This window comes from Helianthus annuus, chromosome 16 (assembly GCF_002127325.2).
Source record: "Helianthus annuus cultivar XRQ/B chromosome 16, HanXRQr2.0-SUNRISE, whole genome shotgun sequence".
Classification (NCBI taxonomy): Eukaryota; Viridiplantae; Streptophyta; class Magnoliopsida; order Asterales; family Asteraceae; genus Helianthus; species Helianthus annuus.
In genome coordinates this window covers 187,935,747-188,007,835 of record NC_035448.2, presented here as the reverse complement: position 1 = coordinate 188,007,835, position 72,089 = coordinate 187,935,747, and the positions used below count along the sequence as shown (strand labels likewise).

At 34.4% G+C, this 72,089-nt stretch overlaps 5 protein-coding genes and 1 long non-coding RNA gene across 9 annotated transcripts in view; 3 read left to right on the top strand and 3 right to left on the bottom strand.

Annotated features, from left to right (window-relative positions):
- Positions 1-38,412: 38,412 nt before the first annotated feature.
- Positions 38,413-39,441, bottom strand: LOC110876814 (F-box protein At3g08750). Its single transcript, XM_022124974.2, has one exon. It carries the CDS (start codon positions 39,439-39,441, stop codon positions 38,413-38,415), a length of 1,029 nt encoding a protein of 342 aa, XP_021980666.2.
- A 929-nt stretch (positions 39,442-40,370) lies between these two features.
- Positions 40,371-41,340, bottom strand: LOC118479408. 3 transcript variants are annotated; one of them, XM_035984976.1, is made up of 4 exons: positions 41,146-41,340; positions 40,977-41,042; positions 40,805-40,891; positions 40,371-40,697 (listed from the first exon to the last, which is right to left on the bottom strand). In XM_035984976.1, the coding sequence occupies exons 1-4, from the start codon at positions 41,212-41,214 to the stop codon at positions 40,449-40,451; spliced, it is 471 nt and encodes a 156-aa protein (XP_035840869.1). In that variant the 5' UTR covers positions 41,215-41,340; the 3' UTR covers positions 40,371-40,448. The 3 variants fall into 3 exon arrangements, with proteins under 3 accessions (XP_035840869.1, XP_035840870.1, XP_035840871.1); XM_035984977.1 differs by having other exon boundaries at positions 40,371-40,691; XM_035984978.1 differs by having other exon boundaries at positions 41,158-41,340.
- A 1,744-nt stretch (positions 41,341-43,084) lies between these two features.
- LOC118488318 (shikimate O-hydroxycinnamoyltransferase-like) lies at positions 43,085-45,622 on the top strand. Its single transcript, XM_035985689.1, has 3 exons — positions 43,085-43,501; positions 44,072-44,629; positions 45,353-45,622. The coding sequence occupies exons 1-3, from the start codon at positions 43,085-43,087 to the stop codon at positions 45,620-45,622; spliced, it is 1,245 nt and encodes a 414-aa protein (XP_035841582.1).
- A 7,553-nt stretch (positions 45,623-53,175) lies between these two features.
- On the top strand, positions 53,176-55,606 carry LOC110917078 (omega-hydroxypalmitate O-feruloyl transferase). Its single transcript, XM_022161692.2, has 3 exons — positions 53,176-53,621; positions 54,246-54,803; positions 54,894-55,606. The coding sequence occupies exons 1-3, from the start codon at positions 53,205-53,207 to the stop codon at positions 55,161-55,163; spliced, it is 1,245 nt and encodes a 414-aa protein (XP_022017384.1). The 5' UTR covers positions 53,176-53,204; the 3' UTR covers positions 55,164-55,606.
- Positions 55,607-56,591: 985 nt separating this feature from the next.
- LOC110918743 (sec14 cytosolic factor) lies at positions 56,592-59,515 on the bottom strand. The gene is made up of 6 exons (XM_022163027.2): positions 59,265-59,515; positions 58,919-59,174; positions 57,557-57,593; positions 57,343-57,460; positions 57,018-57,128; positions 56,592-56,899 (listed from the first exon to the last, which is right to left on the bottom strand). Exons 1-6 carry the CDS (start codon positions 59,334-59,336, stop codon positions 56,762-56,764), a joined length of 732 nt encoding a protein of 243 aa, XP_022018719.1. The 5' UTR covers positions 59,337-59,515; the 3' UTR covers positions 56,592-56,761.
- Positions 59,516-70,913: 11,398 nt separating this feature from the next.
- The window catches only part of LOC118488010, a 4,272-nt gene continuing 3,096 nt past the window's right edge, over positions 70,914-72,089 (top strand). For both annotated transcript variants that reach the window (XR_004883260.1, XR_004883259.1), the window contains exons 1-3: positions 70,914-70,991; positions 71,074-71,481; positions 71,572-71,712. This is a non-coding gene — a long non-coding RNA (uncharacterized LOC118488010). The remainder of the gene's footprint in view (positions 70,992-71,073; positions 71,482-71,571; positions 71,713-72,089) is intronic.

The following is a 72,089-nucleotide window of genomic DNA, read 5'->3' as shown; positions in this document are numbered from 1 at the left end:
CAAAAGTTGAAGAAAAACCGACAGAGAAAGTCGAGGTTGAAGAGAATGAAGTGAAGATAGAAGTTGAGAAAGAACCGTCTGTGATTGAAAAGGTGGTGGAAAAAATAGTTGAAAAAATAGCTGAAGTTGAAAAAATTGTTGAACTGGAAAAGATTGTAGAGGTTGAAAAACCTTGTGTTAAGCGTTTAGAATCTTGCAAAGATTGTGCTGAAAAAGATACAAAATATGCTGAATTGGAGAAGCTCAAAGAAAATTTGCTGCACAATGTGAGAAGCATAAAGGAGTCATATGATCTCCTAAGCTAGAAAGTGAACTTGTACAAAAGAGCTTGTGATGAGGATATTCAGATGAAGAATCTTCTGAAAACAACAGTTCTTCAAAAGCAAACTGTAATCACCAAATACATTGAGATTGTTGCAGGGCTGAAACAAGAATTGGCAGCGATGACGATCGAAACCGAAATAGTGAATTCTTTACTTCGAAGTTATCAAAGTTCAGATTATGTTACTGATCGCATTTATCCTACCGTTGCAGCTCATAAGTTTGCAGATGATAAAGAAAATTCTGGTAAGAAAACTGGTTTGAATTATAACATAGTACCAAATCCAATGTGGGATGGCTATACCCCCCGACACTTTGAAAAGGTGGCTGAAGCACTCAATCTAAATCTGAAATCCGAGTCTATCGATGGATTACTAGATGATATTGATGTCACCTTCACAGCGTCTGACACTGATCGTGAGTCCGAGTTAATTAAGAAAGTGGTCGATTAGGTGTTGGATAAAGATGAAGAGACAAAGTCAGAGTCTAAATCTGAAAATTCGACTTCATCAGATAAAAGCTCGAATTCACCAGTCAAAAGGGTTTACAATAAAGATTTTCTGATGTCACAAAATAATTTGAATGACGAAACATTCAAAGTAGCATATACTTCGAATGATTCTGACAAATTATATTTTGATGAAGAATTTTCAATAAGAAGTGTTAAAACTGAAATAATTAACAAGGTTTACAAATTAACAGAAATTAATATTTCTGAAATAAAAGATGTAAATCTTACTGAAAAACCTAAAAAATACACTTCAAGAGTTCAACAAAGATTGAACAAGAAAAAGGGTTACAGTTCTGGTTTGGATTATCGAAAGAAACCAAACCATAACAGTAATTTCAAAAAAAGGGTTAGGCTTTATTCCTACCGAAAATCATAAAAATGAGAAAATTTTTAAACCAAAAACTAAATTTGTTTCAGGAGCAAGTTCTGAAGAAGAGAAGGAGAAACCTTTCTGGAAACAGTCAAATAAGGAATTTCTCGCTGAAACAAAAGAATGTGTTAAAGGAATCTGAATCGAGAATTGAAAGAAGAACTTGTTTTAAATGTCAAGAGGTTGGACATATTGCTTGGAATTGCTCAAAGACCACCAACACAAAACAGGGAGTTTCTTCTAACTCTAAATTGAAAAAGAAATGTGTTGATAAAAAAGAACAACCAACAGAGAAATTTAAAGAGTTCAAAAATTCGACTTTCGAAGTTGGTGAAAGTTCGAAACATTTTTACAAAAGAAGAGCCAATTTAAACAAACAAAAATGGGTTGTCAAGAACTCAGAGGTTGTTTCTGACAATGAATCTGATTCGTCAAAATCAGAGGAGTCATCTGTTGTGCTAAAAGATGAGAATTCCGTTCCAACAATGGATGATGAAAATTTTCCACCATTGTCAAATGGAAACTTGAAATCAAAAATTGGTAAGATTGAGATTTCAGATCAATTCTTCTCTGATAAGAAAGAATTTGATACTGAAAAGGCATTTAATGGTAAAGTGCTACATAATTTTGGAAAAATGGCAGATGAGAAGGTGAAAGCAGTAAAAGAATTTTATGAATCGAAAATTGTTAAACCAAATGAGGATGGTTCGCCTATGCTTGATCAGTATGGGTGAGATTCTTTAAAAAGTAAAATCCTGACTTGCCGGAGCTCCCAAGTTGGTAATCGTGGAGCATGAATCGGCATCATTCTTGAAAAATGTTTTTGTGAAAAAATCTACAAGTGATAATTTTTACAAGTGATTAAAAGAACAAAGTGATGATGAAACCCCATGATGTGTGAAATCAACAAAACTAATTTTCCGGAAAAACCATTTTGATTAAAACAAACTTAAGTGTTTTGAAATCATAATGGGAAAATAGTTTGTTGTCAGGGGGAGTTCTGATTGTTTAAGCCAAGAGAATGGAGAATTGATGCAATTCACATCAGTTTGTCATTTTATTTGTACAGTTTATTGTTTTCACTTTCAAATTTTCACGGAAAATCAAAAATTGAAACATATTTTTGATTTTAGGGGGAGTAAAAAATTTTAAAAATTTTGAAAATTTGAAAAATCCAAAAACATGATAAAATCTAAAATCCAAAAACATCGAAAAATCAAAAATGAGTTTTGTTGTGAAAAAGATGAAATGATAGTACACCAGTGGACAATCACAGCATGCTAAAGAATTGGAAAGTTAAAAATGTGATAAACGGTCTCACTGATGATATGCCAGTAGGTTTTTATACATTCAGTAGATTGTTTTCGAGATATAAACCTAAATATCAATACTTACTTATCTCGTGGAGAACATCTCTCGGATATATGGGTAACCCCCGAAATCTTGTTTGAGAGATTGCCTGATTCTGAGATACTAGGTCTTTATACTGTTTGATATCTGGGGTATTATACCTAGTCTTCTGATATTGTGGAAGCAATGGCCTAGACTTCGTATAATACTTTATGCGCTTTTAAAGCTCACCATCTGCATAAAAATTGATGAAATATCGAAAGATACAAATCAATTGCAGTTGAAGAAAAGATTCCCTAAAGGGAACACACCTCAAAGTCGAGCCTTCATCTCTTTGACTGAACAGAAGTTCATACCTGAGCTCTCAAGGTCTCGCACTAACCCAGATTACAGATATCAAATTGGTATACTCACCTGTAAGACTGTATCTAGGGAATCTTGATACAGGGATATATTCTGAGGTGGGACACGCGAATAAGTCAAGTGCTTAAAACACTAATTCTCGTATCTCGAAACAATTGATCTTTGTGTGAAAATTTAAATGGATCAGTATACTGACAATCTAAGTGAATCATTTAGAACTTAAAATGTTTAAAGCTCAACGGTGTTAGTGATTTGTCTAAAAAACTGATATGATCCTCTTACACAAACTCACAAAATTATTGTCTGTAAATATTTCTTTATTGCATTTTAACACACTGAAAATCTAAAAAAAAAGAATGTGTTTTAGCATAAAATTTTGAAAAATCAAAAAGATTTTATTTCATCTTATTTTCGACAACTGATGTTGAAAAGCTGATTTTCAAAATTCCAAGTGCTAAACATGATGAACAACAGTGGATTGGGAGAGTGTGTTTGAGATAAAAAATGAAGTTAAAGTTTGAAATAATTTGAGAAATGTTATAAGATAATCTTACAAGTGATGTTTTGAAGCTAATTTTAATGTCAGTTAATCAAGGTCATTAATTTGAACTTGATATAACTATTGTTGATGTTGAAAGATATCTACAAAGTGGTTTCTAAATTTGTTAAAATTGTGAAATTTACTTTTGGGTAGAGTATGTGCAGGTAAAAAGCTTTGAAATAGCTAGGTTTCGACTCATGAGGATTTTCCACATAAGCATATGCAGATTAGAGCCAGGTTTCTAATCCTGTTGCTACGGAGAGCCAGGAGACGTTCCTGAACCTGTGAAAGTACTATGTCAGATTACGATCCCGCAACAAATTAAGGGGGAGTCTGTTAGCAAAGGGGAGTTTGAAGATTGAAAGAGCCAGACTCAGATTCTGGAACATTGCCCGAGATAGAAGCTGCTAATGCTGATAAACTTAAGGAATCAAGAGACCTGATAAAGAGAATTAGAGAGAGAATAGAGCCAGGTTGAGATTCTGATAGAAGAAGAGAGAGATTGATGGATGCTTACAGAGAAAGATACTTTGGAAAGAGCGAGAAGACTGATCAAGACTGAAGACTCGACAAATTGAAGACTCGTCATCATCCAAGGGGGAGTTTGTTGGTGCATATGTCTGTTGACTTCGTCTTGTATCGAGTCATGTAACTAGATAGATAGACCAAGACACGTAGTACGAGAAAAACGGGAAACAGACCAGAACCAGCCACTTCGCACGAAGTGACCAGTTCGTGCGGATTGGACCAGGTCGTGTGAAACAGGTTCGTGCGGTCTGGCATCTCCTATAAATAGTGAGTCTTGGGTCTTCATTTATAACATTCTGATTCCGGAGACAAAGTGCTGCCGAAGTGTCGAACGATCTGTAATCAATTTCAAATCAATCTAAACGACAGTTAAAGTGATTCTTTGTGTTAATCAAGCTGCAATCATGTCCAAATCATTGAATTCTGCCTTTGGTTTGGTCTAGAACTCTTCTGATCGACTCATTAGGTCGAACCTTCGATCCTATATTTTGTTTTTTTTTGTCTTATTAATTTTAATGTTTTTTAATACATTTTTGTCCTATTTGCATTAATTATTTTTTGTAAATCAGATTTTTTTTATTAAACAACTTTTTGAAATCAGATTTTTTGATAAAAAAGTTTTATGCGCGTTTTTTTACGACCCGTTTTTTACGCGCGTTTTTTTACGACCCGTTTTACGCTCCGTTTTTCACGCCGTTTTTGCGACCAGGTTTTTAAGTGCCGTTTTTTATGACCGGATTTACGCACCGTTTTTTGCCACGCCGTTTCTTTACGTCACGTTTTTTACACGCCGTTTTTACGCCCCATTTTTTACGTCTCTTTTTTACGCGCCGTTTTAGCATCCCGTTTTATGTCCCGTTTTTACGCGCCGTTTATACGGCCCGTTTTACGCGCCGTTTTTTACGCCCCATTTATACGGCCCGTTTTTTTACGCGCCGTTTTTGCGACCGGGTGTTTACGTGCGGTTTTTTATTCCCGGTTTTACGCACCGTTTTTAGCGTCTCGTTTTTATGTCCCGTTTTTATAATTGACATAAAAAAGTTTTACGTTTTACATAGATTTACGTTTTACAGGTTACATAAATTTTTTTTTACGTTTTACGTTAAAAAGTTTTAGGTTTTGTGTTAAAAAGTTTTTGCATAAAAGTTTTCGTTTTACGTTAAAAAGTTTACATTTTACGTTTTACGTTAAAAAGTTTACGCTTTACGTTTTACGTTTTATGTTAAAAAGTTTACGTTTACGTTAAAAAGTTTACGTTTTACGTTTTATGTTTTACGTTAAAAAGTTTACGTTTTACGTTTTAAGTTTACGTTTTACGTTAAAAACTTTTTACATAAAAGTTTACGTTTTACGTAAAACTTTTATAGTTTTACGTTTTGCGTTTTACGTTTTATGTTTTAAGTTTACGCTTTACGTTAAAAAAGTTTACGTTTCAAAATACAACAGTAAACCAATCACAATTATCAATTATCAAACAACCCCAAACCCACATAATCGTCGTCATCGAACCGAGTTGACCGGGTCTGGTTTTGCCCCGACATCGAACCGAGTTTGACCGGGTTTGACTAGTTGACCCAAATTGTCACGAACCACAATCTGACCCGTCGAACCACACCCCGAACCGCGGCTGACTAGCTTTGACCGAGACCCGAAACCGAGCCGAAAACCCGACAAAATCTGAAGGGAACCCGAACCTAACCCGAACCAAAACTCAAACCATCACTCATGCAGAGCCGAACCCGAACCAAGCACCACCACTGGTGAACTGATACTTGAATCTGAGTCTGACAGAATCGAAACAAAGACGACTGAATCGAAACTGACCTGAAGTAAAATCGAACTTAGACGAGACTGAACCGGCTGACCAGAGACCCGAACCTGAGCCATCGGCACCGTCGGCATCACCATCGACACCATCTTCATCGTCGGGCCAGAACACCGCCGCCGGCGCTGCGGCTCGGCCTCCGCCAACGGATTCGTCGCTGCAACCTTTTTGAAGCTTCGTCTGTTGTTTCTGGTGTGAAATCTTCACACTCCAGCCATCATTCTCTGCAATCTGAGCCGGCGAAGGGGGAGGGTGCCTTGTCGGAGATCGTTTGAGAGGGATTAGAGGGCGTCGTTGCTGGAATCAACCACCACCGTGAGTCGGGTCCGCCGGTGGTCTCACCGGTGACGAAACAGACAGGGGGGGTGTCGGCTATGATGAGAGGTGTGTGAGTATATGAGAGTAGTTTAGAGGGTTTAGGTTACACTTTTGAAGATGAAGGAGAACAGGAGGGAAATGATGCGGCTGAATTGGGGTTTCTTCATGTGCAGAGAGATTTTTTAAACAAGAAAGATGAAAATGAGAGATGAGAGATGAGAGAGGAGAAAGGAGAGAGGAGAGAGGTATATAAAGAGGAGAGAGGTATATTAAATGAAGAGAGAGTGAAGATATGACATTTGAGGTAAAAGACCAAAATACCCTTTAGGTTGGCATATTCTGATTGAATGAGAGTGGTCTCGCGGTTCTTACAACTGGGGGTGGTTCCTGTTTTAGCGGCTCCATATATATATATATATATATATATATATATATAGGGAGCCGCTAAAATAGAAACCACCTCCAGTTGTAAGAACCGTGAGAACCACTCTCAACCAATAAGAAAAAGGGGTATTGTGGTCATTTACCCTAAATGTCTAATTTTTCCTCTCACTTCATTTAAAGTCTCTGACTTTATAAAAACCTCTCTCCTCTATCATCTCCCATTTACATGTTTCCATTTCTCATATCTCAATCTACTCTTCAGATCTATTCTTTTCACTCACACAAATCTCTCATATCTCTATCTCTCTCTCTCTCTTGAAATCCTTTATGAAATCTCTTGACGAGGGTTTTTCATTTGACTGTAATAGGGTTTGGGTTGGAGAGGGTTTTTACAAATCTCTCATATCTCTATCAGATCCATTCTTTACATGTAATTTTTAAAAGGGGTTTTTACAAATCTCTCACTCACACAAATCGTTCTGCTGTTGAAGATGATTATGATGATAATCTGCTGTTATTAGTGACGATGATGATGAGAATCGACGGCGACGGCTCAGGGGATGTATTCTCCGGCCGTTTTTCTGAGGATGATGATGTTTATGTGCTTATGGCAGTAGACGACGGGGAAGGGGGGTGTAGTTGCTCCGTCGAACCTCCGGCGAGCTCCGGCTACCCGTTTCACTCCCGACAAACTCTGGTAAGTGTATTAATTTCTTTTCTGTTACGGGTAGCCTCGTTGATTACACATAGTGCTAACTTTTTTTTTGGATCTTGGTACTGTGTATGGTGTCATGAAAGGTTATCAACAGTGGCCGGCGACGGTGGTAGCCACCGGAGTTAATGGCAGTGCGATGACGGTGGTGGTTATGTCGGCAGTAACGGTTGAGGTGGTGGACATAAGTACATAACTAGGCTCGGGTGGTGGTTATGTCGGCAGTAACGGTTGATCGTTTGATTTTTTGGTTGGGTTTCTTTGATTTTTTGGTTGGGTTTCTTTGATTTTTTGCCTGTGTTCTTGTTTATCTGGTGATCTTGATCAGTGGACTTTTGTGGGTTTGATATGTTGGATTTGGGCGGCGATGATGAAAAAAAACGCCGATTTTGATGACGATGGCGCGGTAAGGACGGCGGAGGGTAGGTTTTTTAAACCTGCAACCCCTCTTTTGCAGCCTTTTGATTATCCGTTAATCTGAGCCAAACCCCGTTTTTTTCGAGATAGACTTTGTTTTGATGTTGTTGGTTTTTAATTTTCCCCCCTTGTCGATGATGATAACGATATATCTAAGACATCTCCCGAGTTTGCGATTTCTGGGTGCGTTCGTTTTTGCGTAAATAAGTTTTTGTAAAAAAAAAAAGTTAACCCGTAAACTTTTTAATGTAAAACGTAAAAAACGTAAAACGTAAAAAACGTAAAACGTAAAAAACGTAAAACGTAAAAAAGTTTTAAAGTAAAACGTAAAACGTAAAAAGTTTTTCGTAAAACGTAAAACGTAAAAAGTTTTTCGTAAAACGTAAAACGTAAAACGTTAAAAGTAAAAAGTTTAACGTAATACGTAAAAAGTTTAACGTAAAACGTAAAAAGTTTAACGTAAAAAAATTTAACGTAAAAAGTTTAAAAAGTTTAATGTAAAACGTAAACTTTTTAACGTAAAATGTAAAACATAAAACGTAAACCTTTTTCTACGTAAGTTGGAAAACGTAAAAAACCGTGTGATAAAACGGCACCTAAACAAGGGGCGTGAATGTGGCGCATAAAAACGCCGCGAAAAAAAAAACGGGACGTAAAAAACGCCGCGTTAAAACGGGACATAAAAAACGGCGCGCTAAAAAACGACGCTTGAAAAAGTCGAGCGTAAAAAACGACGTGAAAAACGACCCATTTAAAAAACGATGCGTAAAAACGGCGTGCAAAAACCGGCGCGCAAAAAAAATTAACTTTGTTAAAAAAATCTGAATTTAAAAATGTTTTTAATAAAAAAATCTTTTTTAAAAATAAAAAAGTAATATAATAAAACTAAAAAGTAATATAATAAAACAAAAAAGTAATTAAAAATAATAAAGAGAAAAAGACAAAAAAGAGTTATTTTACTAAACTACCTTTTTGGATTAAAATATTAAAGACATAATAAGACAAAATGTATTTAATATTAATTTTTGTTACTTTTAATCTCATCCATCCATCTTGTTGATCTAAAGGCTAGAAAGTGGTTCCCATGGTCCTTACAACTAGATGTGGTTTTCATTTTAGCGATCCCCTATATAGATGGAGCCGCTAAAATAAGAATCACCCCCAGTTGTAAGAACCGCGAAAAATACTCTCCACCAATAATATTCAGCCAACAAAAGGGGTATTTTAGTCTTTTACCCCAAATATCAAATCTTTCTTCTCTCTTCATTTAAATTCACTGACATTTTGTAAACCTCTCTCTCCTCTCCTCTATAACTCTCAGATCTATATATCATCTTCTCTAATCTCTCAATCTCTCCAAGTTCATATCTCATCTTGTCCAAAATAAACACACACACAGAAACATCAAACTCTTCATTTCTCAATTCATGGTCTCATCTCTCTCGTCCTCTGTCTGACAGCCACACCGGCTGACTGCCGGAGCCGGTATTCCGGTTACCCCCTCTTTCAATGGATGAACGGACCACCACCACCATCGTCTGGGTGGTGGTGGTGAGCGACGGGAGTGGGAACAGCGGTAAGCGTCGGGAGTGGGAACGGCGGACCGGCGGACCGGAGCGGGAACAAAGAGAGAGAGACAGAAGGAGAGAGAGGAACACAAAGGAGTGGGTCGGCAGACACAAGAACCTGCTTTAGCATGTTTAAGCATATCGGGTTTGATCTGTTGATTTTCTTCATGGGTATCTCAAATAAATTGGGTTTGATCTGTTGAATTTTGATATGTGGGTTTGATCTGTGGGTCACGAACAAGAATGTGATGAACTTTGTGGTGATTTTGCTTTTCTAGTGATTTTTATTGAACTTTTGATTTGAAGTTTGATTTTTTTATGAACTTTGATTTTTGATATGTGGGTTTGATCTGATATGTGGGTTTGTTCTGTTTTATGGAAAGTTTGGATATGTGGGTTTGATCTGTTTCGATATGGGTTTGATCTGTTTTGGATATGTGGGTTTGATATTGATATTGATATGGAATCAACTGTTGATAGGTTGATTCTATTTTGTTGGTGCTTTTGATTCTCTGGTGGGTGTTTGATCTGTGTTCTTGATTTTGGGCGGTGATGACGCAAAAAAAAAAAAATAAATAAAAAAAATAACCCCTCATATTTTGGTAAGTGTTTTTGCTGGGTTTGATTAAGTTGAATCTGGGGCTGTTTGAATCTGTTTGAATGATGTTCATGGTGCTTTTGAATGTTTGAATCTGTTGAATTTGGTTCCTTTTGAATGTTTTGAATCTCGTGCTTTTTGGTAGATTTCGACCAGTGAACTATGTGGGTTTTGATTCGTTTGGATTTGGGCGGTGATGATGCAAAAAAAAAAAAAAACCGTATATTTTGATGACGATGGCGCGGCACGGTTGGTGGATGGTAGATTTTTGAACCTGCAACCCCACTTTGTAGCCTCTGATTATCGGAAAAAATCTGAGCCAAACCCCGTTTTTTTCAAGAATCAAAACATTGTTTTTTATTTTTGTTGTTTTTTTTATTTTTTTCCAGTCGATGATGATAACAATTTATCTGAGACATCTACCGAGTTGCGATTTTTGGGTGTGTTCGTTTTTGTGTAAAAAAGTTTTTGAAAAAAGTGCTAAAACCGTAAACTTTTTAACGTAAAACGTAAATTTTTTAAACCGTAAACTTTTTAATGTAAACCGTAAACTTTTTAACGTAAAACGTAAAAAGTTTTACGTGAAACGTAAAACGTAAAACTTAAAAAGTTTAACGTAAAACGTAAAAAGTTTAAAAAGTTTAAAAAGTTTTACGTAAAACGTAAAATGTAAAACGTAAATTGTAAACTTTTTAACGAAAAACGTAAATTTTTTTACGTAAAACGTAAATTTTTTAACGGAAAATGTAAAACGTAAACTTTTCAAAGTTTTAACCTAAAAATGTAAAAATTAAATCGTAAAGCGTAAACTTTTTAACGCAGAAATGTAAAACGTACTCTTTTATGTAAATTTTTTTAACGTAAAATTAAAAAAACGGCGCGTAAAAAACCGATCGAAAAAACGACGTGAAAAAACGGAGCGTAAAAACAGGACGTAAAACGTTCCGTAAAAAAACGCTCGTAAAAAAACGGGGCGTAAAAAACAGCTCTTAAAATTGTTTTTAATCTCATCCATCCATTTTGAAAATTTCGGAGATTTTTTATTTAACGTAAAACGTAAAAAACGGCGCGTAAAAACCGGTCGAAAAAACGACGCGAAAAAACGGAGTATAAAAACAGGTCGTAAAACGTTCCATAAAAAAACGCTCGTAAAGAACGGCTCTTAAAAATGTTTTAATCTCATCCATCCATTTTGAAATTTTAAAAAAAAAATTATCATAGAAATCTGATTTTAAAAATATTGTTTAACAAAAAATTCCATTTTTAATAAAAAGTAATTAATGAATAGGACAAAAATGCAATTAAATATAATATATATAAAAAGACAAAAAAAGTAATTTTACTTAAATACCCTTTTAAATTAAAATATTAAAGACATAATAAGACAAAAAATACTTAATATTATTTTTAAATAGTTTTAATCTCATCCATCCATCATCTTGATCTAATGGCTAGAATGTGGTTCGCGCGGTTCTTATAATTGAAGGTTGTTTTCATTTTAGCGGTCCTATATATATATATAGGGAGCCGCTAGAATGAAAACCACCCCGAGTTGTAAGAACCGCGAGAACTACACCCCACGGGTGGGCGTTCACCATGATTTTTTTTTTTTACAACTAGATGTGTATATTATAAACATAGCCGTAAAAAAAAATTTTAAACGCCGCGGCCGAGGGGGTAGTTTTTTACACCACAAGTTTGGTGAAAAAAAAAAGAAAAAAGAAAAAAAATTAAAAACACCAAACTTGTGGTGTAAAAAACTACCCCCTCGGCCGCGGCGTTTAAATTTTTTTTTTACGGCTGTGTTTATAATATACACATCTAGTTGTAAAAAAAAATCATGGTGAACGCCCATCCGTGGGGTGTAGTTCTCGCGGTTCTTACAACTCGAGGTGGTTTTCATTCTAGCAGCCCCCTATATATATATATATATATATTGTTGATTAAGTACGACGAATAGTAACTTAAATTTTATAATAATATATAGCTTTTTATTGTTGTTTTATTTAATATATTATAATAGTTTACTAAAACGAAATTGTACTCAAAATAAAGTATTTATTTAATATTACAAAATGATACGATAAAAAATTAAACCGTTCTAATATTTTGACTTATTAAAAATTATGTTTCATCGCAATGCACAACGCCAAAAAAAAAAACCTAGTCTATAATTCATCGTGCAAAGCCACATGATTTACTTGTCAAACTAAAGAAGATTATACTTAATATGATAACTTGATCAGAAAAATATTAATAATTGATAACAATCGATCAAAGCATTATATATATATATATTATATATATATATATATATATTGTTAACGAAGGGCCATGAATAATAACTTTATTTTTATAATAATATATAGCTTTTTATTATTATTATTTTTAATATTATAACAGTTTATTATCATATTTACTTTAATAACAAATTTTTAATTTTTTTCTTTTTTTAAACCATATATTTCATTTACCAATTAATTTGTTACTTCTTTAATAAATTAAGTTCATAATTTTTTTCTAAAAACTTAAGTACGTAGTTGTGCTTAATTTTTCCCCTCGACATTCCGTTATAAGTTTTGTTAAAAAGGAAGTTGTACTCAAAATAAAGTATTTATTTTGTATCATAAAACGGTAGGATGAAAAACTAAACCGTTTTAATGGTTTGGTTTTCTAAACAACATGTTTTATATTCAAATCACGTATGTTTTACATTATCATTTGGTCAGTTTCACCGCATCGCGCGACGTAAAAAAAAACTAGCATTAAATTAAAATTTAAAGATACCTAATTGTAACGATCACAATATTATATTTTTTTAACGATAAAAGTTACATAATCATTAGTCCTAAATTAAACCAAATTATCCCATAACAGGAATTTAACCCAGACCTCTCTCAAAAAACATAAAGCCTCTACAACACATTAAAGTGGTGATGACTCGCACAATATTCTGTAGAACAAGACATGATAAATTTAACTCATTACCTATAACCATAAACACAATATTACGGAATAGTGCTAGACAGCTGTCTGGCTCTCCTCTATTGATCCAACAAATTTATGATTTTACCACAGCTGCCTGGCTCTCCTCTATTGATCCAACAAATTTATGATTTTACCAATGCTTTAAAATTATGATTTTGTCATCAATTCAAAATTACGTTTTTTGCCCCAGTTCAAAATAGAATTATGCTTTTATCCCCAGCTAAAAATTATAATTTTACCCTCGGTTCAAAATTATGATTTTGTCCCGTTTAAATTTACAATTTTACCTGTAATTACAAACAAAAGACGGGGGAATAGTGCCAGGCAGCTGTCTGCCACTCCCCCATTGGTCCAACCAATTTACGATTTCATCCCCACTTTAAAATTACGATTTCGCCATCCGTTCAAAATTACGTTTGTGCCCTCAGTTCAACATAAAATTATGTTTTTGCCCGCAGCTAAAAAATACAATTTTGCTCTCGGTTCAAAATTACGATTTTGCCCTTTTGTATTTACAGTTTTACTATTAGTTTTTTTTTTCTCTCAGCCAAATTACGATTCTACTCTCAATTTAAATTTATATTTTTCATCGTTTTTGTTTGTTTTCCCCTTCAAATTACGATTTTTCTCACCGTGTAAAATTACAGTCATGTCATTGTTTTAGTTTATTTATTTATTTATTTTTTTCTGACTTACTGTGGTAGTGTTTTGTTTTAATTAATTAGTTGACTCGGAGTAATTTTTGTTCATGGCAGGAGGCTGCCTGGTACACGCTCATTTTCCTGAAAAATTACAATTTTGCCCTCAGTTTACAATTATAATTTTTGCTTCGTTTTTGTTTTTTTAAGCAAAGGTATGATAATGTTTTATTTTAATTGGTTTACTCAATGTAATTTTTTTTGAGATCGTGTTATGAGTAATATATAAAAGTAAACGAAACACAAATATACGTGTTCTGATAGATAAATATTCGGCTTATTGCCCACGCAACGTAGACGGGGCAAAATCTAGTTACTATACATACATATTGTTGGTGGGGAAGTATCTTTTGAGAAAAAAATTAATGTTAAAAAAACGATATAAAGGTAAAATATTAAATAGTTTATAATTATAGTCATTAACTATTATCTCTTTAATAATTACATTAAAACATTTTATCTTACACCTATCTAAATTTATACTACACATATAAAAAATTACTCTACATATATCGAAATTCATCATACACTTTATCCTATAAATATCGAAATTTGTAGTACCATAAATTACGTTTGTTTTGAAAAAAAAATATATTTTTAAAAATTAGTTATTAGTTTAATGTAGTTAACTAATTTTGGAGAATACAATAAATTAGTTAATAATGTAAATTTACTTACATAGTTACATGTCCTAACGATAACATTAAATACAAAAATTAAAGAGGGTGTTTTATTGGTTTAACTATATTCTGTTTTTTCTTGCAAGTCATTTTTTATCTTATTTAAACCCTTGACTATAGTTGATAAAACAAATAAGTTACCCATTTTTCTTGGACGGCTAAATGTTACACTCTTTGTGTATTGAACCCACAACTTCCCCGTCCCATTAAACACTTAAAGAATTACCAAAACGACGTAGTTTTGATTGGTTTTGCGTGTAAGATTAGATGTCTAACAACAACGTATTCACTTTCCTATTTTATGTAATAGATTAAAATATTTTTTGGGCATTCACATACTAATTAAATAATGGCTTTTACGTTGATTCAAAAATTTATAACTTTAAGATTAAAACACAAATCATCCTTCTATCATGTGCTATCTAACAACTCAATACAACACATGACCTATGTATTTGTGCATACAAATTGTTAGGTATATATTACTTCGCACTCACATGCATGACGCTGATTTGAAAAGAGCCAGTATAGGGTTAGTTAGAGTAATTAAAACAATACTACTGCTCAAGCCTTAAGAACTTGAAGGCATTTATATTTAACTACTAAAACAAATTTAATACGAGAAGTGACACGAGTAACAAACCGGGTAATCAACTAAACCAAATACGGGCTATAATATCAACCAAAGTAATAAACAATATTATTTGTGGCCAACCCAAAACCAAATAATAACTTCAAACAAACAAATAAATAAATACGAAAACAAAACTATTTTCTTATTCTTGTTGCTGTTGTGCGAATCAATCAACGCCAACAATAATAACTAGTTGAGAGCCCGTCCATAGGCCGGGCACCCGCAACGGCATAATAACATAAATACTTATAGCACATAATAAACAAAACGATAAAACATATTTATAATGTCACTAAACAAACAACGAAACATTAAAACGAACAAAGCAAAAACGCATACTTAATCGAAATAAAAATCCGGTGAAGAAAGAGTCTCGGTATATATTGCTCCTTGTAACCCGTGAAACCAAACTAAAGGTAAGAAACAATCAACCCCTTTCTTTGTCGTGTCAATTTCATTAGCAACACCATCATTTGATACGACAAGAAACCTGCCAGTACTTGTAATATGTGTAATAGAGCATGATAAAATAATAGGAGGCTGTATGCAAGGAAAAACCCATAATTTCACCCAACTTTCACCTTCCATCCTCCACAAATCAACCGTCCAATTAGGAAGCCCATGAGTAACAAACACATGAAGCTCTTTATGAACAACAACTAAATTTCCATCATAGTAAGCATGTGAAAATCTTGGAAAGGTTTTCAACCTAAATCTCTCTGATTCCACATCAAAGCCAAACAACATAACACCCTTATTCTCAATAAAACAGTTAACCAAAAAATATAAAACACCTTTGCAAAAAGTTCCATTAGACCAAATAGGCTTTCCACGCCAGCAACGAAGTTTATTTGCAAAAGTGATTTTGTGCCACGAGTCAAACATACTTGAATATACATGAACCCACATTCTACCACGCCTACGCTTTATGTGTAAAAGCTTGTAGTCATCCGTCTTATCCACATACAACCCAATTGCATCTGACTTAGGTTTATATAAACCACGACTATTTGAGCTGGACACCACTTTAAATGCACGAGTTAATGGATTCCAAATAACCAATTTGCCAGTATTACGAAAACAAACACATAACAATCCTTCAAAACTTGTTAGAATATTTACTTTATTCCAAGGCGCTTCAAATGGAAGTAAGATTCTGGAGTTTAATAATGGACCTGAATCTTCACACGAAAGGGGGAATACAGAACATAAACGCGAACCAATTGCTATAAATTTCTGGTTATAGGATGTAAATACGTGACGACAATGCATCATAGCAAAATGACGTGTCGATAGAACAGATAACCATTCCTTGCATACACACTTTGACCGACCCACACCCTTTGCAGGAAGCCTTATTAATATCTCATACACAAGAATGTCAAGACCAAGATCATCAATAGAAGAACTTTGTCGTCCATGGCCATGTAAAAACTTTTTTCTTTTGCATGATTGTAGGTTGTTCGTACTCATTTCTCACTGGAAGTAATATTAGTATAATTATTGTTAGCACATGATTATGAATAAAAGTACCTATAAAATGTCATTCATTCATAAAATTAAAGCTATATGACAACAGTAATACATAAGGTTATTATTATCTTAAACTGGAAAACATTTTAAAATTTTCAAAAAAAAAAAAAGGTAAACAAATAAAAAAACAAAACATATTAAGTACAAAATACTAAATAATCCAAAACATTAAACAACATGAACAATAATTTTAACGTTGCATAGATCTAAGCAAGTGTGCCTCATGCACATCTGGTTCAATAACCATTTTAGTAAACTCCGTATCCTTCAACATATTAGCTGAAAAAGCAGACATGTGTTACAAATAATATTCATAGGTCATTTAAAAAATTAAAATATATAAGAAATACGTATTAAGCCTATAACATACTTGACGACGTATAGACCAACTTGAGTTGAGAGACGTATATGATAGATTTACTGGATATTGCACGATATGTTCGTACAATATTTATATGCCTCGATGTGTCTAGACGCAACTTTATAACGTGACCACTGTAAAATAATCAAACACATTATATTAAAAAAATATTTCTACATATATGTGTTACTTAAAACATTAAGGTCATTAATAATAAAAACGTGGCTTACGTAGCATCTTGCAAATTAATCTTAAAAGTAAACATATGCTTTATTCTTTTCCCCTTGATGATTTTTCCTATAACATCTACAATAAAGGCAACAACATGTTAGACTTTTCACACACACGCATAAAATATATATATATATAACAAATCCAAAAAAAATAGAAAGAATTTATGTATACCAACAATATGTTTGTGAAAACCCTTGTACTCTTTCAAAACATTAAAGCACGGCACCAATGGATACAACGGAAAACCCTTTGAAACCTCATGTATACACGGAGTAAATTTTGTGCTTTCATTTATAACTATTTTGATACGACCATAAATTAATACGTAGCTTTTGTATGATGGATAATCATTAAACTTGAAATTCACAATTTGAAAATGAGAAACCGAAAAAACATGACCCACGAGTTCCATGCCATCAAATAAGTGAACCAAATTAGCGGGGACAATTGCTGCAACTCTTCTTCTCTATAATATAAAGTATGTTACTTAAATATAATATATGTAAACTTAAAAAACGAAATAAATAAATAAATGAACTTACATCTTTATCAAGTAAAATAAGTAGTAATTTGTTTTTGCTGACATCATACCAAGTAAATTCAACACGTACAACACTAAGATTATACCATACTCCATAGTGAGTTAGTGAAGAGAAATCAGCTACAGTGTAATCTTCATCCATCTTCTATAAATAACAAATACAAATACCATAAAAGATTTAAAAAAATCTCTAATAACAAATTAAAAGAATAAAAAATCAAAGAACAAAAAAGTAATAATTATCAATAAAAATTAAAAGTATAAAAAATGCAATTTCTAAACTATATATACAAATGGGCCAGGTTATTATATAATGAATTGAGGTTTTGGGCCATATTCACTTAAGAGGTCAGGTTTGATCTAAACACAAATTGGAAATGGGCCGGGTTCGATATAGAATTACCAATATTAGACGGATAATCCGATTTAAGAAACGGATACTACATAATGCTAGTTAACTCAACCCTAGCCACAAATGTGACGAATCCAGCCTCTTTCTTGTCCAAAATCGTCTCTCTCTGCATCTCGATTTCATCCTCATCATCAGATTCCATGGCGATTCAAGATGGTTACACTTGTGTACGCTCTCTTCAGCTCCGTCATACGTATCATCACTTCAATCATTTCAAACTTTCAAGGTTTTTACCCCTCTAAATCCTAGCGTCTTTTACATCTTACTATTTTGTTCGATTAGGGTTCTTCATATTCGATTAACACCTTCAATGATAAACGCTTGTGCAGGATAACGACTGCAGATCTGTGTTTCGCCATTTTTTCGCTTAATGGTTACCAATATATGGTTTTAGGATTATTCGGATTCGATTAATACCTTTTGGATTTTAGGGTTTCAGCTATTGACACATGCTCGACCTCTATTTCCGCAATTCTTAGGGTTAACGGCTGTGGAACGATGATATTAGGGTTCTTCATAATCGGGTAAAACTTTTCAGATTTTAGGTTTTCAATTGTTCAAATATGACAGATCTGAGTTTTGGTAGTTTGATAGGTCTAGGGTTGTTCCTTGAAGTGAGTATGTTACCACTGAGATAAAGACGTGGTCTAGATAAGCTCTAGAACATAGACAAATGGAGCTGTGCTGGATCCAAAACTTGACAGACTCTTTGTAAGTTTTGTTTTTTTATGTTTATGACTACATTATTGAATCAATTATTAAAGATTTTGTCTGTCTTAATGAGCTAACAGGAGCGTTCAAATGAGGGACAGAAGCTAGACTTATCCTTAAGAGACTGAATCATTTTACAGACCTATTCTGCATCTTGCAACCCATGGTATTAATCATATATTATGGCACTGTAAGTGACTCTAACCACTGATTCAAACTCCTTACAATGCCTATTTGTTTGTTTTAATACAAACTTGTTTGAATTTAAGGATATATTTACACAATTCTTGTTGTTCACAACTGTTATAGTATGTGTTTTCTATATAACATTTTACAAAAGTTAGTTATCATCTGAGACTGTTAGATTCTACACATTTGATGAAAACATGGTCTACATTCATTAACACACATATCACAAACCTAAATGCTTTTGATTGCATTGTTTAAACTATAAAAACAAAAACACAAACAAACCTATTTGTAATAAAAGCTAATCTAAAGAGATTAAGAAAACATACTTTATTTCTCCAACTGGTTCTGCAAAGGTACTGAATATGATGCTTTTTAAGATAAACAAAAAAATCATAGAACTACATTATATAAAGCTAATATCCGAATTTTTCTCAGGGAAGTTAATCTACATTTAGACAGTTAATAAATCATGGGATAGTGGGAAAGTGGGCTGACTTAGTAACCTCTTTATAATAACTGCATAATCTTTTTTAAACTTTCTAACAAAAGCTTAAACTATTGATAAAAGTTATATTTTACACTAATAAAGACATCTTTTTAAAAACTCTTAAAAAATCTTATCAACCTTAAATTTCTTGTTGCATTAACCGTGACGTTTGTTTGAATCTATGTAATGCATTATTCGTGTTTGTTGATTGGTTTGTTCTTATTGTCTAGTTATTTGCATTGTCAGATGTAGGTGGCTTCCTTGGCATGGTTTGCGGTGGCACCTTGAGTGATGAACCACTGATCTGACCCTCTGTCTCGTGATAGCTTGTTGAGTGTTTGTTTTGATTCTTTTGGTGGATTCATTTTACAGACCTATTCTGCATCTTGCAACCTATGGTATTAATCATATATTATGGCACTGTAAGTGACTCTAACCACTGATTCAAACTCCTTACAATGCCTATTTGTTTGTTTTAATACAAAATTGTTTGAATTTAAGGATATATTTACACAATTCTTGTTGTTCACAACTGTTATAGTATGTGTTTTCTATATAACATTTTACAGAAGTTAGTTATCATCTGAGACTGTTAGATTCTACACATTTGATGAAAACATGGTCTACATTCATTAACACACATATCACAAACCTAAATGCTTTTGATTGCATTGTTTAAACTATAAAAACAAAAACACAAACAAACCTATTTGTAATAAAGCTAATCTAAAGAGATTAAGAAAACATACTTTATTTCTCCAACTGGTTCTGCAAAGGTACTGAATATGATGCTTTTTAAGATAAACAAAAAAAATCATAGAACTACATTATATAAAGCTAATATCCGAATTTTTCTCAGGGAAGTTAATCTATATTTAGACAGTTAATAAATCATGGGATAGTGGGAAAGTGGGCTGACTTAGTAACCTCTTTATAATAACTGCATAATCGGTTACTAAACCTATAAGATTTATATCCCAGCTATTTTTTTTTATCTGAATTCTTTTATAACCGAAACTTATCTTTTTTAAACTTTCTAACAAAAGCTTAAACTATTAATAAAAGTTATATTTTACACTAATAAAGACATCTTTTTAAAAACTCTTAAAAAATCTTATCAACCTTAAATTTCTTGTTGCATTAACTGTGACATTTGTTTGAATCTATGTAATGCATTATTCGTGTTTGTTGATTGGTTTGTTCTTATTGTCTAGTTATTTGCATTGTCAGATGTAGGTGGCTTCCTTGGCATGGTTTGCGGTGGCACCTTGAGTGATGAACCACTGATCTGACCCTCTGTCTCGTGATAGCTTGTTGAGTGTTTGTTTTGATTCTTTTGGTGGTATTATTTGTCAGAATAATTTTAACTTATAGCATATAACCAATTGTTAAAAAACAACATTAACTTCAAAGATAACAACGAAACAAAAATAATTCAAAAGCATAAATAACTTAAAATAAATGATAAACATACTTGAAACACAAATTACTTAAAGTAAACCTAAACTCTAAATGAAGTCAAGAAGTTATTGTAACATGACTTGCAACATGAAACAACCTTAGGCCGACAATAAGCTGCACATACTAAACATGTTTTACCATTGACAACACCTCCTTCACTATCATCATTTTCTTCTTCCCCTAAAACTCCATCAGTTTTTTCGACTGCCTCCTCTTTCTCCAACTCCACCCCCTCATCTTTTTTTGCCATGTCCTCCGCAGCACGCACAATTCTCAAATGTTTCTTACCTTTAACATGAGTATTCAGATTTTCAGCACTCGTGCAAGTTACATCACAAACCTCACATTTGAATCCATGAGTAGTAACAACTCCAGCATTCTGACAAATGTAAAATGATATTAAAAAACGTACCAAAATATACTTATTTAGCAAAAACAACAAAACCCGAAAGATTTTACCTTTTTAATATGCCCTTTGGAAGCAATATGCGCATAGTACTGTTGCACACTATGACACACCTTCTTGCAAAGGGGACAACTTAAAACACTGTTGGGTTTTGCCCCGTTTTGAAGCACAATTTTAATTTTTTTATCCATTCTGAATAACAAAAAGAATACTAACTAAATTATTTATACTATTCTAAATGGAAGTTAGTATCTAAAAAATAGGAATGTGGGATTATGGGAAGTTATTTGTGAGAAATTTGTGAAAGAGTGGGTGAGTGGAGATTGAAGTTTTATAACTAACAATTTTAAAATAACTGTAAGTTATAAAACTTAAGGATAGATGTTAATATTATAAGTTTTGGGTTTTTAACTAAATTAGACTACCAACTTTTTATATAAATCTAAATATTAAATGTACCAACCAGTATACATGTTAGTAATTATATTGGCACAACTAAAATAATATTCACATGTATTCAATTTATCAAATGTTAGTTTGATTTATATATATTTCTTTTCTTTTAAATTCATACCTTTTACATGATTATTTGAAAAAACGTTTGAACTTGACTTTTAGTAGTCATACATTTGTTACTTGTAAATAATTGAAAGGTTATTATGTTGCAATTCCTTTTAAAGTGTAAAAATATATTTCTTCTGTAATAATATAAATGTATTTAAAAAAGAGAACATGTTTTGTTAATAAAACATATAATACCCAAACAACTTTTTAAGAGTTATAGTTCACATCAAATTACAAAAAAAAAAATAGATAAGACCCTTAGGATAAAAAACTTTAAAACATAAACAACTCAGGGATCACACTAACATAATTAGCACAAACATTCTTAAGACAAGCTAGGATATACACGAAGTACTCGGTTTCGGCTTTGAATTGATACCCTACGAATCTTATTTTTTCTCTTAAAAGAGGCAATGGAATCGGCTGTGTCACTAAGCTCATGCTCTTCACCATTATCTTCTTCAGAACTATCCACATCTATTACTTGTGTCTTGTTCTCTTCTCCAAGGGATAACAACCTTTTGTTTGTTCTTCCTTTTACCCAACGGTGCATCTATAATAAAGACGTTTAATATATCATATGACCACATGAATGAACACACCAACAAAATACCTCATCACTAAATTCCTGCTCTAGCTCTACGTCTAGATTTGGATCCTTTAGATCTTTGATGATTAACTGCTCCATCACATTGTCTGATACATAAACCTTTTTATCATCTTCTTCAGCCCTGTAAGTTGCTTTGACCTTACATGCATTAAAGACAAGTAATTTATCAATATACATGTTTGGATGCATACTCAAATACAATGCAGCATGTTAAACTAAGAAGAGATAATATACATACAAAAAAGCTAGATTCATACCTGGATTTTTTTCTCAGTCATAAACTGCATCGCCGAAATTAGATTGGGTTCATATAACTCAGCCTTGTACATCGGTTCCATCTTCCAGTTAACACAAGCCAACAGTTAAAAACCAATTGTTACCATCACACAACACACTAAAACATGAGTTCACTACATAAAATACCTTGGAATTATGTATTTTTTTCAGAATGATTTTGACCATTCTGTTCCTTGTTGATTTAGACATATAAGATTTTAGGAGGAAGAATCTTCTTATACTGTCAAAACACATGTACACACCACAAAAACTTGACACGTGGCCACTACATCAATGGCCACTAATTCATTTAACTAAACATACGACGGTTTAGGAAGTTTTTTGGCTTTCAAATTACTTGGAGGGAAACAAAAAATGGGTTCAATATACAAACTTTAACACCTTGCCGCATATACAGTTTTTATTCTTTTTCACAGTTTTGATCATTAGATTTAGGACATAATATTTTAATTTTTTTTTCTTGCTAACTGTTGTATCATGAATTCATCACACTAATATTTGAATGGAGATGGGAACTAACTGGAATTATAAGCTGAATCAAATCAAGAATGCATTCATATCTGTAAGGTAATCACAAAAACTCTTTTACATATTTCATCACCCAATACTTGTAACTTAGACAAGTTAGTTTAACTTCAATCTTATTGTCATTACAGATAAGAAGGAAGCAAAGGATGCTCCCAATATTTCAATGACCGATCAAGATGATGCAACAGTTTTAACTCCCATGAGATAAGATTTATTCAGTATAAAGGACAATTTTTTCTTAACAATACGTTAAAGGATTCATTTAAAAACCAAGGAATATTTGATTCCGAAGCGGACAGTTAATTTGGCTTTTATTTAATCCAATCATTGGTAAGTTTTTGTTACTTATTGTACCTTTACGGATTAATTATAATAATCACACCTATTATATGTTAATATTTAGAAAGATTAGTTTTTTTTCTATTAGTTAGTATACCTTTATTATTTAAAATAGAATAGAATCAAAATTATAAACATATTTAGAAAGTTTAGTTATTTAGTTACTCATTCTACCTTTATTATTTAAAATATAATACAATAAATATTGTTAACATATGTTACCTATAAAAATATTAAAAACTATTTGTTTAACAAAATTTTATCTATAACTTTATTAATAGGTTTACCTATAAATCTATTAAAAATTATTTGTTTAACAAAACTATATCTATTACTTTATTAATAATTTTAATCAAACCATATAAATTTACTATTAAATAACAACATCTATTATATTAATATTATATTAAACATCAAATCAGTTCACATACCCCAATAAAGAAATCAAAAACCCTAATAAATATCAAGAATAATACATATCTACTCATTTCTACTCATAGCTCTCTCTCATTTACGGTGATACTATTCACCTTCTTCTACACTCATCTTGCCGATCAGAACTTTCAAGCCTAATCAGGTATTTTTTTTTTGTTTTCTTCTATAATTTACAGTTAGGTTTTACTATGTTTACTTTGATATCTTGATTTCATTTAATTTCAAGTATTACCTCAAAACTGTTTTGGTTTCTATTGTTTTTGTTTTAAATCAGAAATACATACTTCCCATAACCGCTTGACAGTTACCAAAACCGGCTGGCAGTTATCACATATATGTTCAACTGCATTTCGATTGTTTTTATAAGTTTTAAAGTTTACGGTTTTTCCAAAAATATATTTAGGGCTGGGGCTGCCAGTTATCACCTATATATGTTCAAATGAATTTCGATTGTTTTTATAAGTTTTAAAGATTTCGGTTTTTCCAAAAATATATTTAGGACTGGTCCTGGCAATCTTGGCCCAAACACATAAGTCTAGATGGATAAAATAAAAATAAGAAAATGAAATAACAGATCACTTTGACCCAAAACCCACCTGACTCATTCTAACCGTGCAACCAGAAATGTTATTGTTTTACTATTTTTAGATCAGATATAAATTTGAACTCATGATTAAAACAACTGAAAAAACAGAAACTTTTCAAACAGTTTTGAGGGCTTGAATGTATATGATTCGAACATTAGTTGTCATTAGTTCATGATTTGAATTTTGTTCAAGAACTTTGTACAATCGGGCTGATGTGTGTTGCTCATTTTTAAAAAAATTTCTAATATCATTTTTACCCAAACTCATCCTTACCAACCTGACCCAAATCTGATTTCGACTATTATAAGTATGAGATTTTTATTTTTTGAAAACATTCAGATGGAGTTTACAATACTAATCAAAGTAGCTGATTGCAACGACCTGCAATACCGACTGGTAAGATACATCCTGACCCAAATCTGATTTCATCTCTTTTAAATATTTGACTTTTATCCTAACATCTGGGTTTTAAATAAAAAATATTGCATATGTAGGAACTCCCAAAAATATTGAGCAACCAGCTTCCCAAAAACTGTGAAATAATCAAACTTGTTGATTATACGGGAATGAAATACAAGGTTGAAGTCGAAAGCTTGGGTCGAAGAAGAAAAACACTACATGGGCCCGAATGGATGAGGTTTTTTCAGTCTATAAAACATAAGAATATAGACAAACTATGTTTCAAAAGATTGAAAGAACTTAAATTTGAGATACTTCTTTTAAACACTGACGGTTTGGAAATCAGAAAGCATTCCTCAGGAAGAGATTACATTCATGGCTGTTTGGTACAAGCTAAAGCAGAAACCTACCATCATCAGGTAGAACTTTGCCACCTTGTTTTATATACTATTGCCTCTATTTTCTGAAAGAGAAACTAATAATTTATATTTTCTGTTTTGAATAAAATCTAATCTTACATTTCTGAAATGTGAGAACTATAGGATTTACCGCATGGTTTGCTGTGGCTGCTATCCGAGAGGCGCCTAAAAATCGACAACTTGTTTGCTAAAGTACACGGCCCTAAGCAAAGTTGCAAGGTCGATGTGTGTTATGCTTTCCCTCCCGGAAATGAAAAAGGATTAGCTGTCGGTTTCATGGGGTCAGGTTGGACCACCTTTTGTGTTGAAAATGACATTGAAGAGGACTACCAACTTCTCTTCCAATGGATGGGAAGCACTCCACAAGAGCACTTTAACTTCAATGTCCTGATATTTAACAAAGATGGCATCGGACTTCACGCAGCCACTACACATCTATGCAACCGCACCAAGCACCGCCACCACAACAGCCGCCCCAACTACCAGAAACAATTTGAACACCATGCCATAGAAACACACATGCTGGTAATTAAAACTAACTATTAATATACTTTATTTTCATTATAATGTTTGAGATTGAATAACAAAACCAACAATTTATTTTTACAGACGATACCGAAGAACTTTGTTCGGGATCACCAAATCAATAACTACTGTAATGCTATGCTGTCATTTGGCCATGTTAAGTTTCTGGTACCGCTACGTGTAAGGACAGATCCAAGAAGAGTGGATGATGAAAACCATGTCATAATGTATGCGGACTGGCAGCATATCCTGGACGAAGCGGGGATGACTAAGGACAAAGTGATGAGGTTTGAGCTGGTGGGAGAAAAAAGTGTCGCAGGTGATACGGTCTACTTCGAAGTTTGTTAGATATCAATTCGAAGAACTGTTTCAGATTCACTGGTTTATGTTTTTGTTATGTTTGATGGACAACTTTTCTTTTCTAACTGCATGTAGAACTTTAACAGTCACATCCCATTACGATGTTATCGTAATTTTGGTTCGGGATGTCTAAATTATATAACTTAAATATCTATGTCAATTGTCTTGGGCTATGATACAAACAGGGCCAGCCCAAGCCCAATCATTTTGAGGCTTCGGCTTTGGCCAGCAGCTTTTAATAAAAGGTTGCATAAATTGATATATGATTTGGGCCTGACCTGCCAAATAATGTTAAAATTAATCAATATTGGCAGCAAAATGTATTTATTGTTTATCAAAAAGGCAGGCTTATGACCCATCTATGCAACATCGGACATGTATATTTAGCTGGAGTTTAGGTTACCTTATTTTCTATAGTTAAATCATTATGAGTGATAAATTTACAAACAAAAAATGACATACGCAAATAACTTATCAATTTCAAACATCTTCTCTATCCAATAACTCAATTTCTTAACCAAACGTACAACTTAAAATTAACAATATCAACAACAAATCAAAAATACATATATGCTTATAAAATCAATATTTTATGTTGAGTTCAAACACTATGAAAATAAGTGCAAAACAACACTACATCAAGTTTATTAGTTTGCAACTGGTTCACATAAGTAACATAGAAAGCAACAAAAGTCTTATAACAAAAAGTAACAAAAAAAACATGCATAATGATTCAAAAAAGCACATATTATCTAATCAGTATATTTCTTTGGCTTTCGTCTTGCTCGTTTAGGCCTCACTTGTTGATCACACTCATTAGAACACTCAACAACAGATGTGGAAGCAGTTGTAACATCCCTAGTATTCGACTTTCTTGTATTAATGAAAGAACCATTATCCGCTTCACAATCAAACGACTGTACCTGCTAAGAAAAAATATTCAATACAATAAAGCAAAGTACAATCAATGCAATAGGTGAAAATTAAAAAAACAATAACATACCATTGGTGTCTCATTAGACGAGACTGATGAAATGATTGGACCCCATAACAATTCATCAGCCATATCCATTTCTTCAGTTGAGACTCTTGAAAAAAACTCTGTGCATTCATCTTCATTGCCTTCAAAAACATGATCTATATCATCCGTGCAAGTACTAACCGTAGATAAACTAATGTTATTCGCGGGCGATTCGATATAATCCTTAATGAACTTTGACACAGTAAAGCGATAAGAATAGTGAGGTGCCAAGTTATATTCATCAATCTTAATCCGAAATGTAACACTCCTAGCACATAAAGAATCAACCAAATATGTGTGAGCCCATAAAGGATCATTAACACCCTGCAGAAACAGAATAACATTATTATTGACATATATAAACATTAGCAAATAAAGCAAATCATTTATTCATATAAAAAAAGATGTTAACGAAATATTTGGTTTATACCTCAGACAAACTTTTAGAAAGCAACTCCTCCGCAGTAATCCCAATAAGTGCAATCACAACATCATCAAAAAGAACGCACGTCATCTCAACATCATTATCAACCACGCGGACAACCAACTTGAAACTGTCAAAATCTTATAATTAAGAAAACAATATAAAAACACAACAATATATAAAGACTTACGCTATCTGAGGATTGAGAACATTTTGTTGACATGATACACAATAATAGGTAGCATCCATGAACCGCACCTTCTTTCGACATTTAGAACATTTAACATACTTCCAATCATTAAACAAATCAATATCAACTATAGTACCAAAGAGGTTATAAAATGTCCCCTGCAAAGCAAAAAATATATGGTATCAATTAAAAACATTGTAAAAGCAAGTTAAACGTTATTAAAATAATCGATCTACACCAAAAACAAAAGATATAAGATAGGTTAAAAGCCAATACCTTATAAACTCCTGCCTGAATAAATCGATAAACATCAGCAATACTAACAACTTGCGAGTCTTCATTTTGGGGTGTGTTAGCTTTAAATAAAACAGGCACCGGTAACCTTCAAAGGACATAAAATAAGTTGCATTAAAACATACAATGCTTTGAAACATAAATAACCTTTAATACAAGGAATAATATACATTGTCTTGAAGACATCACAAGCTGATGATGACAAGTTAATATATAATTGAGATGCAACTGTTGACATCACACAAGGAGCACCTAACAAAAAAAAAAACACCAATGGATCAAGTATATATATTAAAAATATGCATACAAATATTTCATCTATTACATTACACATACCTTCAAACAATCGAACCTTGCAAGATGTTAATACAACAACAACTGCATTAGTGGCATGGCGCCTCATGTCCTCATCAGTATACTTAAGTGCAAGTTTGCCCCATAAAGAAGCATTGAGATTATTACCACTATATTTAATAAAAACACAACCATTCCAAAATAAGCAAAAACAAAAAAAATAAAAAATATAGAATGCGCCACAAAAACAGTCTAAAAAACTTACACTTCATCGGATAAAACAATTCGTCGTACTTCCCGATTATTTGATTGTGAAGACCGCAAATCAGTATCAAGATAACCCCACACACGAAGAACACCCACAACATCTACATAAAAAATATAATTATATATAGACATGAAGACGCAAAGAGAAAAACAACAACTAAACCTGTTAGATATATGTCATTCTTCAAGCGTGATCCAAGCATGTTAAAAGGCATCGGCTCAAAAACATGACGTCTAAATAAGCTTGGTTGAACTCTTGATGGACTAATTGACGTAGATCGCATAAACTTAACATAGCAATCACGTTTCAACGGACGATACCATGAGTCGTATACAAGAACCTCAAAACCATATAGCCTATACACGCAACCATCCTCCAAACGATTAGTAAAAAGATGCATCAAATGAAAAGGAATTTTTGCATGAATTGAACAATCCTGAAAGGAAAACATGCAACATTACAAAACATATATATTATAGTTTTTTTTAATTAATTAAAAAAATGCCTTACGCGTTCATCTGAAAGGATGACATCAAATGACAATATACGATTTGAGCTAGGAATGTATGTTGTCCAAGAACGTGTGACCATTACAGTGACTTGCCATTGGTCAGTAATACCAGGCATCAAGTCTGAAATGTACCGATGTCCCATTCTATATTATGAGAACCTAAAACATGGAAACAAAAAAATGTTATGGAAAGCTTATATTAATAACAAAATATACATAAAGCAAATATATATCTATATATAACAACCAAACATATAGAAACCACATGCAAAACAACGTAATTACAAATGGCATATTTAGTCAACCAAACCAATATATAAAGTAAATAAACATTAAATACAAGTGTTCAAATAAGAGAGACATAATATGCTACCTTTATAGAAGCGTACACGGTAGCAATTCCACTTCTCAATAACAACATACAAAACACTCAGACCAATGCATCACTTGACATCAAAGGTAAGTTATAAAAAACTTCCTTATAAACAACATTTCTTGTTAATTGGTTAGAACACTTGCCATCATTATCAACATAAAATCGTAGACTAGCTCGAGATGTAACACGGGAGGCAATCACATAAAGTTGACCATGTGAAAAAACAGGCTTTACCAAGTAACCACAAACATGTTTAAATGTTTGGCCCTGACTTTTATTAATTGTCATAGCAAAACATAGTTTCACGGGAAACTGTCTTCTCTTAAAGTGGAAAGGCCAACATGTAGAAGTTGGAGTCATATCGATTCTAGAAATAAAAGTTCTTTCTCCAACATGCGTACCCGTAATAATAACGCCCTCAATAACACGACGACTTATTTGAGTAACCACTAAACGGGTCCCATTACACAATCCTTTCTTGAGATTCAAGTTACGTAGCAATATGATTGGTGCCCCAACCTTTAACTTTAATATGTGATTCGGTAAGCCAGAAAACTGTAAAGTATTAAGAAACTCCGTAGGATACATAGCCTGCATTTCTTCAATATTATTTGTACTTGCACAAATGGAATCGAGACTAAATAATTCATGATTGTCACCTGGCAACTTATCAAGAACATGTAGATTAATCGTATCAACCTCATTGTTAGTCGGTGATAAAATACAGCGCTCCTGTAGGTAAGAAACATCAGTGAATCGTTCTTCTATATTAGGAAATGTATCTGAAACAACTGATTCAATAGGATTATCTGAAACAGGAATCAATAGATCGCGAGGTATATTAATCCAAGTTCTCTCATCTTCCCCGTCTAGCGAAATTGCAGGAAGACGACCAGACCCCATATCTAAAATCCACTTATTGAAATCTCGATGTTGTATTACAACATCGTCATCAACACTTGAACTATTCAACCGCATATTAATCGTTAAAGAAAACACCTTACACGCACCCCATATAGTCGATGACTTATTCACAACCGAAGCAACAATCTCACTACGCGGAGCAAGCGGAATAACAGGAAGAATTTGTCGAAAGTCTCCTCCAAGAGCGACACATTTCCCTCCAAATACTCGACGGTCTGCACCAGGTATATTATTTCGAAAAATATCTCTAAAAGTACGGTCAACCGCTTCAAATGCATAACGATGTTGCAGCGGTGCCTCATCCCATATTATAAGCGCAACATCATTAATCAGCCCAACAAGATCCGTCCCAACATCAATCGAGCAGCAAGAATCCTTATCAAGTTCAAAGGGAATCTTAAAACGCGAATGCGCTGTACGACCACCAGGTAGTAGAAGAGAGGCAATCCCAGAAGAAGCAACAGACAAGACGATTTGGCCACGTGAACGAAAACAGGAAATGAGAGTCTTCCATAAATACGTTTTTCCCGTCCCTCCACTACCAAAAACAAAAACAGCACCACTCGTCCGTCTATCAACACAATCACATACATAATCAAACACCTCCCTTTGTTCAGCATTCAATCCACGAAATAAATCATGAAAAAGCGTCATTTCTTCTTCAATATTGAAGGTGCGCTCAGCCATAATCAACCGATTTTCCATAGTATCAACCAATTGACGATCAATTTGAGGCAAATTAGGAAAATCTAATAAACTTTTACCATGACCAATTAAAACTCTTTCAATCTCAATCAATGTATAATTGAGAATCTCTTCATCTGTGAATACCACATCATCATTCTGCAGCATTGTGCGTCGATTGTAAGCAATATCATCTGATAAGTAAGGTAGACTATCAAAAAATAACCTCCGTTGATTACTAACCGTACAAAACAATAGAATGCAGACAAATAAATCACGAAGTTGATTCCCCAACTGCCATTGAGAAGCTTCACGTATTGAATCTACCCACTCAACATCATCTCCTAACAAACCCAACGCATTGCAAGCAGACATATAAGTTGGATGCTCAACACCATCAAGCGTACGAATGTCTTTAAAGCTTAATGGCCCACGTTGAACATTTAATAACATACGGAGGTAATACTTTTCACCCATCGATGGGCTCACATAATAAATGCGGCCAATAGAAGTCACCCTATGTCGTGGCAACCACTCCTTCTCCTTTTCATGCCAAGTGAACTTTGTTGGAAATTCTACATATGTCAAAGAACGACCATGCGGAAACCTTTCATTTGCCCGAAACCATTCAGTAAATTTTGACACGCTAGCCGTAGCACGTTGGGCAACTTCCTCAACCTCATCATTATCATGAAAATACACTCTATTACACCCTTCCTCATGAAAAGGTAATCGCTCAACAGCAACATCACGGTACTTCATTTCAAATTCAAAAATCTTCCAACATGCCTCAATAGAAGATATATACCGACAATTTAAATATTCCTCAATTTCATTTTCATTATGTAATAAGGACGCAAACGTTGTCCTATTTTGAGCACCTTCCAAAACCACAGTTGCACGATCTGGACCTTTGTTTATATAAGTAAAAAGATACTTGACTAACATCCCTTGGTTGCACCACTCCACATTAATGTGACAACCATATTTCACCAACAATTCACGGTTATACGGAACAACATACCGATTATCAAGCTTAATATCTTGAGAACCAACTTTAACAACTCTTGAATTATTGGGCCTCTTATAACACGGCCAACCATCATTTCGGATGAATGTCTCCTCACAATAATTCTTTGGGTACCCTTTACTACATACACCATTATGCATACAAGGACTTGAAGGGTTGAGCAAACCACATGGACCATGCATCATTTGTGAACGAACAATACCGAAAGCTATAGGGTCTTCCACCTCCGAAGGAAGCTCAGCAGATATATATTTATCGATATTGTCAACCGTATTTATCTTATCTTCAGGTTGTAAAAAAAGCAGAATATGAGAGTGTGGAAGTCCTCGTTTCTGAAACTCGATTGTATAGATAACTAAAAAAATGACCAAAACAAATATTACACCTAGCTATCGAATAAAAAAAATCATATAATATTTAGACAATGGAAATGCTAGTAACAAACCTGCTTTCGTGTGTCCAAAAATATTCCTTTTCCTTATGTCTTTGATAACTTCATCAAGTTTAATTTTGAAAACACGGGCAACAATGTCAGGGCGGTCGGATGCACTCATACCAGGGGTTGTTGCTTGAATATGTCGGGTAATTTCCGGCCATTTTGAATTGCATGTCATAGTAATAAAAAGGTCCGGAGCCCCGACCCAACGACAAATAGCCATTGCATCCTGATACTGTTGAATCATATATCTTGGCCCACCGGCAAATGTTGCTGGCAGGATAACACGTCGACCAACTGCTTCACAACTTGTTTCACCATCAGCGATACGATCACATAAACCATTATACAAATCCGAACGAATAGTGTTTTGGTTTTGTTTATACCAATTCATCTCATGTTCAAGGATAGCTGAATAACAGTCCACAACATACGTCTGAAATAAACGGCCATATTTGTGTAATGTCTTACCTTCATTCCTCCTAAGTTGTAAACGGTAAGAATAATATTCTCTTAATGAAACCGATTGCCGCCTACTTGATGCAGATATATTACATAGAGGAATATTAAGATGGAATCCATCTTCTCCATACGGAAACAACAAAGGATACTGCAACGCCATAAAACTTGGGTGCAATTCAGATATACGCTTTGCACTACAACTACCACGTTCTTCAATAATAATATCACGTGAGTCCGTAGGATTTCCATCACCTGGAATCAGTGCAGCCACTTCAGGAATAGTAGGCAAAGAATATTGTCCTTCTCTTCTATTTCGCGTACCAAGCAAGCGAAGCGTAAGACGTTGCATTGAGTTGTCATTAAACCTTTCACGTGCCATCCTAAAAGCCTGCACTAATGCATTGTTCGCATCAAGCATCAACAGCAAGTCATTCACTAATGTGCGCAGGATGACTTGATCAGACGTTGGTGACACACAATTTCGCAAAGCATAAAAGCGATTATCAATCTCATTTTCCGTGTCATAAACGTACAATTGAGCAAATCTAGGGCGTCCATCAGGATGCATAGGCAACAATGATCCAATATTATGATGGTTGTGGCCATTCAAACGGAATGTATAAGGCCCACGACCATCATTTAAATCCGTAGATATTCTCCCACCGGTTGAGGTAAATGCAAACATCGCATTTAAAAGCTTTATGTTTTCTCTAAACACGCGAGATCGTGTTTCCCCATTGTAATCAAGAAGACGACCCAATGTTTGAGGAGGATGTCGAAGAAATGGCAAGCAAACCTTTCCTTCACTACAACATAATGAGAAACTTGGAACACGAGGAGTTAAACTTTTAATAGTTCGTTCCTCATACCAAAGCATAGCTCCACAATGAACACAACTATGGTTTGCATCACCAATATCCCAATACGACGGACATCGCCCTAAAAAAGGTAAGTGAAGTGTAAGCAAACACTATCAATGTCATATAAGGTGTTCATATATACAAAGTATCACAAGAAAAAAATATGATGTTTACGATATCTGTTTTCGTCTTGAAAGACATTTGCACGGGAAGGTACTTCAACTTGATTCGAATGTAGACATCCAGATGTTTGTGAAACCGTTGAACCTAATGAAGATTGCGCAGCTCCATTTGTTCTACTGGTATAATGCACAACACCTCTGTTGATACGATCAACTAAAAAAAGCAAAGATAACAATAAACCTATTCAATTTAAAAGGCTTAACCCACATAATATAAAATCATGGGTGCTATTGGGTGAAAACACATAACAAACACGAGAACTCAATCAAGCGTACCATTGCAACGTCTTTGAGTACTTGTAGCCTCACATGTTAAATCAGAAGGGCGATCACGTAATCGAGGACGACCCATTTGGCCCGTCCGTCTACGCCCTACTTCAGTCGTTGCATTAGAAGATATATTTTCCTGAGTGGTACGTATAACCGCAAATGAATCCGAAATTGAAGGGATCGGAGAAGGTTGCACATTTTCATTTGACATACGCATATAGCGTACCACACTTCTGCTAGAACTACCAACTGCATACACAGCAACAGTAGCACTAACAGGTTTAAAGGGTTTACATGGTAAATATAAACATGCAAACCCCATAACAAACGGACAATAAGGGGTATTAGTATATGAAAAAAATCATAAGAAATACAAGAACATAGATAACCACACCGTAAGAACACCGTTGAGAGGATGCAACATCAGGCGTCACAACAGGAAGTCGCTCCCGCAATCGAGGACGGCCCATACGTCCACGGCCCCTACGACATTCAACACGTGTAGATGCTGACGTTTCATGCGAAGGGACCGAAGAAATTGAATCGGAATCATTTGATATAGGTGCACTCATATCAACACCTTCAGATACATATATCTTTAGAAAAGCATGACAAGAGTCAATTATAATGCCACACAAAACATAAAATGCTAGAAACATATATAATATCTCAAGGACAACCAAAACTTTAAAAATTGCAACATCAAATTACCAAAAAAGAAGAAAAAACAAAAGTAACATTATGACAACTACAAGGTACCACTTAAACTCAAAGTTACGAAAATTACAAGATAAAACTTTCTCAAACTAATAATTCGGGGAAGCTATGGTCTCTGTGTAAACCGCACCATGCATTTGCCTATAGAAAAACATACGGCAGAAATAACCTAGATGATCCCGTTGCAAATCAATTTCAATCACTTGTCCAAAATTCGTTATCACAAGACATGTCCCTGGCAAATTGTAATATGTGAAAGAACACATAGTTGATAATGGCATCCACAACTTATAAGGATATGCAAAAACCTTCATCCAACTTTTATTTTTAAGCCTCCACAATACAATTTCTCGTCTATAGTCATAGTTTCCGATACAAACATACATATGAAGCTCCTCGTTTATGTTAACTAAACTTCCACTAACTTCATCGTCATATACATTGGGGAAACACAATTCAGAAAACGACTTTGAATTCACATCAAAACGAATAACCGACAATCCATCTGAACGACCACGACGTTGGGTAACGACAAAATACAAACCACCACCACACAAAGTTGCTGGCGACCAAAGGTACGTATAATGGTGGTACGGGCGGTGTTTTAGGAAGCGTACAGTACTCCATGAATTCAACTCCATCGAATAAATATAAACGGTCATTGTACCTCGTCTACGTTTAATATGTAAAATGTTGTAATCATCAGAAGAGTCAACAAAAAATCCTAGAGCATCACTATCAACTTTGTAGAAACCTTGCGAATTAGAATTTGCCAACTTCTTGAACTTAGTCGTCAATGGATTCCAAACAACCAACTCACAAGTGTTTTGGAGACAAACACACAACATACCATCCAAACTTGCCAAAAAAAACATTCTAGAAGGATGAGCATAGAATGGGCGGGCAACACCTCTTGGTACAATAAATCCCGGGGACTTATAATTTAAGGAATGTACTTCGATAGTCTTCCAACCAACCATCAACAATTTTTGATCAGCCGATGCACGCATGTAATGACAATGAGCCCTTACAAACTTACGTTCTAAAATGAAATCTAACCACTCCTTGCAGACAAGCTTACATTGAGCAACATTTTTTGGTGGAAGTCTTGCAATTATATCCAACATTACTACTAAAAATGGAAGGCACGACATACTGCTTTTATCTAAAAACACAATTTACAAAAAAATAAATAAATTAAATCATCGTAAGTTTCAAGCATAAACTACATACTAATAATAGGTCTTGAATATTTATATAATAATATAACTAACAAAAAAACATGTATTATCACAATATAGGATAATAAAAATATTAAAAATAAAAATTAAATCAACAAAAATATGTTAACTAATAACAATAAAACAATTATTACAAACTAAAGTATGAATTTGTATCAAAATGGGCCAGATATATCACATTAGCATTTTGGGCCAGGTTAACAAACTGGATCAGGTAAACATGAGACGGGCCGGTTTGGATACTGAATATGGACAATCCAAATTAAGAAACGGATACTACATAACGGCAGTTAACTCAACCCTAACCACATATGCGATGAATTCATCCCTCTTTCTGGTCCAAGTCGCTCCTCTCTGCATCCCGTATTCATCGAGACATCAACAGATTGCACGGCCATTCACCATGGTTATACTTGTGTACACTCCATTCTTCTTCGTCATACGTATCAGCAGTTCAATCGATTCAAAATTTCAAGGTATTTACCTCTATAAACCCTAGCATATTATACATCATACTATTTTGTTCGACTAGGGTTCTTCATATTCGATTAATACCTTCTTTGATTATCGATTAGGGTTAATGAATGTGGATCTTCATATTTGATAAATAACCTCCGGATTTTAGGGTTTGAGTTATTCAAACATGTCAGAACTGTATTAAGGCAATTTTAGGGTTAACGGTTGTGGATTGATATTATTATGCTTATTCATATTCGATTAGAGATATTCGGAATTTAGGCCTTCAGTTATGCAAACATGCCAGATCTGTGTTTCGGTAGATTGATGGGCTTAGGATTTTTCGTTGTCCTCAATATGTTACCACCGAGTTAAAGACATGGCATAGATAAGCTCTAGAACATAAACAAATGGGGGCTGGGTTGGATCCAAAACTTGGCAGACACTTTGTAAGTTTTATTTGTTATGCTTATGACTACATCATTGAATCAGTAGTAAGGTTTTGTCTGTTTTAATGGGCTAACAGGAGGGATCATATGAAAGACAGAAGCTAGGCTTATCCTTGAGAGTTTGAATCAGCTTACGGACATATTGTGAATCTTGCAACCCATGCTCTTAATAAAAAATTATGGCACTGTAAGTCTTTCTAACCACTGATTCATACTTCTTATTATGCCTATGTGTTTGCTTTAATAAAACATTGTTTAAATTTAAAGGTATAATTTGCACAATTTATGTTTTTCATATAAGTTATAGACTGCGTTTTAGATATAACACTTAAGTGTACTTAGCTTTGATCTGACACTGGTAGAATGTTCACATTTAATAAGAAATCGGTCTACATGTATTTGAACATATAGCAAACACCTAAATGGTTTTGATTCTATTGTTTAAACTAAAAAAACAAACACACATTCAAATTGATTTGTAGAAAAAAGATGAATTAAAGAGATTAGGAAAACATACCTTAATTCTCCAACTGGCTCTCCAAAGCTACTCAATATGATGATTTTTATGGTAAACAAAATTCGAAGAAAGAAAGACACTGTAAGGTCATAGAACTACATTATATAGAGCTAATATCCGAATTTTTCTCATGGAAGTTAATATTAATTCAGACAGTTAATAAATCATGGGATAGTGGGAAAGTGGGCTAAACTGAAAATATTTTTAAAATAACTGCATAATCAGTTACTAAACCTATAAGTTTTATATACCAGCTAAATTTTCATTTGAATTTTTTATAAACAAAGCTGAACTTCTGTAAATGTATCAACAAAAATATCAAACTATTTGATAATTCCACTAATGAAGACATATTTATTAAAAACTTTTATGTGTACTGACATTGGAATACAATAACAATAAAAAATATAATTTTATATTTATCTAAACATAATTTATAAGCAATTCTTTATAAACAAATAATACACAAACAAATAGTAGAGAAAAAAGCAAACATTAACTAAAAAAAGAACATTACATCCGATGAAGGAATTTTTCAAAATTCAACAAACATTTCGAAGCAAAAAAAAAAAAAAAAAAGGATTACCAAACAACATGTATTACTGAAGACTTGCTGGCACAATAGTTTCCACATACATTGCTGTCCGTATAGCATGATTCCAATCGCTTGGTATGAAAAGGTCACACGTCTTGTTGTTCAAATCTATTTCATAAACCTCACCCCAATCTGTCATCACAAAACACTTTTCTTCTGAACTAACATGTGTAATTGAGCACCAAACTGGTGTTGGAATATAACTGATCTTCGGAAACAACATGACCTTCGACCAATGCTCACCTTCATAACGCCATAGATCCACAGCCATATCTATAAACCCATGACTAACAAACACGTGAAGTTTGTTATTCATATTAACCAAGTTCCCCTGACATGTTTCACCATTGCCAACATATGGAAACCCTATTTCTGAAAACGTCTCTGTATTCACATCAAATCGAATTATGACAATATCACCAGCAAGCCAAAACTGGAATACAGTAAAATATAAACCATCCTCACAAAAAGTCCCCCCCGACCACACATAACCATTAGTATGGTAATGCCTTTTTTGTAAAAACGGTATTCTCTTCCAATGACTGGTCCTCCTTGAATAAGCCATAACATCAACTGTAAAACGACCACGTTTTATATGTAAAACTCTGTAATCATTAGAGGAATCGATGTATAGGCCAACAGCATCGGAATAGATTTTGAAAAAACCATAAGACTTAGAATCAGATATGTTGATGTAGCTACGGATCAACGGATTCCAAATAAGCATTTCAAACGTATTGCGTAAACAAACACATAAAAGCCCATTCAAGCTTGATAAAATCCACACATCAGAAGGGCGAACATGAAACGGTAGGGTAATCATGGTTTTCTCATCGACTAAATCAACAGTAGTGCTGGAAATAAAGCATGATTCCTGTCCAATACTAAGAATTTTTTGTCTAGACCCCTTACACATATGTCTACAGTGCATCATGACAAACTCCTTCGACGATATACATGACAACCATTCTTTACATACCTTCTTTGCACGACCTACACATTTTGCAGGAAGTCTTGGCAGTATCTCTGACATTATTAAGTCAGGACCAAGGTCAGGCAACTTAGTGTTCGACTCAGAGGCTGAGTAGAGGCACCCCTTCAACTTTTTCATAACTCGATAGTTTCTGATATTATATCTAGAAATACAGTAATACACGAATTTTAGGGATATTAGTGATATCTTATATAGAGCTACATGTCCCACTTTTAATGAAAACAGTTAATTTATTGAATAAAACATAGGTAGTTATTCAATCATGGGTTAGTGAGCAAGGATCATGACAAGTGGGTAAGTGGACTGACTTAGTAATAAACTTAACATAACCGAACGATTATATTAATTTCTAAAACCCTAAGTTAGTTACTTGATCATCGCTTAGTGGCCCGATGATCATGGTAACGTGACTAAGAAGGCTGACTTCAATATTAATTCAGTATAACCGTCTTTTTATATGTTTTTTTCTTCAAAATATCTTATTCTTTTCCCGTTGTTATTTATATAACTGAATGCTATTTTGAATTTTCACTCTAAATAATACAAAACTTATTATTTTAAAAAAACCTATAAATGACTAAATATTTTTTAAAATACCTAAATAGGCCTCTTGTTTGAGAACACGGAATTTGTTAACATGAAACAGGATATTATTGGGTACTTAATTTTTCTAGATTGTTTTTCTATGACTTATGTGTAACTACTTATATAACTGTTGAAGTTATGCATATCTGGAATTTTATTTACGTATTTTGAAAGTAAAAGAAGATTTAACCTTTATAAACATACATACAAATTGGTGAAAACCACTACCTATATTTTCTTTTTTTTTTCATAACAGAAATGTTTATTATTAAATAAACAATTAATCATCAACATATATGTAATAAGTAATATAGTTAACAGATAAAACATAGAAAAATAAATTGAAAAAAGGAAACTACATTTAAACTAAAAAAGATGAACAAACAAACCTTAACAAACACTGACTTGAAAGGCAAAACATAAAAGATGACTATGACAAACAGGACTTAAACTGAGTAAACTTAAAATTCAACCCATCCAACATGATCGTTGCAATTTTTAGATATACGTGGAATCTTTGATCTTTTCAATGGACTATCCAAAGAGTCTGCTGTATCACTTAACTCAGACTCCAAATCATCTTGTTGTTTTGCCTTAGAATCATCTTTCTGACCATTCGAATCTTCACTTTGGGTAATATCAATGACCTCATCCCATTTCCAAGTTAGGAGCGCATGCTTTCTTTTAGCTTGTTTTTCTATGTTCTGAAACTACAAGAACTAAAAACATTAGTATAATACATTTTAACAAAACATATAGGTGTGAAACAATCATTATGCACTTATGCAATGAAAACTTTATTTAAAAAAAACACCACCTGTTCAATAACCTCCCTATGCATTTCAGATTTGAATGGACTAAAATACTGTCCATATGAAATGATCTCTACACTTCCACTGTCCGTCTGAAACAATAAATTGATAGAATTTAACAAATCAGACTAAATATCAAAACAATTTTTATACATTAGTTGTGACTTAAAACGTTACCTTCGGAGAATCTTTCATTGGGCTGCATATTTGATTCTTCTTCGGTGTCATTGCATCAAAACCCAGCTGAAAAAATTACAATTGCTACCATATATTAGAAGACTAAATATTTGGTGCAATTCACAAACTATTAGAAACCATCCACATGCTTTGCTAACTAATAATTTACATTCCAACTTACTTTCTTTGCAGGCTGATCGTCTTCATAAATGTCCACGAAGTCATCCGAGATATCCATTGCTGCAGATGTGTTGCTGTATGAATACAGGAAGAGCGAAAAAAATTCAGAAGATTACACTACCTGAACTTGTATTATATAGGCACCAAAAAATGCAGTTAAGTGTCCACTACCCCACTAACTCCCTGAAAATAAGGAACACGTTTTAAACCGCATTGCAACCTGCATTTCTGATTGGTACATCTTGATAAACTGCAGAAAACGGCAAGATCATGGGTGAGAGAGTGCTGAACTGCCGAGAACCGCTGCTTCTAGAAGGAATTTAGAGACTTTAAACGGCTGAGATTAAAAGTTGATGACTTTCTACGGCTGTAATTAGCCCAAAAGTTGGTTAGCAACAACGGGAACAATATAATATAGAATTTTTTGTTTAGACTTTGGAAACTAAGTGGCGGCTGGTATTTCTAATTCCTTTTTCTTGATTGATTGGTCTAACACACACACACAAAAAAAAAACAAAAAACAAAAAACAAAAAGGAAGGCCGCATGGTGTGGGGAAGGCGTCCAGTAGCGGCGCCGGGACACCGCCCTTCCTGTCCTCTCCGTCACCCCTCCGACGCTTGTGTCGGGCCTCACACACACACATGTACTGAGGCGCATCCCACACCCTAGGTCCATCCCCTTTAGCCTCATCCCCACAACCGTTTAAAGCAGATGGCAACGTGACGGATCATCCTTTGAGAACCACCCTCCTCCACACCCCATAATCTAATACTTTGTGTTTAGTCCTAATTCCTTGTGCGACGGTAACATTGAGTATCGGAAGAGAAGGCGACGAGGCTTGTCTCGGCAACACAAATAACACAAAAAAACAACAATAGTAATAATAATATGCAGAAAATTAATAAGATGAACACCGAATATTTACGTGATTCAATTGCGGTATACAATTTGCATCAACAGGTGCTTTTCGGTAACCAAATTACAAATACAAATTTAAATGACGTACAACTATAAACAGGGAAAAATAAGGGAACAATTTTTTCCTCCTTGTAACTAATAACTGGCTAAAATAAACCAATTAGGCTAGCCGAGCCTAATGGGTCTTCAGTCGCTTGGAAATAAAGCGAATCAAAGAAATGGTCCGGGCTTCACTAGTGAATTGATGATGGATTAGTGTCTGTAATAATATCTATATCATCTAGTTAACTTTCATTTTATTTTGAATTTGCAACAAATACTTTTCATGTAATGGTTAATTATGTTTCTTAATGTGGTTAATTAGAAGATTAGAGATCGCATGGTATCCGAAGTTAATTTTCTTCTTACACACATGTAGGTAAGTGTGAATTCATGTATGTGTGTATGTTGTATGTGTGCATCTATGGGGTACTGACCCAGACCTTAGTTTGCTACCGATCATGTGATGTTTGGGAGGATATACCTTAATTGTTATAAACATAACATGTAGCCATAATTAGGAACAACATTCGAAATAGGGATAATGCAAAGAAAAACAAAAGATAAAATGATTCAATTCATAAATGAACATATTATATATGCACGTGTCTTATGAATATGAACCTTAATTGACTGTTTATTGATATATGAACGAAAATAGGATGATATTATTAACCGGGAAGTTTTGGCTTGGACGGAGGGAATATTAGCAGCAACTCTCAAACCTCAAAATTAGTTAGAAAAAGAATAATTAATACGGCAGGTATAGCTTCATTTAAATTGATTGCTTGATTTATATAAATAATGACACAACTATTCGAAATTATTTGGCGATCTAGCTAGCTAGATTCCACACAGATATGTACGACATGCAAACCAGCTACCATATATATACACCTTCCATTTGCTAATAACAACCTGCATCTCGATCTTCCCTTTCATAATCATATCTATTTCTTGTCTTCAAGACATGGGCCTTAGCGATAAGTATTTCTTCGTGAAGGTGACTGGCAAAGTGGTGGTGCATGCAAAAGATCCATGGAATGAGCACTGGTTACCCTTTACCAACCTTGATCTTCTTGTGCCACCTTTTGATGTTGGCTCTTTCTTTTGCTACAAGAAACCCTCAAATGGCAGTTTCTCCAACAAGCTAAACATACTCAAGGCTTCCTTATCTCGTGCTCTTGCACTTTACTACCCGCTTGCCGGTGAGATCCTATGGAATGCAGCGGCTGGAGGGAATCAAATCCGCTGCAATAACCGTGGTGTTGACTTCGTTGAAGCGGTTGCAGATGTGGAGCTCAAGGAACTCAATTTGTACAATCCAGATGAGAGCATTGAAGGTAAATTGATGCCCAAGAAGCTGCATGGGGTGCTTGCCATCCAGGTAATGTATATAATGTATATATGTGTGGGCGCTCGGGTGACAAAAGTGAAATGGTACTAACTTTAACGTTATTTTACTAATTTCGTGAAAATAACGTTAAAAGCGGCGGATGGTTAATAATGCATCATGTGGTGACATTGATAGCCGCAAGACACGGGGGTACATGCACCAATCAGTCTCTGTCCCGATTGTTTGAGTGTTATGTGTCTTAGGTCCAAGGCTTGATACAAAACTACAATCGAGCCGGGGTCTCACTGTAAGCAGCCTCTCTAATCCTACGAGGTAGAGGTAAGGCTGTCTACATCTACCCTCCTCAGACCCTACCTTAGCTTCGCTATTGGTGGAATTTACTGAGTATGATGATGATGATGATGATGATGATGATGTATGTTTGTTATCAATTATCAAACATGTAACACAAGGTGGTCCGTATATATGATGATCCTCAATCAAATGTTTTATAATAACGTTAATATCATGTATTTGTATTTGGTTTCTTATCTATAAAGAAATATATTAATATGAATCAATTCCACTGATTTTAATAGCATTGTCTACCATAAATTATAGGTTACTGAGTTAAAATGTGGAGGCATGGTGATAGGGTGCATGTTTGATCACCGGGCAGCTGACGGGTACTCAGCCAACATGTTTATCTCATCATGGGCGGACATAGCTCGATCCAAAACCCCATCTATGATACCCTCTTTTCAAAGGTCCATTCTCAATTCAAGGTGCCCAACAACTTATTCACCATCAATCAGTGATGTGTTTTCTTTATTTGAACCACCAACAAAGCAAGACCATGATGGAGACGATATAAACGGTGATCATGCACTCATTAGCCGCGTATATTACATTGAGGGTGATCAGCTTAGCAAACTACAATTGTTGGCAAGTGAAAACGGTAAAAGGAGGTCAAAGCTAGAGGCATTCACCTCCTTCTTGTGGAAGATAGTTGCATTGAGCATGGAAGACTCGGGTAACCACAACAAATTATGTAACGTGGCTCTTGCGGTTGATGGACGGAGTAGGTTGAGTGAAGGAGATGGAGAAGAGAAACAAAAACAAATGGCTTCTCACTTTGGCAATGTTCTATCAATGCCATCTGGGTCGAAAAGATCACAGGTAAACAACTTATTTAATGTTTAATTAATTTCGTTTGTAAAAGCTTATATCGTGGCGCACTCTTGATAAATCATTTACATGAATGCATAAAAAACGTTATCCGCTTTACAGTAAAATACTCTAATGAGAAACCCAAAACTTAAGTATTGAGTAAATTTTTTAAGATAAAAGCCTTTTCATGTTTTTTCCTTAACAACACATGTACTCAACCTTCCTTGATTGAAGGTGCATTCTTATGCTTTTGCTAAGAATTATTATGTTTAACCTTTGATTTTAATCGGAAAATGATTAAGTACATTTTAATAATAGAACGTTTTGGATTGCTACAAGTTGTTTAATCTGTCATTGAAGTAATCCTTCAAGCTAAAACTGTAGTGATCATATTATGTCAAACTACTAATTAATAGCACAACACACATTATGCTTCTTTCTCTTTTCGATTTCATAAATTAAACAAGGTACCCCAATAAGTTTAATATTTATTTTAAGTTAGTTAAACAAATAAATAAAAGTAAACATCATTAAACAAATTAAAAAGAAAAATATTACTTATATAAAATAAAAAAAACCTAAAAAATAAAAGTAAAACCTCAAACATAAATAAGTAATCAGAATGCTGCTGCCCTCATTTCATGTTGTATCTGCCAATCTTAGCAACCCTAGTTACATATATTGCAAGTAAAATGGTGGAAAATCTAATTGACTTTGATTTTGAAACATTAGGAATTGAAGCAGATGTCATTGAGCAATATAGCGACGGAAGTTCATGAGTTCTTGCAAACAGCTACCACGAAAGACCATTTCTTGGATGTAATAGACTGGGTTGAAGAACGCCGCACATTGCCGCTAGTAGCAAAAGCATTTGCTAACAAAGAAATGTCGGTGATGGTGTCAACCGGAACACGATTTCACATTATGGACAAGATGGATTTCGGGTGGGGTAAGGTGGTGTTTGGATCATGTCATGTCCCAACTGGCAGGCAAGACTGTTAGGGTGAACGGGGCGCAATCGGTGAGGTGATCGGTGAACCATTTCCCCGATCGGGAACACCGCCGCCATCCCCGCGGGGTCCCGAATCGGGGGTGAAGATGGGCATGGACTCACCGATGGAGGAGGGGGAAGTTTGGTGGGCCAGCCTTGGATCCATCCAATCATAGATTTTCTTTGTTTTTTTTTTTTTTTTTTTTTTTGAATAAAAAAATAAGGGGAGTTAAGAGGGGAGTGGCGCCATCAAATGGGGGTGTTAGGGGAGTTTAAGAGGGGAGTTGACGTGGCACACGGGGATTGGTTTGGCGTAAGAGAGGGCACTCACCTATTAGGTGTGCACCCCCTTCACCCTTATGTGATGACATTACCTAGTCCAACCAGCCACAATGATTGGGTTGTCTACATGCATTTGCCAATCACACAAATGAACTACATTGAGTCCCATGCTGGGCACATGTTCAAGCCCTTGGATTCTGTTTACCTCCAGATTTAACATGTTTATATGTTCTGCACACTTATATTGGTTTTATTAAAAAAATTGTTCGTTGTTATAACATTAAATAAAAAAGTTCTTATTTCACTTATTTTACATACCCCGAACCACTCAATAGTCTCCATGTTCAAATATTATTCAATTGAACATTTCAAAAACTTGTCATTGCTTATAATCTCTGCTTCATATGATACAACATTATAGCCTTCACTACAAGAATGCCCTACCTTTAGTGGTGCCACCAATAGCGGCGACATCCCATATGTCGCCGCTATTGCCCTATCCGGACACGTTGCCCCACTTGAAAACCTAGCCACACATTTCTTATCACATCCAATGGATGGGGTTTGACGGAACCAATAGCTGCGACAGGAAAAGATCAATAGCAACGACGATCACCACTTTTAGCGGTGATAAATGTCACCCCTATTGCCTCGTTTTCTTATAGTGCTTGCGGGAGACAACGCTCATACATCTATGATCACTTAAATAACCCCCATGAAATAAGTTTATATACTTCATTGGATAAGTAATACACTACTTAGTGAGGGAACAATTCATATGCAATCTTTTTTGTCGCAAATTCCGACAACTCTGAGACAAATTTACTACGAAATAAATCCTGGATTTCGTAACAAATTTCCTATGCAATACCGATAGAAATTAAAAAAAAAATAGTTAATTCATACTTGCGTCCCAAAGCTGTAAGAAGTAATCTTAAAAATAGTTATAATTATTATCATTTTATGGAGAAACTTGTAACTATTTTGTCACCCGAACCGGCGCCTACGCCACCATCGTTGTCGCCGCATGCCATTGCTACACCATCATCCAATTTGTTTTAAACTCCAATTCCATAAAAGATTTAGTAACCAAACATATTTTGTATTTTAAAAAAGAATCATTAAATTCCAATTGCAATTATAACGAATTCTGTGAACCAAACCCGTAACTAAGAGTATTCACATCCTTTCCCCTATCTCTATTTCTATAATTACACTAAAAATCAATATATTTTCTCTCTTTTTATCAATTAAATAATACTTTTTTATATCTTTATCAGTATCTTTTCTTTCTCTTCCACTCACAACTACTTTCAAAAAAATATTTGAAAATTAATAGGGGTGAATAGTGCCCCTCAAATATACAAATATACAGATGAACAATAACATTTTTCCTCTCCTTTACTCACTTAAAATCACTTTTTATAATATGTAGAGGCCACTCACATAAAAATGGGGAATGGGATGTGAATGCTCTAAGACCCTCCGTAGTAGTACGCAACATAACGCCAAACTAGGCTATAGCGCCCCATTGCGCCGCCGCACACCGCCGCAGGCGGCGCCATACGACGGATTCCGGCCTCCCCGTGAAGATTATAAGATCATGTGTAGTGGGGCTTAGCCAAACATGCCCTTAATCATCCTCTCCCGCTCTCTCTCTTTACGATATGCTGTTTCTCTCTAAAAAAACAAAGCCTAAATCAAACTAACTAGTTGCCACCCTCTTGGTTTCTCCCTCTCCTTCACTGTTGTTCATAGATAGGAGGTAGTGGTTGATGGTGGTTGAAGGTGGAGTTACGGTGGTTGTGGGGTTGAACGGAATGGTGCAGTGGTGGGTGATGTTGAGGTGCTGATGTAGAGGTGCAGCAGTGTGGTGACAGTGGTAGTTGGTGTGGTGGTGGTCTGACGTTTCAGGTGTTAGTGGTCCGACGGTGGTTACATGGTGGAGGCGTTCCAAGTGTTAGTGGTCCGACAACGTTTCAGGCGGTGGTAATGGCCGAATTTTCAGGTGTTAGTGGTCTGAAGGCGTTTCAAGCGGTGGTAGTGGCCGGTGTTTCAGGTGTTAGTGGTCCGACGGCGTTTCAAGCGGTGGTAGTGGTCGGTGTTCCAGCTGTTAGTGGTGGAGGTGTGTGGCGATGGTGGATGACAGTGGTTACAATGTGGAGGTATGTGAAGTGTTAGTGGTGGAGGTAGGTAGCGATGGTGGATGACGCTGGTTACATAGTGGAGGTGGATGAAGTGTTGGGTGATAGCGGGTGCTTGTTGTGGTTGCAGAGAGAAAGTAGAGAGATTAGAAAGAGAGAATGGGATTGATTTAGGGTTTATAAGTGGGTGGGTGGGTGGAGAAATAACGGGTTATATCCAAACTTAAACGGGTTATAATTGCTCTAGATCTACATCACCTTGCCACCTCATCAAAAATAAGCCACCTCATATAAAAATGGCCACATAGGGTAAAAAAACTAATAGTGTCAGCGGTTGATTTACTCTTGGGTGATAGAACACCCAAAGTATTAAGTTGGGGGTTGCAAGGGTCAAAGTGCCAGTTAAGGGTGACAATGGCCAATAGCGAATAGTTGGGTGTGATAAAATCTAATAACCCTTTATCTTATATGTAACACTAAGAAAAAAGATTAATGGGGTGTGGCTGACCCGTATAGGTATGCCCTTGTTAATGATATCGTTTTCTTAGCCAGAGAAACCTAAAGGGTGGTGATGCGTGCAATGTGACACGCTTTGCACTAGCAAGTGCCTAGTGATGAGTTGATTGTTCATGCTTGGTTCCCCTTCTACTCGATTGTAGCAGCAAAATCAATTAACTCAACTTAACTTAACTCTCACGTTTAAGTCAATGAGGTAGTGGTGGAGTGGTTGGGGAAAGACTTGGTGTTCCTTGTGACCCAGGTTCGGCTCCCATTCTCCCCATTATTTTCAGCGGCATCCAGCTGAAGGGCGAATACGGGTGGTGCTGGTTCGTCTTGAATGGGAGGCGAGGTTTTACCGATTATTCCACTGTCGTGCTTTCGGGCGGGTAGAGGTCGGGTTTCCACGCATCTAGGAGAGACAAGGGGTTGGCGGCGGTCGAATAGTCGACCTTGGTCACAGCACCCGTTATCACGATGGTTGGCACGTCGTTCCTTACCGTTAAAAAAAACCCTCACGTTTAATTCTTATTAATAATAATTCAGTTAATTGCTTAAGATGTTTCGTTTTATTTTTGTGTTAACAGAATCAATTATATATATATATATATATATATATATATATATATATAGAGAGAGAGAGAGAGAGAGAAAAAGTATAATGTACTTCACGCCTTAACGTACATTAACGTACTTCACGAAATATATAACATGCGTAATTATTTTTTTGACCAAAATAACGTGCGTGATTTTGGATTCCATGCGTGATTATGTGGTCCCATGCGTGATTATGTGGTCCATATATGCGTGATTATATGTTCCATGCGTGATTATACCCCTGATACAACGGTTACCATTGTCTCCTACGTGAAGTATGATAAGCCGTGACCTTTCTCTCTCTCTCTATATATATATATTGTTATGAAGGATAATGAATAGTAACTTTATTTTTATAATAATATATACCTTTTGTTATTTTTTATTTAATATATTATAATGGTTTATTATTATATTTACTTTTAAAAACATATTTTTTTTATTTTTTTCCCTTTTTAAAACCGTTTCGTTTACCATTTTTTAATAATTCAATTTTCTTTTTTATAACATATATTAATACTTCTTTTTTCTGTTTTTTAAAACATGTATTAAATTATCGATTAATAATATTTATTTAATAATTTATGTTTATCACTTTTTCCTAAATATATAGCTTTTTGTTATTTTTTTATTTTATTGATGAAGAACGATGAATAGTAACTTTAATTTTATGATATATGTAGTTTTTTATTCTTTTTTATTTAATATATTAAAATGGTTTATTATTAGAGTTAGTACGATAAATAGTAACTTTATTTTTATAATAATATGTAGCTTTTTATTATTTTTTATTTAATATATTATGATGGTTTATTATTATATTTGCTTTTAATAACATATTTTCTATTTTTTCCCTTTTTTTAAACCATATATTTCGTTTACCATTTTTTAATAATTCTATTCTTTTTTATAACATATATTAATACTTCTTTATATTGTTTTTTAAAATATATATTAAATTATTGGTTAATAATATTTATTTAGTAATTTATATTATAACTTTTTTCTAAATATATAGCTTTTTATTATTATTTTTATTTTGTTGATGAAGAACGATGAATAGTAACTTTATTTTTATAACAATATGTAGTTTTTTATTATTTTTATTTAATATATTAAAATGGTTTATTATTCTATTTACTTTTAACAACATATTTTTTTTTTACTTTTTCCTATTTTAAAACCATATATTTCGTTTACCATTTTTTAATAATTCTATTTTCTTTTTTATAACATATATTAATACTTCTTTTTTCTTTTCTTAAACGTATATTAATTTATCGATTAATTTAATATTTATTTAATAATTATGTTTATAACTGTTTTCGAAATATGTAGCTTTTTATTAATTTTTATTTAATATATTATAATAGTTTATTATTGTATATACTTTTAATAACATAATTTTAATTCTTTTTTCCTTTTTTAAACCAATATATATTTCCTTAACCTGTTTTTTAATATTTTTTTCTTTTTTAGAACATATATTAATAATTCTTTTTTTCCTTTTCTTAGAACATATATTAATTTATTGATTAATTTGATACTTCTTCAATAATTTACGTTTATAACTTTTTTTCTAAAAATTTAAGTACGTAGTTGTGCTTATTTTTTCCTCTAACATTTCGTTATAAGTTTTGTTAAAAACGAAGTTGTATTTAAAATAAATCAAAATAAAGTATTTATTTGATATTATAATACGGTACGATAATAAACTAAACCGTTCTAATGGTTTGTCTTTCTAAACAACATATTTATTTTCAAATCACGTTTGTTTTACATTAGAATTTGTTCGGTTTCGCCGTAACGCACGACAAAAAAAAACTAGTCTTGAATTAATGATGGATTAGTGAGTGGTGTCTAAGGTGCTTGCTTTAAGACTTGCGTTATTAGTTCGGTGGTTTCGGATATAGACAACTTTTCTAAATGGGAGCCGAGGTCATCTATTTTGTATGGACCATTTAAGGGGTTCGGGGCGTTGCGTGGTGGACAACCCATCACGCGTTGTTTAGCGTGGAACACTGCTGCCACCATTGCCCAAAACACGTGAACCGCATAACACGTGGTAGCCACAACGCGTTGAAGATTTCTTCTTGCTTCCTTCTCCTTCACTCCTGCTTCCTTCTCTCCTTCACATGTGGTAAGTGATGTGCACCCCCACTAAAATCTATCACTAGTGATGGAACCAAGTTTGAGGACGTGACGAAACATGATTAGGTGTGGTGAGTGATGGAAAGTGGAGCACCCCTACTCCCCTTGGGGGACGGGGCGCCCCGTGGTCACCACCCAATCACGCGTGGATCGGTAGAAAACACTGCCGCCGATCATGTTTTTCACGTGTGGATCTTATCACGCGTCAACTTTTTTCACGCATTGAAGTTTCAAAAATTGGAACGTTGTGTGGGTTGTTGACCGTTACATGTTACCGTTTGAAATAAAAAAAAACTTAAACAATCTATATATATCACACTTTCTTCCCATTTCACCCACACAAAAAATACAAATCACACATTCTACATATTTCACAAATGGATTTTCCTACATCTTCGACGTTTCCGAAGGACAGCGACAGCGATAGCCAATCGTCTACCGATAATGAGACGGTTGAATTTTTCGAGTCGGTGTATAACGAACTTGAAGCAAGTTCGAGCCGCCCAAAGAAGAAAATGGTGGATCGTGATCGTATACATGCCAACGAAGTGTTAATGAACGATTATTTTGTGGAGAATCCGGTCTACAGTGTCGAAACGTTTAAAGATCGGTTTTGTTTACCAAAAAATTTATTTTTAAAGATTGTTGGAGACATCAAAGCAACTGAAGAATGGTTTCAAGAACGTTACGACGGGAGGGGCAAGCGAAGTTTCACGCCGATACAAAGTTCAAGGCTAAAGAAAAGACGTTCAAAAGGTTGCAAGAATCAACAAGAAAAGATGTTGAGATGGCATTTGGTGTTTTAATGGGTAGATGGGGCATACTAAACCGACTGGTCCGTGCGGTGAATAAGAAATCAATACATAGCATAGTATATGCATGTATCATATTGCACAATATGCTAATCAAAGAAGTCGGACGTGCAATATCTCCAGATTGGATGCCGGATCCTCATACACAAGTTCCCGTTCCCGAAAATATCCAACAAGACTTGCGTGATGAAGAAATTCACTTTCGGTTGAGATACGATTTAATTGAACTTTTAGGTTCAATAGGTTTGGAATTTCCTAATTCGGACGAGGAGTAGAGTTTCTTTATGTATGTTTTTATTTTTATTGTAATCTAAAATATTTCTAGAAATATTGTTTTAATTTAAATGAAATTTATAATTTATAATTTTATTGTTAATTTATAATTTAAAAACAAAAAAAAGGTTGTGAGTGATGGAATTCCATCACAAGTGATGGGCATTTCCACTAAAATTCATCATTAGTGATGGAATAATGCTGGATGACATAACGAAACTTGATTGAAAGTTGTAAATGAGAGATGAGTGATGGACGCCTATCCCTTACAGTGAATATGGTTAAAGAAAGAAAAAAAAGGAGGGTTTTTTTTTAAAAAAAAATTAACTTCGAAAAGCTCTATATAATCACTTAAACTGGAAGTTTCTAGACTCGGTGACGTTAGTTATCGGCCAGATGGAGAAGGTGATGTTTTGGAGGGTGTTTTTTATTATTAATATAATAATAAGAATAAACATGTAGTTATATTATTAATAAAAAGCCACTTTTTAGAATTTAAAGTAGACATGATTAGCAACAAAATTTGAAATAGGGATGATGAAAAGAAAAAGGATGATATTAACCAAAACTTCTGGTTTGGACGGAATGAATAACTGCAACTCTCAAATGAAAACACGCTCATTAGTCAAACACGCTCATCAACACTTTTAATTAATTAATTATTATTTAAATAAATAAGTAAATAATGACACAAAAATTCGAAATTATCTTGGCGAGCTTCCACACTTATATGCAACAAGAATCAGCTACTATATATACCTACCATTTGCTAATACCAACCTGCATCACTTCTGTATCTATATTTATTTCTTATATCTATTTCTTGTCTTCAAAACATGGGCTTTAGCGATAAGTATTTCTTCGTGAAGGTGACGGGCAAAGTGATTGTGCATGCAGAAGAACCATGCAATGACCACTGGTTACCCTTTACCAACTTGGATCTGCTTGTGCCACCTTTCGATGTTGGCTCTATTTTCTGCTACAAGAAACCCTCAAATGGCAGTTTCTCCAACAAGCTAAACATACTCAAAGCTTCCTTATCTCGTGCTCTTGCACTTTACTACCCCCTCGCTGGCGAGATCCGATGGAATGCAGCGGCTGGAGAGAATCAAATCCGATGCAATAATCGAGGTATTGACTTCGTTGAAGCGGTTGCGGATGTTGAGCTCAAGGAACTCAATTTGTACAATCCTGATGAGAGCATTGAAGGTAAATTGATGCCCAAGAAGCTGCATGGAGTGCTTGCAATCCAGGTAATATCTAATTATAAGTTCTAAGCAACATTTTTGTTCTTAAACACGTACATAACATAACAATATTAAAAAAAAAGAGTAAATTACAAAAATCGTCATTTATGTATGTCACTTATTGCAAACTGTGTCATTTGTCTTCAATAATTACAGAAAACGTACTCGATGTTTGCAAATTCTTGCAAGTTATGTCCCTTAGCCCTAACGCAGTTAATTTTTGTGGTTAAATCTGATCAAATGGACCCACATGAGGGAATTTTTGTGGTTAAATATGACCAAATGGACCCCCACATGAGAGTAAAATGACCAAAATACCCTCATGTGGGGTCCATTTGTTTAGATTCAACCACAAAAAAATTAACTGAGTTAGGGCTAAATGACACAACTTGCAAGGGTTTGCAAACATCGAGTACGTTTTCTGTAATTATTGAAGACAAAGGACACAGTTTGCAATAAGTGACGTACATATGTTTTATAAACATGTAACACACGGTGGTCCGTATGATCCTCTAACAAATGTTTTACAATAACGTTAATATCATATATTCGTATTTGCCTCCTAATCTATAAAGAAATTTATTAATATGAATCAATTCGATCAACTGATTTTAATAGCATTGTTTACAGGTTACAGAGTTAAAATGTGGAGGCATAGTGATAGGGTGCATGTTTGATCACCGGGCAACTGACGGGTACTCAGCCAACATGTTTATCTCATCATGGGCGGACATGGCTCGCTCGGAAACCCCATCTATGATACCCTCTTTTCAAAGGTCCATCATCAATCCAAGGTGCCCAACCACATATTCACCATCAATCAATGATGTGTTTTCTTTATTTGAACCACCAACAAAGCAAGACCATGATGGAGATGATATAAACGGTGATCATGTACTCATTAGCCGCATATATTACATTGAGGGCGATCAGCTTAGCAAACTACAATTGTTGGCAAGTGAAAATGGTAAAAGGAGGTCAAAGCTAGAGGCATTCACCTCCTTCTTGTGGAAGATAGTTGCACTGAGCATGGAAGACTCAGGAAAACACAACAAATTATGTAATGTGGCTCTTGCGGTTGATGGACGAAGTAGGTTGAGTGAGGGAGATGGAGAAGAGAAGAAAACACTAATGTCTTCTCACATTGGCAATGTTTTATCAATGCCATATGGGTCGAAAAGATCACAGGTAATGAACTTATTTAAGATTTAAATGTGTTTGTAAAAGATATATTATATCATGTACTCTTGATATATATAATTTGTTTTGCAACATTAGGAATTAAAGGAAATGCCATTGAGCAATATAGCTACAGAAGTTCATGAGTTCTTGCACACAGCCACCAATAAAGACCATTTCTTGGACCTAATAGACTGGGTGGAAGAACGTCGCTCACAACCTCTAATAGCAAAAGCATTTGCGAGCAATGAAATGTCAGTGTTGGTGTCATCAGGAACTCGGTTTCACACCATGGACAAAATGGATTTCGGATGGGGTAAGGTGGTGTTTGGATCATGTCATCTTCCGTCTAGCAGGAACGATTGTTAGTTTGTTACGTGATGACATTAACTAGTCCAACCAACAGCAATGATTGGGTTGTGTACATGCATCTACCAACGAAACAAATGAACTACATTGAGTCCCATGCTGGTCACATGTTCAAGCCCTTAAATTCTAATTACCTCCAGATTTAGCAAATGTCAGTGGCGGAACTAGACCTTCAACTCAGGGGTATCCCAAATTTTTTTAGGGGTGTCCTCGTACTTGTTCAGGGGTGTCCTATGTATAAAAATCGGGAAATTTTTTTTTTTTTACACTACTGGTAAAAACTTGAGCCGTAGCCCGGGCTACGCCCGTTTACACTACAGGTCCGCCCCTGGCAAATGTTATCCTACTCTTTACACTTATATTGGTTTGCTTTATGCTCTATATTGAAATAATTTCTTTAGTGTTCCCAATTATGAATTTAAATCAAATCTTTGTTTATTGTGCTTTCTTCCTCACCCTTTTTCTTTTCCATGTCCACGCGTTCGATCAACCTTTTCTAAGGTCTAAAGCGATTTCTAAACTTTGTGACTTTTCACGAAAAAATAAGCTAAAATTTATATATTTCTTTTTTATTAAATCGGAGTATAAAGTAATTTCATGATGTGAAAGATGGTTGAAACCAAAATAAGTCGATACCTAAGAAAGTTTTCTGATATATATAAATATCAGAAATTTGATTGTGCCATCATAACTTCATAATTGAAGAAAGTACACATGATCTGGGCTTAGGCCCATTAGTAATTAACCCATAAACAAAAGATGGGTCACGAATGTTTAGCTCAATAAAGCTGGCCCATGAGCCGATTAGGATAAAGCCCAAGTAACAATAGATGTGTATAAAAACCTGTTTGGGCCCAAACTGAACCATTTCAAAACCAAACAGGTTTTTTTTAATGGGCCAAACCGGTTCATGTTTGGAATTGATTTTGGGCCTAAATAATTTGAACCTATAGAAATCGATTAGGGTCGAGCTCTAAACCAGTTCGGGCCCAACCCTATTATATCAGTTAAGTTAATCACACAAAAAGGGCTCTCACACCAACTTACCAGCTAGATAATGACAACTTACCAGCAGGAGCGGATATACCTTAGAACAACCTTGACGCTCCGGTGGTAGTGTAATTTTTTTTTTTTTTGAAAAATTGACGTTTTTTCGATTTTGCTGCCTCTATTGATTTTATTTTTTTGAAACGTTGCCCCTATAATTATTTTCTAGATCCGCCACTGCTTACCAGCTAGTTTTTATACACCTCTCACCAACCCTATTCTATCGGTTAAGTTAACCCCTCAAAATGGGCTCTTTAACTAACCATGTTCTATTGGTTAACTTAACCGCTCAAAATGGGCTCCCTCGCTCTCTTTTTCTCTATTCCGTTTTTCAGACTCTTATTCATATACATAAAACATAATTTCATATACATACACATGTTTAGATCTGAATAGATTTTGATTACTTGATCGTCAAAAGGACCGCTTTAAACAATTCGTTTACATATTGACAACTCAAGATCCAAGTCTAGACTTGATCAAAATTTACATGATGCAAGTTGAGATTATTAAGAGTAAGCAATAGTTTAGTTATATTATTATAATTACAGTTAATCCTCCAAAGGGGGTAGTACAACGTCTTGAATGAGGACAAAATTCGCACGCCCGCCATATTCTTCAGGCAAGACATCTTCCCCAACTTCTCTGATAAATTGCTTTTTCTCTTCCTCATTAGTAACTATTACAATCTGCATTGGTAACCAAAACCCAAATTTCATTGTTTTTCACTTGCATACCCGAACAAAACGACATTATCAATTACATACTTCATGGAAAGAAAGAGGAGTAGAATGTATAATAATATACCTTCTCTAAAGTTGCTTTCTCCAAGAACCGAGAAACCATCTTCCACACGCTCACAAAAAACCACGGCATGCTCAAAATGTAACACTTTTTTAACCTCTCGGGATAGTACGCCTACAATAAGTGAAACCAATATAACATAAAAAAACGCCAAATAAATACATTTACAGATATTTGGTAGAAAACATGATCAATTTAAACTTCATGGGGGCCAACTGGCCCGCGTAGTGGCGTAGGTCCCACCATTTGAAAGTGTGGTCTCTTTGTATTTTTAAGGTTATATGGCGATGACGTGAATGAGCATAGGAAATTGGAGATAAAACTTTACCTGTAAAAACTGAAATCCTGTGATTAATGCACGAGCCTCAACGTTTTTGTAACTAATTTGATCTAGATCAAGAACGGCGACCATCTTCTCGTTACCAATTTCTGTTCCTTTGACACCACTGAAATGAACGAACCAAGATTAAGGTTGATTGTTCTATACTAATTGTACTCCTTCAATAATTAGTTAATTACTCATTGTAATAAAAAAAACATACCTTGCAATTATTTTGTCAAGCATATGAACCACAAATTCTGTTATTTACGAGACCAAAAAAAAAAAGATATCAGCTTTGCACTAGCCATACATCATCATATCATCATACTCAGTAAATCCCACCAACAGCAAAGCTAAGTTTAGTAGTACGTTTGTTATAACCGCCCACGAGCGATGCATGAACGTCAACAGTTAATGGCATTAGTTGACTATATGGTAATCTCCTAAAGTTTATGTATTAAAACAAAGGAAGAATCTTGGGAATCTATTCACATGTCTTTATTCTATTTAAAAATTGTAAATTCTGTATCCCAAACTACAAACGTTCAAGTCGGTTTTGAAGATGAAAAAATTCTAATTTGACAATCAAAAGTGAAAAAATGTGTCCCTTAAACGGGACGTAGGGAATAGTACTTAGTTGATAAACAAGTGAAAAATGTTCTAGCGAAAGTCAACTCAAGCGAGTCAACTTAGAAGCTCTTATACATAAATCCATTCTGTTAGAAGTGACACACCATCTGATCCACCAAACTCATTACTAAATTGATTATCCAATATGGGTACTCCATTATTAGGTGAAGTTATTATCCATACACCTAACCGAAAATGAAATATTGTAATGCAATAAAGAAGGCATGTTAACAGCATATTTCAAAAAACCGATTTTACATGCTGATCTTTGAATTTAAAAACATTTTCTTTAACAAGATATGGAACTAACCATTAAAAAATCTAACAAACAAACAAAAGCATGAATATTACTAAGAACATGAGTATTTTAATCCATAATTTGTCTCGATCAAATGAACTAAGACAAACGATAACTAAATAAGTTTGACATAAATCATAGTTAAAAATGAAGAATCTAAACGAACAAAGCACAACGGTTAAACGGGTCATTTCCAAAACCAAAAACCAGCATAACTTGATTTCATCTCAGGGGCAGATATAGAGTGTAACAAGGGGTAACCCCCGTTGCCCCCTGGCGCTCTGGCGGTAGTGTAAAATTTGATGTTTTTTCGCTTTCATTATCCCTTTAGAAAAAAAAAAAATTGAAACGTTGCCCCTGTAATGATTTTCTAGATCCGTCACTGTTTCATCTTCAAACCTCAACCGATAAAACGATCCGGGACACTGAAATTTCAAGTTTTCGACAAATTCAAACAACATGTAGTAACTTTTAACATGAAAAAACTATAATTTTAAAGAAAATGATCATTAACAACTCACCTAATTATACCAAACTTAAGCACATATCATCTAGTTACCAAATCAAGTGAAAACTCACATACAAACACATGAAACCTAATTATTAAAAAAAAAAAAAAAAAAAAAAAAAAAAAGAGTGAAAAGAAGAGATTACTTTTAAACTGTGGCTGATCTTTAGCAGGATAATGGTTGCAAGCTTTAACAATCGCAACAGGGTACCCATCTTTAGAGAAGCCTTGTAAAAACACCTTTCTATGATCCAATTGTTCAGTCACTTGTGAATCAGGGATGAACCCTAATGGGACAAAAGAAGCCCTCCATTTCTGCCATGAAACAAACATCTTTGCAGCTTTATTTGGGTCCATGGATCTTGCAATCAAGAACCTTTCTAGTGTTGGGTCTCCATACTTCTGCAAAACATTGAAACAGAGTACCATTGTGTTAAAGATTCAAACTTTTTTGTTGTGAGTTTATTTAGGATTGATGAGTTATTAAGTTACCTCTGTGGAAGAACCGAGCTTTTGGATGAAATTCTTCATCTGGGTGAGTTTGAGTTGTTGATTTGAGTCCATTTTTGTGGGAGTTTGGTGTGAAAGGTTGGGGAGATGAATTGTATTGTATTGATGGAAGCGTCAAAGAGGAAAATTGAGCATGCGATGACGACGACTAAAATGAAAGAATGAGTGGAAGGGAGGAAGAGACGAATTCTATGTCAGAGTGGAAAACTGAGCAACCTAAAAGTACAAACTCGAACTCTTCTTTTTTTCTTTCTTTTACTTTATTTTCCTTTAAAGTAAACCGTCATCACTCTGATTTGTTCACTTTTGTCACATTAGTCTATAACTTAAACTAGTATTATGTCTTTGTGTTGCAGCGGTTGTCATAAGACTGTGTTAAGTAGTAGCAATGCTATACCATTTTCAGCATCCACAAACACCGGAAAAGCTCGTAAAAACAAAATAAATAAAAACGGAAAAAATAACCGAGCGAAAAGCAAACATAAAATCTTTGAATTACGCACGCTCGTTGCTGAGAAATTAAACCGAAACGTATAACACAGAAAAAATAACTAAGTTCATTCAGGACCCGCATGTTGGACGAACTTGTCAAACACAGAAAAATAGATGTGACGCGACGGGCCAATCAAACGGGAAAAAATATATGAAAAAATGTTGAACCCCAAACGCACGTTGCGGTGCGTTAACTCACAAAATTTAGAACGAAACGAAAAACTTGGGAAAGATGAAAAGTATGGTGGACCAAAATGAAAAATAAAAAAGAGTTGGGATTAAATTGCAAAAGATGAAAAAAATTGGGTTAAAAGTAAAAAACAAAGGGTCTAAATTGAAAAATTGAAATTATTTATTAATTTTAGATAAAGATAAGGATAAAAATAAGTGATATTTATATATTGGTTATTAATTAAAATTAATATTATAAGAAATTAATTAAACAAATATAAATAAAATTTATGAGGTTGAAGGAGAGAATGACATGTGGCATTATTTGAAGTTTTTTATTATAAGTTAGATTAGATATGTTGAATCTAGTTTCCTGTGATTTCAATTTTGTTGGCATTTTCATCTAAAATCAAAATCTTATCAGATTTTTCAGTTAACATCCAATTTTTCTGTCTTTTTAATCCCTTTTAATGAAGGGCAAAATAGTCTTCCAACTTTTTATTATAACAAATTGAAAAATCTAACCATTTTACCCTTCATTAAAAGGAAGGAAAAAGACAAAAAAACTGGATGTTAACTAAAAAAACTGACTAGATTTTGCTTTTGGATGAAAATTGCAACAAAATTAAAACCATGGGACCCAGATTCAAAAGTTTGAGTTTTGCTTTTGCCAAAGCTCAAGGGCCATTTTTGGAGTTTACTCTTCTTTATAAATTATATAAATAAATTTGGGTCTTCTAGAGGTTTGATATTTAACATAGGAGAAAATCAACAAAACCAACGCCACCACATGATGCATGATTAACCGTCCTCAGCTTTTAACGTTATTTTCACGAAATTAGTAAAATAACGTTAAAACACATGCGTTATAGATAAATATCATTAACATGTCATTTTTTTAATATAAAAGTGTTACCTTTTTTCTACACATATGTAATTTACATGTGTTGGTTATAAGATTTCCGATTATCTGAGTGTGCGTTATGGTGTCGGTTATTGGAATGTGGGCTAGGTGTCGGCTAATTTGAGTATGGGCTATGAAGGTAGGGGATTATCTTAGTGTGTGCTATGGAGGTGTCGGCCTATAGGAGTGTGGGCTATGAAGGCACCAGCTTATCGGTAGGTTATGAAGGTGTTGGATTATCAAACTAGTGTCGTCTCTGCTTATTTGTATCTGATTGGTTGATTTGGTTGCTTATTTTGTTAATTTTCTTGATCAATTTGCCTATTTTAAAGATTTTCCCATAACATAGTCATTAATAAATTTTAAACCCATTAAAATTAGTCCAATACCAAAACTTATTAGAAGATTCTTGGAGATTGCCTTAATGATATACAACATTGTTCAATATTAACGGTATACTTGTTTACATGCGGATTTGGCATTTGGAAAGTGAGTCTATGATGAAACAATGGTTAACCGGGCAGGGTTAACTCACTGGTCTCGTCAAGAAGGGTTAAACCCTTCCTCTCGAGGATCGCTGGCTGGATCACCGGTGGGTTGATCTCCTGCACAAGGAAACAAATCGTGACTCGCAACAAGGAGGATGGGGTGGGGGGTGCTCCTTGTTACCACTCTCCGGCGTGAGAATCAGTAGTTTGCTTGGGAAGCAAAGTAAGATAGTAGTAGTAGTGAGAGAGTTGTGAAGAGATACCTCAAATCTGGTTTGGGGTTGGTATTTATAGCCGAGGAGTGAAGGAGGAGGTGGATGGATAGACTGACGACATGCTGCACCTTTGCAGGTGTGTCAGACATGTCGGCCGGGGATACGACGCCACGTCAGTCTGTCGCTTACGTAGACCTGACAGGTGACTGCCATTGGTTCCACTTGCACTGTGGTGTCAGTCCCACTTGTTTGAGCGTATAGGATGCGGTGCGAGCCGCATCGCTGCCTGCAGTAACATCTGATGTTATCGCGTCTCTTGCTTGTGATCAAGAAATATGCGAGATGCGGTGCTGGCCGCATCGTCGCCTGTGGTGACTGTTGCTGTTATCCAGCTTCCTTGTATTGATAGAAGTGTTCACTGGACGCGGTGCGAGGCCGCATCGCTGTGAATATTTCCGTTTTCATACATCAGATGTGATGCTATGTCGCATCACTCTACCGTTCTCATGTTCCAGGTAAGTCCTCCTTCATCACTAGATGGATTGGATTCAACCCTTGTGTCGACGCGTTCTCGCATGGGCACAAGTAGGTTGTTGGCTGGTGGGGGTTTTGATAAGGGTAATGGTCACTCGCGGTCGATGCTGACGCAAGATCTGAGACCATACCCCTTCAGTCTACATAACGTGCACTTCACATATACATTTCACACATAACACCATTGAATGGTTTTCCTTTTACTCCCAAAGCATTAAAGAAGTTAATATTTAACCCCTCTATTTGCAAAGAAATTTTAGTGATAATGTTGGAAAGTTCATAAAAATGTTTAATTTTGTTAAACACCCATTTAAATTTTGCTACCCAACTATGGCAACGAGTCCTATTCTTCTCAACATGGATTTCTCGTGTAAATAGATTACTACGGAAATAAATGATTATAAAATTTGATGATAAGGCTGAAGGGTGTGGGATGGAGCCCCTAGGGGTTTTATCAAGATACGTCAGTAACACGTATGATCCACATCAACCAAGGGGCTTTATAATGCATTCCCTTAACTTGCAGCGTGTGGGATAAAGCCCCCTATTAAATAAAATTAAAAAAAATTGTATTGGTTGAAATGCATGTGGGCCCCACCTGAACACTTCTTCCTCCTCGTTACCATGGTGGCGAGCTACCTATAGCGCCCCTCCTTAAACCCCATGGTGTGGGGTGGCGCCACCACCCAGGCGCCATTGATGCTGAATAGGCAAGGGTGGCGCCCCCACACCCTCCGGCCTAACTAGTTACTTGAACGGATCAAACCAATTGAATTTGGTAAGATGATGAAACCATTAGTTGATTAGGGTACAACCATTTAAGCACAATTTACAACTATACATACATACAAATGTTACAAATTTATAGTACATAAATTAATTAATTATATATTTTTTCTTCTAAAGTAATATGTAATTTTCTTGTAAGGGATATAATTTCACTATAGGCTAGGGCTATTTAAATTGCCCGGCGCTCGACGCTCATTCGATACTCGCTCGAAAAATGCTTGAAATTTGCTCGTTCGATTCAGCTCGATTGAAAAAATGCTCGGTTCGAATCGGTTCGGTTTGTAAACGAACCGAGCACGAGAAAAGGTCCGCTCAGTTCGGTTCGACTCGGTTGGCTCAATTTATTTTCATACATATATATATATATATATATTGTGTGTATATCATTTTTAATGAAATGACTAGAGACCAACATCAACAATGTTCGGTCCAAGATTTAAATAGAGCTCATTTAAGTAAATAAAATTGAAAGTCAATACCAATAGTCCATTGTCTAATACTTAAATGTCCATTTGAGTAATTGAGTCAAAATTTCAAATACTAAAAGGTGAAGCGTCGATCAATACTCAAGTCCAACGCGCAACCGATGTACTTATTTTCTCCATATTTTGGTTTAAATTTCGTTTGTACAACATATAATAATTGTAAAAATGATACAAAAGTAACTCGGTTACACCAATGGTTTATATAAAACATAGTATAGAAATTTATATTATTTGTAAAATAAAAAAATAAATAATTTAATTAAACAAATAAAATAGTTAAATTATAAAAACATATATTCTTTATAAAGATATGTTAATTAATGAATTACAATTTTTAAACTAATCGATAAAACAATAGTGATAAACTTAATATAATAAAAAGAAAATAAATAAAATAGAAGAATTTAAGTAAATTACAAGTTATGTCCTTTATAAATAAACTTTAAACTATATCATTTGGACAAAATGGTCTTTTTACCTTAAAGTTAAGTAAAAGTTAACAATAGTTACTTTAAAGGACAAAACGTGTGTAAAAAATACAAAATAAAAGACATTTTGCGTGATTTTTTAAGACAAAGGACAAAAAGTGTAATTTAGTATATAAATAAAGGACAATTTATGTAATCCACTCTATATTTAATTTCCAAAAACTAATTTCTTTACAAGTTAAATGTTCGAGTACTCCCCGAGTACTCTCCGCCTAGGTCGAGTACTCTTAACTCCCCAATCGACCGACTAGGGAACGTCTAGCAACTTTTGCAACCATGATTATTATTACTAATTTAATGGAGCAAGTTAAATTTTTTTTTGAACGACAAATTTGGATCACTGACGGACCACTTTAGTATCATCGTGCCACCAATGGAACCATCCGATCATATCCATCTCCACTAGACATAATGTATATACACCAATTAAGGAGGAAACCCAATAAATATAGAAAAACCCCTTTGTAGGAATCGAACCCACAACCTATTAATTCCAAAACCTTATCTCACACTAAAAGCCTATGGGCAATTTAATGGCAACTACTTTGAGGGCCAAAATAATAAATGACACTTTATTTGAAGGCTGATAAAATTAAAATAAATTGTGTACACAAATTATTGAGTATAGTCAATATACATGTCATGGACCACTTTTGTAATTAATTGGTTTTACTATTCAAGGGTGTAGGTCCAGAGCACGTTTTTTATCTTAAATTTGTGGCTCCTGAAATTCGAACCTGTAGGTAGTTAAATAAGTGGTTCGGTTGTCTTACCAATTCAACCGGTTGCTTCGGTTAGGGCCGTTAGGCCATGGAGTGAACCCATCTTTCATCATTCTATTATATTTTTGTGTCATCTTAATTGTCCATTATCATCATTTGTTTGTTTTATTAACTAGTAATCAATCATACGGGACAGTTTTTTACGTAATATCGCTATTAATTTATTTATAAAGTGCTCCTTGTAAAACCAAAATTTTTCATTCTAACAAACTGTAACACTCTTTCACTCGACTACGGCGTTCAAGGATACCAATTTTCTATGGTGTTAGTTTTTTCGGTCATATAATAAAAGGCAATACCAAAATAAAACTTTCATTAAAATCAATAACCGAACCCTAAAAATGTAAAGCATAAATTAATAAGAAAAATCAATAACTTTAATCAACCAAGTGTACAATCACATAAGCAAATATAGAAATATTTTAAGCTTCACGGATAATTAAAAAAAATAAGAACGAAAGTAAGATGCCAACCTTTACTCGTATTCCAAGCTTTAAATGTTAATCACTTAATCCCCAGGTGAATTTCACTCATTTCTACGGCTTTTTATTTACATTAGGTTAATAATTGGGGGAATTGGGTAATAAGTTATTGTGTATATAAAGAAAATGGGCTTATAATTCGTTATTGTCTATGTTTGAATTGGAATTAGAAAATTGCGCTTAATTACTAAATTATATTTTTAAATATGATATGACATTTATATATTTATTAATTATATAGTAAAAGTATATATAACATTTTCTCATTAAACCAATGAAAAATGGGGCCAGTTTTTCTTCTTATAAAATCGGTGTTGTCAATCGTAAAAAAAAGATTTGTGTTATTCAGAATTTGACTATTATAAGTTCTCTATGAACCGCAAAAAGAATGGTGTCATTTGACACTGACCCTACTATAATATATGATGTTTATATATTATTGTTTTTATGATGTATAAACCTTGTTCCATAACGATGGAATTGTTAGATGTGTATATAAACCTTGTTCCATAACAATAGAATTGTTAGATGTGTATGTATTTGGTATTATATAGAGAGTAAGTCGCCATAACGTGCCCTTCACATATCATACATTTGTCACACCTAATCTCATGTGTTAGCCAATAAATGGTTTTTTTTTTTTAAAGAAATTTATGAAAAATAGCCAAGAATAAGTTTGACTTATCAAAATGGCCATCTCATACGTCGGTGGAGCAGGACATCACTGATTACGAGACACCTTTTGCGTCTGTAGGGCTGATTCATGCGTTTGCCAATATACAAGTGACACGTGTCTCAATGACATCCATGCGTCTCATGCGTCCGTGACTCATAAAATTTACTTTTAGCGAGATTTGAGGCATCCCATGCGTCTGTGACTCATCCCATCATCCCATGCGTCTGTGACTCATCTCATGCGTTGCCGACTCATCCCATGCGTCCGTGACTCATCCCATGCATCCCATTGAGAGACGTGTCACTTCTATATTTAAGGACTCATGGGATGAGTCGGCAACGCATGGGATGAGTCACGGACGCATGGGATGAGTCATGGACGTATGAGATGCGTCACGGACACGTGTCACTTCTATATTTAAGGACGCAAAAGGTGTCTCGTAATCAGGGCCGGCTCAACAATTTTGGTGGCCTAAGGCGAAGTAAAAGTTTGTGGCCTCCCCCCCCCCCCCCACAAAAAAAAAAAAACCTTTAGTAAAGAACCCTTTAGTGATTCTATTTCAACTTCTCGTTTTTGTTTCTTTTGCCTTTTAGAATGGCCGGCTTCATGTTTACGATATCTATTAGACATTATAAATCTATCACAAATTCACATAACTCGCTAACAAACAGAAAATTAGGCAACTAGGAAATTAGGGCTAATATCACAAACTTCAATTAGGCAACAGATTTTAACTAGAAAATTAGGCAACTAGGAAATTAGGGCTTTACCTTCAACAGCGATTCAGCGAAGATGCAGCCACTGAGCGAAGATGCAGTCTTGATTTTGTAAGAAGATGAATCAGTACAGTGACTTGATTTTATAAATTAGGCAGCAAATTAAATACTTGAAGAAGATAAATTAGGCAGCAATTTACCTTCAACAGCGATACAGTGACTTGATGCAGTGGCTGGCGACAAATAATGAAGATAAAAATTACCGTTGTTGAAGTCTTGATTCTTGAAACTTGAAGAAGATGATGAGGCGCGGCGCGGCTGTTTCTCTTCCCGGTGCCATAACTGATAACCCGCTGTCATAATCAATAATGTTCTATGAAGAAGATTAAGCCGCCCTAACCTATACGACCAGACTTTTGAGAACGTATAATATAATTTTTTTTTAAATGGAGGCCCTGTAGTTAATAATGTGGCCCAAGGCCCAAGCCTCATTTGGCTTACCCTTGGGCCGGCCCTGCTCGTAATCGGTGATGCCCTGCTCCACCGACGCATGAGGTGGCCATTTTAGTAAGTCAAACTTATTCTTTGATATTTTCGTAAATTTCTCTTCTTTTTACTCCCAAGACATTCAATAATTTAACATTTAACCCTTGCATTTGCAAATTGTTTAAATGATAATGTTTTAAAGTTAAAATCATGAAAATGTTTGATTTTTTTACACAGTCATTTAAAATTTTCTTTTCAACTATGGTAAAGACTTTTTTTCTTTCTCAATAAACTTAATTAATATAGCTTTTGATTAACTAAAACCTAATATGAAAGGTTTAAGTTTCAGGGTAAAAATGTAAGTTAAAGAGGGCTGGATTGGAGGGGTCGATGCTATTGTAAATGTAAGTGAAGGACTTGCATGTAAATGAAGGAAAGCTAAATGAAATATTTATTCATTTTGTAAATGTACCATTGTAAAGTCTCATTGTCCCAACTACAGAAGAATGTCCTAAATGTAAACAGGGTCGGCTAAATGTTTATAAGTGCCTAAAGCAAAACAAAATTTTAAGGCCCTTTTTTGAATTAAGTGCTTAATTTAGGGCATGTTTGGCTAAGCTTATTAGGATTAAAAAGGACTTTTGAGAAAAGGACTTTTGGGAAAAGAACTTTTTGAAAATGAGTTTTTAAAAAAAGTGTTTGGATTAGCTTATGGAGTGGGAAAAGCCAATAAGTTGTTTTTTAAAAAGTGTTTGGCTTAGCTTATATGATATAAGGGGGTAAATAAGGGGTATATTGGTAATTTGAAGCTTGAAAAGTTATAAGCTGGCCAAGAAGTCACAATATTGTGACTTCTTAAAAACTCCTTTTCATTCATCTCAAAAAGCTATTTTCAAAAGCACTTTTCAATTTGCCAAACAATAAAATGACTTATTGGCTTTTTGATTAAGCCAATAAGTCAATAAGTTACTTTGAAAAGCTTAGCCAAACATGCCCTTAAAGTCTAGCTTTTTATAAAATCAACAAGATCAAAACTATTGTGGTATATAAAATTAGCAAATTAGGGGTAGACTCAAAATCAATAGCCTTAACGATTAGGCGTATACTATTATTTTCAAGCAAATCAACTAATAGTATAAAGGAAATTGGACGAAACCAAACATAATAACTAGTATAGATAAACTAAGTTATATGATAAAAAAAAAACTAAAAGACTAACCGGTAAAACGAAATAATCAAACGAAATTTAAGAATAATAATGAACTATCAATGAAGAGTAATTGACAAAAAAATATAAGATAATAATGAACTATCAATGAAGAGTAATAATCAAATAGATAGATTATTTTGACTTTGGAGCTTAAAAGAAAATTCAACGACGAGAGCTACTCAGCACAAACACTCCAGACAAATCTATCTATACTATAAAAGGAGCTTAGAGCATGACCTTACTTTGCTTATGTGTCATCTTCTTAGATATGCCACATTGGATGCCACATAGACTCCGCTGATGTCATAACGCTGATGTCATAATTTCAACCTCCACCTTTAAAATTAAATATAACTATCTATATTTCAAAATTGAAAATAAGGTCAGAGTTTTTAGGAGGGAATTTCAAAAATCAAATTCAAATGGTAATTTTAATCTTTTATTCTCTCTCAATCAAATATAGTCCAGCTCATTTTTTCAAAATTGAAAACATAATCTTCACACCTCTCTCTCTCTCTCTTCAACTCAGAAGAACATCTTCGATCCGGTTGTCTGCAAGTAACACAACTTCATCTCCACATATCTCTAATTTACTCAACAGGTTTGTGTACGTGTGTGTATGTAGTTTCTATTAATTCTTTTCTTCAATATCAACTCGGTAAATTGATGATGATGATTTCAGTTGAGTTTGTTGGAAAAATAGGGTTAAATCGTGATGATGATGATGATGATGATGATGAATATGGTTTTATTTCGACCACACAGCTGTTTCTAACCACAAATCACTTCTTTTCTAAAAACCCTAGGTATCAAGAAGCGTTTTCCTTCTGATTGAATCACATACAATCCAGACAATACAAGCAATCAGGTATGAAATCTCACTTTAATCAGTGTTGAATTCAGACCACAGACAGATCTGTTGAAACGAGGGTTTTGTTTTCTGTCATAAAAATCTGCCTTGATGTCTTTGCTTAATTAGGGTTTTGTTTAGTATCTACCTGTTTGGCTACACTATATATTAAGGTGAAAATTAAAGATTTTAGGGTTCTGAAGTTATTTTTATTGAAATCTTGATGAATGAATTATATGTATTGAAATGTTGGGATTAAACTGTAGAAGAATCTGAAATGAGGGTTGTCTTTCTTTTTGTATTTGTGGTTCATGCATACCTTGAAAAAAATATATATTGTGGCCTAAAATCACAAGAAATGATTACGATAAATGACAAACGAATTGGATTTTTCATTATTGTTATCTAGATTCTGTTCGGTATGCATGTGTTCAGCAGATTTGGTGGTTTGAAGTCGACGGTGAGGTGGAGTTTCCTTTTCCATGCGGGACCTACACCCTCTACTTCCGCCTGCAGCTCGGGCGGTCAGGCAGGCGAGTCTGCAACTCAGACCATGTCCATGGCTGGGATATAAAGCCCGTGAAGTTCTAACTCTCAATTTCAGATAGTCAAAAGGCGACGAGTCAATGTTATTTGTCGTCCGATTCTAGAACAGCGGAGTCAATGATGAAGACGACAGCGATGCTGTACTTGACAACAAGGTATCACCTCCAAACTCACCACTTATCGTCGTTTCTTTGCCCTATTGTCCACTGTCCTCATTGTTGTTATTTTTAGGTTGTTGCGTAAACAAAAGTTGCGAGTGAAGTACTTACACAAACAAGTATGACCCGTTATATTCAGTTTTTATTTGAAATTATTGACATTCTACATACGGAACAGTTGGCATAGAGAATGACAAAAGACAGCTCTTATTTATACAGTTGGAAAGAATATTTAGTTTTGACCCAAATGGTTGGTAATTGCAGAACTTCTGCGGGAGAACAAGAGAATGATAGATAAATCTATTAGAGAAATAGAAAGAGAGAGGCAAGGTTTGCAGACGCAAGAAAAGAAACTAATCGTAGAAATCAAGGAAATTGCCAAACAAGGTCAAATGGTAAGCTTATTTCTTTCATTACTTGCTCATAAATTTGCAATATTGAGTTTTGTTTTTTCGGTTTATTCCTCCCTAATTTCAGGACCCACTTCATTGATTCGTCTAAAATTAGCTGCTCGTATTATTTATTTCACGTATATTTCCCAGGGAGCTGTTAAGGTGATGGCGAAGGACCTTATCAGAACACGACACCAGATTGAGAAGTTTTACAAGCTCAAATCCCAAACTGCAGGGTGCATCACTTCGAATTCAGGTACAGTTATAGGAAAGACAAATTATATATTATAAAAAGGGAGTGTGTGGACGGCTGGACGCTTTTTTTTTTTTAAAAATCGCGCTTAAGCGCAAAGAGCTGTGCCTTGTGTAAGAATTTCTTATTATGTATTATATGAAATAAGCATATAATTATTTAGGTGTATCTGATGTAGTGAAGAGGTGTATGATGTGCTTTATTCAGATCCTTTATTTCATTGTACTCTTGCATTTTACTAAATTCATGATACTCAATTAATGCATAGGATTGGAATTAAGTTTCTTTCTTTTTTTCTTTCTTTTTTTTTTGTTGGTCTTAATCCCTGTCCTAAAATTTTACTAACCAGACTAACCGAATTATAACTTTAACCTAAATGCGATTCGACAGTTTCATTGGCTGTTTCAAGTACCTGAGATTAAATATTTATGTTATTCTAGACAAACTAACATCTTTACTATGTATAAAAGGAGCTTAGAAGCTGACCTCACTTTGATTACGTGTCATGATATTAGGTATGCCACATAGGATTCGATGACATCATAAATCCGACCTTTCTGCATGACATCATAATTCAGATTTCATCTTAAAGGTATGAACCATCACATTCAAAACATTAAATATTATTAATCTTGTCTTTGTTGATTTTGACCATATTTGCCCTTTGAATCTAGCGATGGAGGTAGAAGACAGCTGTGTCATTACTCATGTTCAAGATAAGCTCTTTCGTGTTCATGTGAGCAAGAAGAGAGGAAGACACAAAGGAGGTGTGAAACATAGTTCAGATGATACAGGTTCAGGTGTCAAATCCGTATCATGTGAACTGTGTTTGACACATCCTTTGTGTCTTTCTCTCTTCTTGCTCACATGAACACGAAAGAGGTTATCTTGAACATGATGTTATCTATTAAGGGAGCTTAGATAATGACATAGAATTGGCTACGTGTCAACTTCTCATGTATGCTATGTAGTCCTCGCTGATGTCATAATTACGAAACGGTATCCTTTAGTGTTGTTTTCGCTAAAGTTTGAAACGGTATTGTTTAGTGTTACTCTACCTTCAAGGAAAGTCCAAGGAGCAGGTATAATTTTAAATTTTGCCTTCAAATTCTTTCTAACAAAACAATAGAAATGTTGTTGATTATTTGATTTTTTTTTTTCATTTTTTGTAGCTATGACAAGGTTTAAAGCTATTGAATGGCTTGAAAGTGTAGTTAGGCCATTGGAGATACCAAAACAACCATCAAACTTTTTGATAGGTCAAAGCTTCATGTTTCCAACAACTAATGGTTGTTCTATCGTAAAGACTTCTGGTATGTATCTTAAGCATAAACTTTATATTGTCATTCATGGTGTAAAACAATGTGATTAGAGTAGAAGTTCAACATTGCTATGTTGTAACTTAGTTTCAGTTTGAATCTGTTTGTGTGTTTCCGAGGGCTTTTTTAAGCAAGGCGCATAGTATAAACTCTAACTTTTGGGTGTTGTAGACTGTTTTAGGTTGATTTCTAGGATTATTTAGGTTGAAGGTAGCCTTCATTAGGGTTTTTATTGTCATCTTTTTGCTGTAAATTAGGACGAAAATCATCTTAAATGACTACACGGTTGTTTTCCTCATTTTACCTCAACATGGTTTCATAAAATTACTTTCTTGCCTGTTATACGTCTTTTTCTAATCTCAGGGCTATAA

Bases quoted from the DNA above. Each gene is read 5' to 3' on its own strand.
- LOC110876814 (XM_022124974.2), bottom strand. From the start codon at position 39,441: ATGTCAGAGATACTGCCAAGACTTCCTGCAAAATGTGTAGGTCGTGCA.
- LOC118479408 (XM_035984976.1), bottom strand. From the start codon at position 41,214: ATGGATATCTCGGATGACTTCGTGGACATTTATGAAGACGATCAGCCT. The intron at 41,043-41,145 runs GTAAATTATTAG...TAATTTTTTCAG, and splicing joins CAAAGAAAGTAAGTTGGAAT to CTGGGTTTTGATGCAATGAC. The intron at 40,892-40,976 runs GTAACGTTTTAA...TTATTGTTTCAG, and splicing joins CAATGAAAGATTCTCCGAAG to ACGGACAGTGGAAGTGTAGA.
- LOC118488318 (XM_035985689.1), top strand. From the start codon at position 43,085: ATGGGCCTTAGCGATAAGTATTTCTTCGTGAAGGTGACTGGCAAAGTG. The intron at 43,502-44,071 runs GTAATGTATATA...CATAAATTATAG, and splicing joins ATGGGGTGCTTGCCATCCAG to GTTACTGAGTTAAAATGTGG. The intron at 44,630-45,352 runs GTAAACAACTTA...TTGAAACATTAG, and splicing joins CTGGGTCGAAAAGATCACAG to GAATTGAAGCAGATGTCATT.
- LOC110917078 (XM_022161692.2), top strand. From the start codon at position 53,205: ATGGGCTTTAGCGATAAGTATTTCTTCGTGAAGGTGACGGGCAAAGTG. The intron at 53,622-54,245 runs GTAATATCTAAT...CATTGTTTACAG, and splicing joins ATGGAGTGCTTGCAATCCAG to GTTACAGAGTTAAAATGTGG. The intron at 54,804-54,893 runs GTAATGAACTTA...TTGCAACATTAG, and splicing joins ATGGGTCGAAAAGATCACAG to GAATTAAAGGAAATGCCATT.
- LOC110918743 (XM_022163027.2), bottom strand. From the start codon at position 59,336: ATGGACTCAAATCAACAACTCAAACTCACCCAGATGAAGAATTTCATC. The intron at 59,175-59,264 runs GTAACTTAATAA...AATGTTTTGCAG, and splicing joins AGCTCGGTTCTTCCACAGAG to AAGTATGGAGACCCAACACT. The intron at 57,461-57,556 runs GTATGTTTTTTT...CGTTCATTTCAG, and splicing joins CTTGACAAAATAATTGCAAG to TGGTGTCAAAGGAACAGAAA.